Source organism: Tauraco erythrolophus, chromosome 7, assembly GCF_009769465.1.
Source record: "Tauraco erythrolophus isolate bTauEry1 chromosome 7, bTauEry1.pri, whole genome shotgun sequence".
Taxonomy (NCBI): domain Eukaryota; kingdom Metazoa; phylum Chordata; class Aves; order Musophagiformes; family Musophagidae; genus Tauraco; species Tauraco erythrolophus.
Window position 1 is genome coordinate 62392809 of NC_141471.1, and position 57667 is coordinate 62450475.

General features: G+C 41.0%; 2 protein-coding genes across 3 annotated transcripts; one reads left to right on the top strand and one right to left on the bottom strand.

Annotated features, from left to right (window-relative positions):
- Window positions 1–21414: 21414 nt before the first annotated feature.
- Window positions 21415–39939, top strand: NME8 (NME/NM23 family member 8). 2 transcript variants are annotated; one of them, XM_086614927.1, is made up of 15 exons: window positions 21415–21447; window positions 21542–21599; window positions 22709–22815; window positions 23862–23933; window positions 24958–25074; window positions 25677–25743; window positions 27555–27631; window positions 29358–29450; window positions 31900–32057; window positions 33433–33611; window positions 34729–34873; window positions 35569–35676; window positions 36591–36742; window positions 38982–39126; window positions 39717–39939. In XM_086614927.1, the coding sequence occupies exons 1-15, from the start codon at window positions 21415–21417 to the stop codon at window positions 39937–39939; spliced, it is 1734 nt and encodes a 577-aa protein (XP_086471053.1). The 2 variants fall into 2 exon arrangements, with proteins under 2 accessions (XP_086471053.1, XP_086471055.1); XM_086614929.1 differs by having other exon boundaries at window positions 31900–32048.
- Window positions 39940–47032: 7093 nt separating this feature from the next.
- SFRP4 (secreted frizzled related protein 4) lies at window positions 47033–56205 on the bottom strand. Its single transcript, XM_086614730.1, has 6 exons — window positions 55764–56205; window positions 55539–55619; window positions 55379–55444; window positions 52569–52767; window positions 49742–49805; window positions 47033–47221 (listed from the first exon to the last, which is right to left on the bottom strand). The coding sequence occupies exons 1-6, from the start codon at window positions 56203–56205 to the stop codon at window positions 47033–47035; spliced, it is 1041 nt and encodes a 346-aa protein (XP_086470856.1).
- Window positions 56206–57667: the final 1462 nt, after the last annotated feature.

A 57667-nucleotide genomic window follows, 5' to 3' on the forward strand; every position in this document is an offset into this window, starting at 1 on the left:
TCACCAGAGCTGTAGAGAACTTCTCCTCCTCTCCTGCCAAACTCTCTTGTGTTGTGCAACAGCATTATGGTAGTAGCTTGATTCTAAATGACACTGAGGAAAACTAATATTATTAGACACGGAAATTACTGACACATGCAGTATGAGCATCACACTGTTCTGCCTCACATAGCTCAGCGCTGCCCCAGTATGAACCAAAGCCTGAGCAGTTCTAGCTGTATGATCGTTCTGTTCCAGCAATAGGAGGAAGGGAACAGTAATAATCCATGTCCTGTTCCACTGCTCTTAATTTTTCCTCTCTAATGCTTACAGCTCCTCTTCCTGTCCATCAAAATTCCAGGACCCAGTAGAAATCCTCTATGCTGCTCACCAACATAGGCTGCAGCTCTACAGCAGGTTGTTTCATCTCCCACAGCCAAGAGGAAATGGCCCACCTTTTGTAGGAAGGGCCTAAACCTTAATTACATAATTACAAACTCATACCAGCTGGATGCATATCCATAATTCTCCCTTTTTGTTTACTAGTTTTTAGAACTTCATGGTGAGCAGACACCCAGTTAAATAGCTTCAAAGATTTTGTTCATTCTGCCCATAACATTCCGACTCCATAAATTCTCACTTCCCTCTTTCTGTCAGGGTAGCAGCTTTACCTTCTTTGTCAAAGGAATTCTCACTCTGGCTCCAGCTCTGACAAGGGAGTCAAGGTCTCCTTATTCTATCAAAGATTCTTCAATCATATCAGGGTCTCTTAATATCATTCTACAATCACATCAGGGTCACCAGATGTTGCTCACCAACATAGGCTGCAGCTCCACAGCAGGTTGTTGCATCTCCCACAGACAGGAGGAAATGGCCCACCTTTTGTAGGAAGGGCCTAAACCTTAATTAATTACATAATTACAAATTCATACCAGCTGGATGCATATCCATACTCTACATGTGAAGCTGGTGGGTCTCAGAAAGGAGACTTACATCTTGAAAGAAGTAAGGCAGAGTAAGTTGCTTTGCTAGTACCTGTTCTGAGGTAGAGAAGTTTTACCCATGGTGTTCCAACGCACACACCTCTCCCCACTCATTGTTCATGGAAGTTAGACATTTTGCAGGACTGTTTCACAACATTTAAAACACAGGTGCAAGCTGGGTGGATGTCATGCCATCTACATCAGGAAGGAAGTGATCATCAGGTCTAGCTGGTAAGTGTGCTAGTGTCAGCAAAGTGTAAATAGCACCAAGTATTAACAGTGCTTATCTCATCGACTCTCGAGACACTGCTATAGTTTATGGGCAAGAACAAAATCCCAATTTTTGTCACGGAGAATGATTTCAGAACTTTCTGAGAGCAACAGAGAAATCAAATACCTACTGGGAATTGAAACCCCAGAGTTTCACACAGCAACCCTGTCAGTCTTTAGCTTTAGTTTCTTCTCATGCTGTCAGGTATAGCAGCCAGAAAACTATGGATCTACTCGTGGCAGTGACTGTTGATTACTTAATTGTTACAGGGAAAGAAGCAATCCTGTTCAGGATGTATGAAACTGCTCTGCATCACAGGCAGCATTCTTTGAACATCCTGAACTGGTGTAGACTACATGAGCAGGCCGCATCTACAACTGCCTCCAAAAGCACATACAAAGGTTTTTTTCAGAAGAGTTTTGGGGCCATCTGTAGGTGGACCTCTTGCTTCGGACTGATGGTGTTTCATAGTGTAATCTCTTCACGTGCCAATCAAAGCAGGACTTACATTAGCCCCAGGTGACTGTGCACTGGAACAACAGGCAGCAGTGAGTGCAAGGCACATCGAGACTATCAAAGCTGCTGGTTAATACTGACACACTGAGACTGGAAAAATCAAGATGTCATCATAATTCTGTCAGACATGGCTGGTAACAGCAGCGGAGAGAACATCATGAGGCCTTCTGTGCTGTGGAACATACTGACTGTACTACGAGCTTCTCGGATGTGTGCTCACCTTGTGCAATAAATGAAACGTGCTGGTGCAAGGGTCAAACTCCATCAGAAACAGAAGGCTGCACGAGGTCTCTAACATGGCTTGGCTCTGTCTCTAAAACCGCCCATATCATGACAATATGTCAGAATCTGACTTTGCATCTCCTTTGGAGCAAGTTCAGACAACTAAAGAAAAAAAAATCCCAGCCAACCAAGTTTGGCTGAATCAACCAGATGCTGAAACAAAGGAAATTTGTCTAAGGAAAATATGGGCAGTGTGGTAATATTGCTGGAAATTAGAAGCTCACAGATATGTTTTAAAACATTTAATTTCTGTCAATACGAACTCAGCTGGAAGTCATGCAGAAGTGGTGCAAGCACAACTTGATTCACTGATGAGGAGGAAAGCTAGCAACAAACCCTCCTCCACCACAATAATTTCAGTGGCGAAGAAATATCTGCTGCCCTGCAGCAAATCTCCAGCAGGTAGTGTCTAACATTTCTGGATTTGTCTGTAGTTCAGCATGAAGCCGTCTTTCTCTCGAGCACCTGATGACACCTCTTCTTTCATTAAAAAGGTAGCTAGGTTGAGCACAACCACTTTAGAACTGGAAACTCAGCCACATAACTGCTCCTTTCTTTTGACTTGACTTCTGTTTTACCAACTAGCTTTTCCTGTAATGTCAGGAGGAAAAAAAGAAAGTCTTCAGCTTTGTCACTCTTAAGTGGCACACTGGTTTTATTGTGCAGAATGTCGCATGTGCATAGGCAATAGTTGTGACAGCATGAAGAGCACCACTTTATGAAGCTTTCACAACAATGCAATTACTAAGTCATTCAGACACATTTTCCAATAACTGCTTAGAATGTTTGATGCCGTTATCACTTATGTTAGATGACTCAAAATGCACCACCATTAGAAGCCTTTTTGACATAATTCTTTTCAAATCTGTTTAACAGAACCACGGTACTTGGTGGTATCATGACATTTTTTTGTCGGTTTTGGTGCCATGAAAGACTCAAGTGGAATTACTCATCAGCACTGTCTTCCCTTCCTTCTTCACCATGCTCAGATGTGTCTGCCCACTTGTCAGATTCTCAGAAAGCCTCTTACACACTTTCATACGTGTTTCCTCCTTGGCAGTAGGCTAGCCACCAAGTGACATTCTCAAACTTGTCCAGATAGTTCCCCTTCTTCCTATATTTTATTATCTCTTAAAGAGTATCCACATCTGTCAGGTTCCTCACCATGAGCTGAGCTGGTGTCTGAACAGATTGCCACTTGCTACCCTTCACAGACACCCGTGCACTTCCTCAGACAAACATGCCACTAAGACACCTGAAATTGAGAATAGCCCTCGTACCAGTGAGGCTGTCGTAAACCAATTATGTCATGCAGTCTACTATTTGAAAAGCACACACTGAAAAAGAGTAGCAGTGCATAACATTTAACAGAGTGTTTTTAAAAAAGATTAGAGAAGGTTACAAAATCTTTTTTCCATTTGGCTGTAATGAATCACTCTGTGGTTGCTGTTATCTCTCCTTGTCTTTCCACTGTTTAAACTTCCCGTTTATTACAAAGTCACTCACTGCTGCTGAGGCCACCCAAAAGATATCTATATAGTTTAAGACAGTCATCTTGAAGAGATGGGTGCTTTCAGCAGGCATTCCACCCCTTTCAAAAATAAATGTTTAAGATAAATAGGAGAACTAACATCTGAACTCACCAAGCTATCTCCATCACTACTCAGAAAGTCCAGATATCTGCCTTATTCTGCCAAAATTCTGGAACCCAGTGTAAGGAAAATACATGCACCTCAAGCAATATAATGTAAATATTTTGCCCACCTGATCTCCATCCCTACTTGACTCTAACAACCAAACAGGTAGGTCACCCCTGTGACACTCTCAGATCAAACACCCAAGCATTCTGCATTTCCCATCACATGTACCATTGTGAAGTCCCTAACTGATCTAATTTCCAGTGCTTTACAGTTTAGTTTTGATGGCCTCATTAGATCTTTCCATATTCTTTTGGAAATATTTACAGTAAGTGAGCCACACTGAGCAGTACAATGATGATAAATTTGTGGGGAATAGTCTGAGTTACCTGAGCTCTTTGAAAGGAGCTATACAGAATTCACAACTGGTATGAATCAGAATGGTTAGGGTTGGAAGGGACCTCAAAGATCATCTAGTTCCAATCACGTAACAGTGAAGCTGGTGGAGACGTAATTTATTTTCAGGTTCTCCAATATTAATCACTAATCGCAACACACAACGAGTTCCATAGCAGGTAGATGCAGAGTATACTTGAAACCAGTCTGCTACTGACATCACTATATATGAAAATAAAAGCAAGCACCAAACCTAAGGAGACAAGAATCACAGGTGAGTTGTAATTGAGCTGCTTCAAGACCTTATTTCTTCCCTGCCCCACCTCTCCTTCAAAATGGGAAGTTAATCAGCTAGAAAAGTACACCATGAACTCTCATGCCTGCATCAGTCTTTCTGTCCTTCCTCACAGGAAGGTAGCCTTCCAGTCATAATTTTAGACTAGTAAGTGATGTGCTTAGAGTTTACATAATCCTCTCCTTTATCTACTCTTGCTTTAAATGGGAAGGAAACACTAAGTCGATCATGCATGAGATACATACATAAATGTCAACTAACCTGACTTCTTCCTCCACATTTGGGTACTGCTGCAATAGATGATGCTTAAGTGCATCAGTGCTGACATTTATCCTGTTAAAGCTCTGAGAATGTACATCAGTGCTACTGCAATGTTATAATTCTTTACATTCCTCCCTTCTGACTGAATAGACCATATGATTGATGACAGAAAGCCTCGTTAAGCAGAAAGTAGTTACCAGTAAAAGAAGCATTTCAGTGAGTCATGAATAAAGACTTCAATGAAAACTGGAGCCTGTAGTTAAAAACAGGCCATAGACAAATTTTCTTTAAAAAGCAAACTCTCCTTTCAGTTATTGTTGCTCACCAACATAGGCTGCAGCTCCACAGCAGGTTGTTGCATCTCCCACAGCCAGGAGGAAATGGCCCACCTTTTGTGGGAAGGGCCTAAACCTTAATTAATTACATAATTACAAACTCATACCAGCTGGATGCATATCCATAATTCCCCCTTTTTGTTTACCATTTTTTTTTAAGGCAAGCAGAGACCCAGTTAAATAGTTTCAAAGATTTTATTTATTCTGCCCATAACATTCTGACTCCATGAATTCTCACTTCCCTCTTTCTGTTAGGGTAGCAGCTGTACCTTCTTTGTCAAAGGAATTCTCACTCTGGCTCTGGGTCTCTTTATTCTATCAAAGATTCTTCAGTCACATCAGGGTCACCAGATGTTGCTCACCAACATAGGCTGCAGCTCCCACAACCAGGAGGAAATGGCCCACCTTTTGTAGGAAGGGCCTAAACCTTAATTAATTACATAATTACAAATTGATACCAGCTGGATGCATATCCATAAGTTATAACTTATTCTGTCACTTCAAACAAAACCTCAGAAGACAAGTACGCATACATGAACTACAACCACCTGGCTTGAAACCCAGCGAGGCAGCGTGGTTTCTAGAACCTGAAAGGTATGAAAGGATGAGAAAAATACGAGCCAAACTCCGAAGAGAATCAAGAAATGAGAAAAGCAAAATTTAACATGCACAGTCTGAAAAAAAAAAAGGCAGAAAAGGAGAAGAAATGTTTCCCCCACAAAACCAGAAGACTCTGCCACTCCGTGGCATCTTTTCAGAATTTGAAAATAAGCTGCTTCTGGGACAGAAAAAGGAAGGGTGAGAAATGTAGAGGTTTACACAGTAGCCACGCTTCATTATTTTAATTTTGGTTGTTTGGGGTTTTTTTTTGCCCGCCCAATGCAGCTAGTGCTCCCTACTGGCCGTCTGCTGCCAGCACGGATTCCCAGGCTCGGGAACGTCCCGCTCACTCCAGTAAAGTTGAGATTAGGAGAAAACTGAAGCTCCCGAGAAACATCACTTTAACGGAAAATGTACCAATTCTGACAGCAGACAGCCTGGCAGTAAAGATAAAAGGTGTAGCGGCAGCTTGAAGGCAGGCTGGTTTCAATAATTGCTTGTACAAGTGTTGTCTTAAATGTGCTAGTGCAAAATTCCTCCCTTTGTAGGAAAATGTGAGTATGACAGAAGGAAGCACCACAGAACACGAAAATCCGAGAGAAAGTCCCATTAAGGAGATCATTCCAAAGTGTATGTTAATTATATATCAAGTAATAAAGTCTTTTAATAAAATGCCTGAGGTGTAGCTGAAAATTCACCTAGGTGGTACAAATTAAAAAAAAAAACACCACCAAAAAAAACCCAAAAAAAACCCACCTAATCTAGTTTATTCCTTCTTTTTTCCAGTTGTTTCTTATTTTAAGGACAGAACATCTCTGACAAAAGAATCTGAGTGACTGCAGGAAGGGAGAAGCAGTGAAAACTGCACTGCTGCTTGGCTGTTTGTGTGATATCACATGTCTATCACTTCAGAACAGTAGAAGAAAGTAAGTGTGAAGTTTTAGTACAAACTCGTTACTGTTCCATCAGCTGTCACCATTTCCTCCCTCCACCATTCATATTTCTCTTCAGGATCCAATTCTGCCGAGGTATTAACACAATTTACAAGCAGCTCAGGACAGACTATATTAATTTTTTAAAACTTCTGAAATGATTCATAACCACAAGACTTTGGTATCAACCACATCACGTAACTCCCTGGAAGAAGCTTCGTACAATGAACATCATACAAGCAGGTTTTGAATAGCAGGGAGAGAGGCAAATAAGAGGAACAGTAACCAGTTTATTTCTTCTTTGCCAGACCCAGGCTTGTATCTCCACTGTCATGGAATTTTGAGGTGCACCATCCATATTCCACTCATGAGTACTTGTTTAAAGGACCAGGAACTACCTCGATACCACTAGGTTAGCACACAGAAGTGGCTCAGGATCTGACAGAGTATGTCTGACTGCAGCCCCCTGCTTGGCCAAAATGAGCAATTACTTCAATTTTGGCACAAGAGCAACTTTTTTATATAATGTAGTATTTAAAAACTCATAACATTAGTGTCATGAAACGTTAGGCAAACTTCTCTGCTTGTATAGTGGGACCTTTGGGGTGTACAACCTGTTGTTAAATCTGAGAACTTCATGCATGAGAACATTCATACAGTACAAGTGCAAACATAGAGCCTCCCAGCATGACACAAGGGTGATCACCCAGAATTAAGAGAACCAATTAGTAATCGAAAACACAAAGATATTGAAATGTCTGGAATCAGTCAAGTACTAGTCCGTGCAAAACAAACTTGGTAATTTGTTTTGTAATGTAATGTAATCTCATTCTTGCTATGCAGGATTTCCCTGCCCATGGCAGGGGGGTTGGAACTGGATGATCTTTAAGGTCCCTTCCAACCCTAACCATTCTATGATTCTATGCAGTAAGTGAAGGCAGTGGAACAGATGAAACGATTTTTTCACTGGAAAATAAACAGAAGTAAATTTGTCTTTCTGCCCATCTGTAGTTTATTGCTTCATTTCTTTACTGATAATATATTCTTATTTTCCGTAGAGGAAAAGTCTTACCTCCCATGCTAATGCCACAGAGAGGCCAACACTGGACATACACAAAGAGGATGGAAGCTGATCATCCTTGGCAGGATCTTCAAGAGATCCCTCGCTCAAAGGGAATTATTGTCTTACCCCAGATTCTGGATGACAAATCAGTCTACTTTTGAGCTGGTGCAGTGTCCTTACAAAAATTACAGTGAGAAGCAAGTTATGGCACAGTCATGATGTCTGCTTTGGTGCTGTGCTCCGTTACGGCTGAGAACTAATCCTCAGAATTGCAAAAGCATTTTGAAACAGTGTTCAAACAGTGAATAAAATCTCAGATTGGCTTGAAACTGTTTTGAAGAGCTCAGGCAGGTCTGAATATATACCAGAGACATAAGTTTACCATTTAAAGGATAAGAATATCAGGCAACATATCTCTAGGTGCAAAAGCCTTCTTGCTGTGGTTGATCTAACTCTTTGCTTAGCCCATCCATTGCTTAATTGATGGGATGCTTGCGTAACGCTTCTAGGATTTCTACAGGACATTTCAGCACCAAGGAAAAGAGATGTTTTCCAAACATGCCTTTATGGAGTTTTAGCGGTGACACAACTGATCTTTATGATGAACTTGCAGTGCTGGTAAGTGTCATACCCGTAAAGCTGCTGCAAAAAGACCCTTTTACACCTTTGAAATGGACCTGTGATTCACACATTGCACAACTGAATTGCTGCATGATGCTCCAGGCATCTCTAGCAATTCTGGCAACTCTGGTGGCAGCAGATAATCAAAACATATCCGCCTTCGTTCTAAAACACAACAGGCTCATTTAATTGGTTTAGTTACTTCATCTGTTGAAAATTACATTGATGAAAATCTCAATTATCTAAAAATGATTGATGCATTTAATACAGAGGAAGCGTGCAAGTGGCACTAATCATAATGAATCCAAGGGATTTCAAATGATTCTATTTCATTTATGTAATAGGGTGTTCAAGATAATTACTTTTGACATATGACATATAGTTTGAAACACAAACACATGTTTTCCAGGATGTTTGTTCTTAAAAGTATATGCATATTGACCCTACATTATGCAATTACAAATGATTCCTTTTCAGGATTTTTTAGCATTTGTTGACAAGTCTATCCTTTTTGTTCGCAACAGGCGATCGTTTCAAAGAACACACTTATGAAACCTACAGAAGAAATTATTTCAGTAAAGCAGTTTTCTGTATTTCAACTCCAGCAAAAGATAAGGTGGAGGGAATGAAAGCTAGCAATCAGCAACAGTGAGGAAGAACATGACGTAACCGAAAAATGTGGAAAATTCAAGGCCGATTGTCTGAATTAATTTCAAATGTTGAAAAATAATATAGCTTCCTTCCTGTAGGTTTGTATTCTGACTTCGTACACATGTATACAAATTTCATATATAACTTTCCTCTGTGTTAATATTGAGAATGCTACATTTATATTATGCTATAGCTTTCATAATGTATCTTCACTCAGTTTTAACCATAGATATGCTGCTTGGCAGTGAAGCAAATTAATTTGCCTTTTTAAATTGTGCGATACAAGGTTTACATCATTATAACCACACCGGCAACTGGTCAAGACTTCGGTGTTGGATGTTTTCGCCCTCTTAAATTAAGCTGAATAAGAATAGGATACGTATTAGATAGGCAGTATCCCATAATTCTTGTGAATTTTGGTCATGGTTAAATTGGCCGCCTTGTTTTGCAGTGAGAACTTTATTTGAAATAAATTAGTAAGTACTTTTAAAGATCTTATTTGGGATTCACTTCCTTTCCTCAACAGCAATGTATGGATTGAAAATATGTATTGTTATATATTGCTGTATTTATTTATATAGCGATTTTAGAGTCAGAAAAAACTGGCTAACACGAAAGCATAAAACAAATAGTTACCACAGATTCCTGCTTCCAAAATAAATTGAATAAAGATAACTTTCTTAATTCACCAAACTGGGAGTTTCAATGTTTGCGATATTCAATTCTATACGTTTTTAGAAGACAACCCATTATTACTAAGGAACTTTAAAACCAAAAGCACAAAGCAAGTTTACTTCGGGAATGCCTCAAAAGACTGTTCAGCAGTTGCAATAACTGTTTATCCATCATTTTTTCCACAGCTTGCTGCCCAAAGTGTCAGATTCTACCTTAATTTCTGAATTTGCAAACTCAACAAAAATGCCTCCATTTGGGAAAAAAAAAATCAACAACGGCATTTTTTTTTAGAAAGTAAGAAAATCAATTAAACAGAAGCATAGTTTTATGCGATTTTGAACACCAAATAACTAAGACCAGACATATAGTAAATCACAAACTAAAAATCCAACTGACTGGCATAAAAAAAAAGGTGAAGTTGTTGGTTACCAGATGAATAAGAGACCCAGAAAAGTAGGGGGAGAGGGAAGAAGAGGCAAAGACTTTAAGGCAAGCAATAGTGTTCCAGGAATAGTTTTTCCTTCAGTCAGTGAAATTATTTCATGTCTAAATCTAGCTTTTTAACAGACTTCTTGGCTTTCTGAAACTAAGTGCAAGTGAAGATGACTTGTGCAGTGAGTTCTGTGTCTGTTCCACCAGCTAGAAAGGAAGAAAACAATCTCATTGATCCAGGGTGGTTTATTTTTCTCATGGCAGATGCAATTTCCAGTATCTTGCAGATTATTCTGTTAGGCACTTCTGTGCCATGTGGTAATGCGTTTGTTGAGCAAATTTTCAATTTAATGAGATTTTTTTTTCTTCACTAGTAAAATAAATAATTTTACTTTTGTGTTGACAAAAGGGAGCTCTACATAAAATACAGATTTAGCTGTTCCTGCCAGTAATTCCACACTGACCTCCACGTGTGGGGTCAGCGTTGGGGCTCCCTGCAAAGATTTGGCACCAATCGCTGCATGCCAAGGCACCACCTCCTGGGAGCCCATCCTGGTGGAAAACAGTGTTGTGATAACTTGACAGCCTTTTGCTGCCCCTGGCTCTTACGGGTCAGTGAGCAACTGGTTAGTGGGCAATTCCAACAGACCACATCACAGTGGAGGGTATCACTCGAGACCACGCTGTCAAGGCTGACCAGTCTTTTGCTCATTGTAGCCTCTCCAACTGTGCAGCGGAATTCCTGTTTCCTTTTGGTGGTCTCTGCAAGGAGCGTGTCAAATGTCAACTGCAAGCCTCAAGGGCCATCAGGGGAGATTCATGTACACTGTCAGCAGCTATGCTAACCATTCTGCTGCTGCCAGAGTAAAACACTCTCCGAAGGCTGAAATGGCATCCTCCTCTCGCCCACAGACATCAGTTTATACGAGATCTGAGTGCCACTTCATAGCAGATGCTGTACACCCTGTGCCACATGGTCATTAGGCAGAAAGCACAGATCACGTGCTACTTCAGATCACAGTAAGCAGGGTCTCGGACGAATACACATTTGGGCAAATCACGGGTGTGGCTGAATATAGCTGTATCATTTAAGGAATTCTGTGATAGGAATGAGAATTCTGTGATAGGAATGCTTAGAAGATTGGTAAATGGGACCAGTTTTAAAGTTTTTTCTTATTCCAAGCTTAGGCTGTAGGTCAAAACATGGGACATTTGGTACCTAACTCTGGTTCACACCACAAATTGTCGTTAACACTTTGGTAACAAATCTAACAGAGCAGGGCTGGAGCCTTGCACGGTTAACACGAGGCACACTAACACCTGCTTCTGCTGGTTGCAGTAGGATTTTTTTATTGGGCCACTGGGTACAGAAGTGCTTATATATTATTACCAATTACGTTATATTAGTTTGCCTATGTTTGAGTTCAAAACAAGCTATTGTTAATTAAATCCTGCTTCATGTGATTCTACTTTTCTGGGTGCAGCAGGCCAGTGCTTTGGCTACAGAACCGTGAAGTGATAAGCTCTGAGGCACAGTGTGGTGAACACTGTGTATACTGTCACCACCCTTCTAGCAAAATGACAGTGGAGAACCTGGGACTTCCAACACCTGGATAGCCATTCCAGCACCACTGACCTTCCAAGACCTAATGGCAGAAAAGCAAATGAGACCATCTGGTGCACTTGGTTCAGGGCTAGGGCTAATTCACTATGGCACTCGAATAAATCCCTGCACTGAACCGTCAAAGCCTTGCAGCCATCCTGCTCACATTGTTGGAAAAGATTAGATTTGTCTTTCACCCTTGGCAGACCTTGTACGTACAGCCTTTCTCAATGTGTAGACCTTTACCTACACCTCCTCTACCTGTGAACCATTCTTAAGCACTGCACATGGGAGATGGGTATTCCCTAGGCAACCAGGCTTGTGTCTACAAATGAAGTCAGGCTGTATTCCTTATTTTGTTAAGTCTTGGTCTGTTTGTGCCTGTGGGAAAATAACCAAAATCAAGGGAATGGAGAAACAGTGCTTCACAAAGTTCAGCTTGAAAGCTGTAATATTAAAGGTAGCTCTGAGGCACGGCGTGGTTGCTGCTCCCAGAACACAATGCCATTGGCATGGATGAGGCCTGCCCTGGCTGAACAGAACATGCAACGTCCTTGGAATGGGGAGCAGAGTGGTACAAAGGTATCACGGCTCGTCCCTGTTATCAGGGATAAAAGAATGGCTGGCAAAGGGAACTAACTGCACAACTGTCAAGGAAGAGGGATCGCAACCCTGGCCTCAACAATGGTGATGGATAGGGGCATTCACCCGGGCCATTTGGGCACGTCGATATTTAACAAGTTGCCAAATGGCTGGCCTCTGCAGTGAACTTTGCTCATTATAATACTAAAACACACCTCCATCCCAAAAGCTACCCGCCTCCGGGCTGCAACCACCCCTCACTAAGAATCAGCCCTGAAATTCTTCTAGTGTATACCTTTAAATCAAATAGAGGAAAATTTGGACCAATCGAGTCACTCAAGGCTCATCTAAAAGTACAAAAATGGTTTAAGAGAAGGGGGGTGTTGGGCAAAGACCTCCATTGGAATGTCTGGGATCAGTTGATGGGCTGGACCTCTCTTCCCCTCCCCATGGGGACGCCTATTGGGTAAGAGCTCTGTGTTATGTGCACTTAGTTACTAATATTTTGCAGCTATTTAGAATTATTATTGATAAATTGTGTCTTCATAGTCAGTCCCTATCACTGGCTATCCTCGAATCTGTATCCTGGCACAAGCAAATGTAATAAAATTCATCATATATATAAAAATATAAGTTTCTGGAAAGTTCATAATTGATACAGAGGATATAGGGGTTTTGGCCCATTGTGCTGGGCCTCTGGGGTCAGTCACCACCTCTGGGGTGGCGTGGACCCATGCACAGTCAATGTGCCTGCCAAAGTCAATCTCAGCTGGCAGCTGGAACGACTTTATCATGCTTGCCACCCTGGTGCCAAGCGTGATAGGGAGCAGAGGTCCCAGTGGAGACTGTGTTTGGCTGCCAGCAGGCAAGGTCTGGCTGATGCTATTTTATCTGCTGCTGTTGCCATAGGAGACTCTCAGTTGAGGAGGAGCTGCTGACTTTCCCCCCTTCCACCCTCCCATCTGCTACAGCACATTCCCTGCCTCTGCGTGTATTGGCTCACATCTACAGGCATCTGTCTCTAAACCTCCTCAGTATTCACCCCTGCTTTCTCCCATGAGAAAAATTGAGGCATAGACCTCATTTTTCCTATTTCAGAGGACACCTCAGGCCAGATCCTATTGCTGAGCAGCATAGTCTGAGCAGGATATCAACATATGAGAGAAGATCCCCTCACCTGCATTGTTCTTGGAGGTTGGCATGATGCTTCTGGAGAATGATGCACAGCTGAAAAGGGAGCTGGAGGCTGCGTAAGTGGAATTCCCTCCTCCTGACCAAGGCCTTGGGCCTGAAGACCTGCTGCAGATCAACACAGTGGCTTTCTATATGCCAAGCTGCAGTTGATTGAAGTTTCAGCCCTGCTCCATCCTGAACATCACCATTGTCTTCTGCAAGGTCTTAAGAAAAGAGGATACCCCCCCAAGGGGTCCCAACTGGAGCTGAACTCCTCTCACTCTTGGCTAGGAGAAAGGCAACCATCCTCCCAGCCCATGCTCTTCAACTTGAAGTCAAAAAAGAAAGGAATGGGTTTTTTACACCATGTCATTAGTATGTCCAGTAGAACCTAGGGTATGGACTGATGTTGCTCACCAGCCTGGGCTGCAACTCCAAAGATGCCATTACATCTTCCACAGCCAGGAGGAAATGGCCCGCCTTTTGTAGGCAGGGTCTCAACCTTAGTTAGTTGGTTAATTACATTCAGTTTCAATTCAAGCCAGCTGGGTAATAATAATTGGATGCCACAGACTGAGGCTTGTTGAGACATTGCCAGAGTACCATGTCAAAGTGAGCACAGCCATGACCATAGTAGTAAACTAGCAGTGGTCCCCAGCACCCCCAACTTCCACACCATGTGCAGGAGATGTTGAAGGAAAGTTCTGGCTGATAAATACTTTCTTGAGACCATTCATCAAATTTACAGATGGTTCTAAGAGCTTACAAGTTTACTAAGAAAGCCCAATGCCAGGGAATAATTGTGCACGTGGTTCAATTTAGCAGTGAAAACGCAAAGTGTGATGATACAGAACTGATGCTGGACAGACATTACGAGGAAAACAAGAATATTAGAGCACTTTCTCTTGGCTTGAGCTGACATAGCTGTGTGTTTTCGCTCAGTACGACTGTAACTTGCTGCTATGGCTGTGTTTTACTGCCAAGTTTCCTCCACACACACAGACAAAACATTTTAAAACTTGCATGGAACATTTCAGCTTATCTACACAGCCAAGTCACTGGGAAGCCTTCAACAAAGAGAAATCTCTGCAATTCAGATTTTTCTTCAGGAAGCTGGTTTTAATATCAAATACTCTCTTTCAAGCAACCTTCCAAGATTAAGGTGTGTTGAACTCATCAGGTCACTGCCACCACTCCTGTCTGATGTGGGCCATACAAATGAAGCAGAACAAGTGAAGCTGGGTGATGTGCTAGGATGCTAGGCCTGGAGATGAAGTTACATATCATTACTATTTTGTAGTTTATATTTAAACCTGGAGCCATCTATATTTAAACCTGGAAATTATAAGTAAGTTTGAGACACAGACAAAAAAACGTTCTGGATCCAGAAAGTGTGTTACTTAAAATTCTACTTATGTTGATGGCTTTATTGTGCTATATACACCACTCGACTTGCATTAAAAAGGAAAAGTTATCAGAATCTTTATACAAGAGACTAATGTACTTCTGCCATCTGTAACTGAAGCATCTCTCTGTTTGTCTGTGTGTTTCAGATGCTGAAAATTTGGGCAAAGTGGTGAAAGTGAACTTAGTGGTAGATTCATATGGAAAAGTTTTGAAATTTTGAGTCTGAGTTAATGAAAACTTATAAAGTAGTTATGAGATGTATTAACTGAATAATTGGAGATAACTGAAAACATTGTACAATTTAGGTGAAAAATGTGTGCAATCAAATTTTAAAACTTTTATATGTTCAAAGTTGAAGGTAAAACTAGATTTATAGCTGCTTGTATAAAACAAATAGGCCTATTCAGTTTTATATGTAGTTATAAAATTCTGAATTTAGACACACATGTACAGTAAAACACTACAGTACTGTTTTACAGAGCAAAAAAAATGAAACTAATATGTCATCTTGAGAATACCTGGAAGATCATTTACTTATTCTTAACAGGATTAGCATTTTTATGTCATATTTCATTATTTAAATAGAGCTTGAACCTCTCTCATTTAAGGATCAAGCAGCTATCTGCAGCGTGATAGAGATTTTGTATACACAGAGGAGGAGAGGAAATAATTTAAAAGAAACACGTTATCAGCAAAACTCTCCCAGATAGGTATGATGACCATATCATTGCATTTATATCAGCACATACTGATATATAAATATATATAAAAATATATGAATAGATAATGTATAAATATATGTATAAATATATATCAGTACAGATTTATATATCATATTATCAGTAACACATAGAACTCTAGAACTAAAATGTGTATTAAAAGAGAAAATGTGATAAACTTTCAGTTGGGCATCAGGTTGAAATTCATCAGCTTTGGTCTTGAAGTTCATGGAATTTGAACAGGGAGGATAACTCACTGGGATCAGCAGCTGACTTTGTCAAAAAAAAAAAAGAGGACTGGTAAATAGAAACTACAATGCTAAAAAAAATCAAGAAGCAGTTTAAATCAGTTTTCCTCCATATATCTGAAATATAAATTCCTGGTTCCCTAATAGATCTCCAATTATTTTATTTTACTGTTGGACCATCTTCTACCAGGAAATCTGTTTTCAGAAAAAAATTCTTGGGCCACTTTACCACCTGTACTAGGAACAGCACATGGGATGGCATAGCTGTTAGCCAGCTGTGAACAAGGAGTTACTGTGAACATTTTCACATACTGAGTTTGCCGTGTATATATGAATGCCTGTATACACGTTTCCTATCTGTCTCTGTGTTCAAGTGTCCTGGTTTCAGCTGGGACAGTTGGTTCTTCTTTTCAGCGGCCAGAAGAGCTCTGTGTTTTGGTTTTAGCCTGAGACTTGTTATGAGAAGAACGCTGACAACGCACTGATGGTTATAGTTGGTGCTGAGACATCAAAGACTTTCCAGCTTCCCGTGTTCTTGCCGGTGTGCAGGAGCACAACAGGCTGGGGGGGAGCATAGCTGGGACAGAGGGGCCACAACTCTCCTTATGATTTGAACTTAGACTTAGGATTGAGGGCCAAACTGGCCAGTGAAGTATTCCATACCGTGCAGCATCTTTCCCAGCATAAAGATGAGGGTCAGCCGGAAAGAAGGGCCTTTGCTCCTCTGGGGCTCTCACTCTCGGACCCTCAGAGCACTGCCTCTCTCTCTCTCTTTTTGGGCCTCTCACTCATCCGAGATTGCGATATCGGGATTTATCTGTTTTGGGATCGTCAGTCCAGGACAGAACATGCATTGGTCAAGGGGTGGAGAGCAATTACACTGTGCATCACTCGTCTGTATATATTTCTCATTGTACATGTATATATATTCATATGTTAGTAGTAGTAGTAGTATTAAATTGTTCTTATCTCAACCCACAGGTCTCTTTTCCTTTTCTCCTTTAATTCTCTTCCCCATCCAGGTGAGGTGGGGGAGGGTGATCGAGTGGCTGAGTGGAGTTTAGTTGCCAGCCGGGCTAAACCACGACATCAAGACCAGTACTGGGGAAACAAGTTTGTTACCCCTCCAACCTCTGTGGTGAGCCCGTGGGACTGGAAGGGCGTTTGGCACTTGGGCTGTGCGCAACAGCGGTCCTTACAACCGGGAGCATCTCTCGTGCACATGAAGTGTACGCATGCACTGTGTATAGCTGGAGCACAATAAGGAAACCACGACAGCAGAGGCAAACCTGGTTTTGAGATGACTCAGACGTGTTTTCTCATCCTCCAGCACTTGCTATATTGGAAACCCTGGGAGAAACCCAAGTTGCAGCTCACAAATAGGATGACTCATCCAGCCACAGGCTTGCACTGTACCACCCCATCCCAGCAGGACCCTTCGTCTATAGATAAAAACACAGAAACTGGCATCCAAGCATGTATGAAGGCACATAAAAAGACTGACTTGCAGGGAAACCCCACCTCTAGTTTTGTCTCAAAAGTTACAGATCCCAGCAATGTCTACAACTGGTTTTCATTACTTTGCAGAAGAATGCTAGTAATTTGAAACTAAGTCAGTCTGGGTGTTAAAAACTCATGACAAAGAGCCGGCCCAAAGTCATTTGGTATGCACAAAATGGAGTGAAATAGTTTTAAAGTTACTCAGAAAAATTACGTAGTCATTCATCATGAACCCATTTTGGTTTATCCATTGCATATTTTCATATGAATTGCATATACTTAGAGAATTGGTTTGATTCTGGAAAAAAAGACAGTAAACTCCTAATCCCTTTTCTCTGATGCCTTTTATGACCACCAAAAAGTTCTGCTCTGCATAAGCTAAGTATGTCATTATCAAATTCATTAAGAATTTTACTGAACTATATGCTCTAACCTCAAGAAGGAGCTTTTTATTATACTGGTTCCGCTGAAAGTGCAGACTTGCAGAGTTTTTTGATAGTGTTCGTTATTGAAGAAGATCATATAAAATCAACAAGCTGCACTAAAAAAAAAAAAAAGAGAGGCACAGAGCAAGACCCAAGAAGAAGAGGTTCAGCTGCTGATGAGTAAACAGATGACACAACTCTAGTCTTCATTTACTACTTGCTTCTAAATTTTGCAAATGTGTTGATGGGGATGGGTGCAGTGAAAATCAATCTCTTCTTTTAAGTTCAGTATTTTAAAATATCAAGTTCATGAATGAGAACCCTTTGCGTTACATATTTTTTGATATCTGAAATACACATGTAATCCATTCTAGCAGAGCGGTTAAAGAACAGGCTGTGTCAGCCTTTTAGCATCTGGTATGTGAGCATTACCTCATTCTAGTGTTTATCTTCAAGAATTTCAAGACTTTTTTTTTTTTAACATATAAAAAACTAGATGTTCATGAAGAAAGTGCTCTGGATAAAGAAGTTAGCTGTTTGCGAAGGAAACTCCAAAAAAATAGCCCATGTTTTGGGCCTTTAACTTTCACACGATGGGTGGATTAAATATCTCATCTTTTGTAGTTCTTTCTAATTTTGTAAGGCTACTAAGGTTTCAAAAGTTGTTTTCTTACTTCATGCAGGAAAAGCAAGGTCATTCAAGTGCTCTTCCCCACTTAGAATCATAGAACAACAGAATGGGTTGGGTTGGAAGGGACCTCAAAGATCATCTAGTTCCAACCTCCTGCCATGGGCAGGGAAACCCTCCACTACACCAGGTTGCCCAAAGCCTCATCCAACCTGGCCTTGAACACTTCCAGGGATGGGGCAGCCACAACTTCTCTGGGCAACCTGTTCCTGTGCTTCACCACCCTCAATGTAAAAAATTTCTTCCTTATACCTAATCTAAATCTCTCCTCTTTCAGTTTAAAGCCATCACTCCTTGTCTTATCACTACATGCCCTTTGTAAAAAGGACTTCCAAGAAGGTCAATGCGGACTTTATACTAGTTCCAAAGCAAGAGTTTTCCAGTAAAAAAATGTAGGAAGTGATTTAGTGTTGTCTATATAACTGCATCATTTCTGATCTGAATGCAAAGTCTGTCTTGCCACCTAATAGATCTAATCCAAGCTGTTAGAGCATACCATAATCTCAGCACTGAAAACTTCTGCAGTTCTGTGGAAACATTACCTCAGAACGAACATCCATGAGCTTGGCATGATTCAGCAGTGAGAAAGAGCATCTATTCTAGCTCCTTTAAGTGCTGTTACCCTGCTCTTTTCTTCATATTAGTTTCAGAAAATAAAGTTCACTCTTCAGTACGAGCTTTGCAAGTCATGCTTTGGTGAGCAGCCCCAGAAAGCTTAAGAAATGTGACAAGAAAGCCATTTAAACTAGATTTTCTTAAGATGCAGTAGATGTACATAACAACACTTAGTATGCCTGGGCAGGGCTTCAGAAGTAAATTGGAAGCACAGATAATTCATAAATCAGGAACAACTTACATATGTGAAACGTGAACAGTTCAGAGACACCTATGTTGGGTTTGAGATAATTCTTAAACCTATACTTCCACAAAGAAATTCTCATCAGCTGGGAGTTTAAGAGTTTCAGTTTAAGAGTTTTAGAGTTTAACAGTTTATCTGTACAATAGCCACACAGTACTCTGGACCAATCATGCTTTCTACCTGTAGAAGTGAACTTCATCTTTAACTTGCGAATTTTTGGGGCTGCTGAGGTCCAAGCTTACACCTGAAAAACCATCCCCTGTTCCGAACGAGCACAAGTGGTCTCCTTTATTGGGCTTCCAAAACCTTCCTTTGGTCACTGTGATTCCACAAAAAACCTCCTCTTTCCATCCCCATCGTCCCTCATGGAGCGAAGGCGATTGCTGATTAGGTTCCAAGGCTAATTTTCTCACATTTTAAAGGCTAAGGTTGGATTCTGCCTAGGGGCAGAGAAACAGAGGAGAAACAACGCAGGAGATGGCGCCGCTTCCTCCGAGCCCTTCTCCCCTTGGCTCCCTCCCCATTTCCCCTTCGGATCCCCGTGCCATGTCAGCCCCAGACTGGAAAAAGAGGATGGGAAGGGAAAAATGGCCCTTTGACATGGAGCAGCGAGGGGGGCTGGGGAGGCCTAAGAGCCCAGGGCGGCAGTTAGAACCGTTGGGGGGTGGCGGGTGGGCGGCCACAGGTTGTGCCCACACAAGCAGCTGATGGACGCTGATGGTCCATCAGAGCGCTACCTAGGAGCACACAGGGACCTGCTGTCACACGCCAGTGCTTATGCACGAGGTACTTTGTGCCTATGTATATAGGTGCATGTTCAAAATTTCACAAGTGCTTCGATATTTTCATGTATATATGTGTACAAAGGTTTGTGCTATGATATTGAATGTCTGTCCACAGAGAACGTGCGTAGTTGAACGTGAGCTTGGCAGTGTATCTGAGTGTGCACCAGGTCTATTCTTAGATGTGAATAGTCCAAGGAAGTGGTTTTGGTTGCAAAGCGTGTGGGAAGAGGTGTAGTGTGTGGATAGCAAAATGCCTCGTTTCAAGGTTAGAAAAGCATGTTGCCTGCATCATAGATAATGGAGAAAATGTGTCTGTTCATGTTTTACCAGTGTGATGCTGACTGTATTACTGAGAAAACGTGTTATGTGAAAAATTTGTTAAAAACTATAGATGTCACATGTATCTTCACTTCTGTCTCATACAGCCACTATGCCAGATTAATATGTATATTCATATTGTGAATACATACCATGTGTCTGTTCTGCAGTGCTTTCGTTGGCCACCTGAGAATGCACGACTGCATTTTTTTTTTATTTTGTTCCTTAATAATATTTTTAGATGAAATGTGAGACAAGCATCAGGGCAAGAGTTCTCGCATTGGCCGGTATGCCTCAGTCTGTGATCTAAAGGGATCAGCTCCAGTGGGAATGCCAGGATAGTTCAAACTCTGGACATGTTTCCTGGTTAACTTTTCAGATATCAGTGCCAGTGAGGTGACATTCGTAGTGGCACTTTCATTTTCTCCAAGGCAACGACTATCAAGACCTTTATAAACCTCCACTCAAACCACTGATCCAGTGATAACATTTATTATTCAGTCAAGCTCCATTTGGAAGGTAAAGTCAAACTTCCTCCAAGTATGTAACTTAACTAAGATAGTTTTCCTGCTCAGTTCATAGTTAATCAACTACTAAAAAAAGAAAAAAAAAAAAGAAAAAAATATGAAAGACGTGTTTTATTAACGACAGAATGATGAATGTACCAGGATTCAGTTTGGGAGTTTAGTCATGGGACACACGTAAGTCATTGCTTTCCATATATTCCAGAAGATAGGAAGCCTAATTTGATGTCATTAGAATTGAAGTTCTTTAATTAATATTTTTTTGAAATGCTCCACTGTTACAGCAGCTGTCATCCCATCCAAGATCCATGTGGCCATTCTGAACAGACCTATTATAAGCTTGAAAAATTGTTGGGGACAAAAAATTATTGAGGCCAAAATATTTTGTAGATCCTAACAGAATAAGAAACTAAATTTTATTCTGTGTCCTGTGCTATGTGGGTTTTGCAAATAAGTTGTATATTGCTCCAGAGTTCTGACACAGGGTGTTAACTGTCATTGTTGTAGGGAATTCAGTTGAGTTAGTTTCTGAGGGAATTGAAAGGCAGGGCTGTGTTGAAAACCATATAAATCAGTTCTGCATATCAGATGTTCTTTTAAAAAAACTGTTAAATATGCTTCGTATTTTGTTATGTTTCCTATAACCACAGGGAAATGGCAGGCAAGAAGAAAGAAACCCAGCTCCAGGTATAAATCCTAATTGCTTGAACAATTCTAGAGATGAATATGGGTTTTTTTCTTCCTTTTTAAGATGTTAAAATGTCAATTCATTTTATTTCAGGCCATTATAACCAATGAGGACCAGTGGAATGACATGTTGCTGACAGAAGGTTTAGTAGGTACTAACTGTTACTATTTTCTGTTCAATCCCTCATGAAGACATTTACAGTTTTTCGTACTTTTATCACATTATCTTTTAAAGAAAGGTTATATTAATATATGTGTAAATGCATACATTGTGTTTATGAATATATACTGTCTTCTCTGATAAATAAACACTTGTTACAAATCATACTATCCTTTATTTTAAGCACTGCTATAGACTGACATTTAGAAAATACCTTTCCAATATGGTGTTATGTATGGTAGGAGATAGGACACTTCTGTGGAAGTTTTTCCCTAAGACCTTGTACAGACTAAATTAACACTGTACAGTTGTACTTAGCAGTTAATTAGTAAGCATTCTTGAGAGTGCACGTTCTATGATGTGTATTGTCCCCAGTCTTCAGTTGGCTCAGTCCAACAACAATGTCTCCTAGGTCTCCTAAGAATTGTGATCGGGTAGAAGGAACAAATGGGGTCATATATAGGTATATGAATCAGGAAGAAATTTTTCGCTCTGAGGGTGGTGAGGCACTGGACCAGGTTGCCCAGAGAAGCTGTGGCTGTCCCATCCCTGGAAGTGTTCAAGGCCAGGTTGGATGAGGCTTTGGGCAACCTGGTGTAGTGGAGGGTGTCCCTGCCCGTGGCAGGGGGGTTGGAACTGGATGATCTTTGAGGTCCCTTCCAACCCAAACCATTCTGTGATTCTGTGTTTCTATATGAATGGGATCATATCTATGGAAGAGCAGTAATGGGAAAGAAATTATCTGCATGGGCTCATGGAGGTAAAAATCCTGTAGAATAAAGGTCTAGATAAGAATGAAAACCAACAGTGGGAAAAGAAAAAGGACAATTAAAAGGAAAAGGAATATGAGAGAAATGTAGCTGTTCAGATTAATCGTCTCAAATAGTATTGTGAAGTAGATTGTTGATGTTAAAAGTCATCAAAATAAAAGAGGAAACTGTGATGTATCCGCTGAATATATTGATGCGTTCATGATGGATTCATTGACCAGGAGAGGACTGAAGATGCATATGAATGCCTTCCCAGTACTGTTCCAATACACCTATAAATATGTCTCGTTTTATAAGTTCTACAAGTCATCTGTTTGTAATGCTGTTCTAGTAATAGATGTCTATCAAGCTTGGTGTGGTCCCTGCAAAGCTGTGGTGAATTTATTCAGAAAACTGAAGAATGAGTTTGGTGAAGATGATGTACTGCATTTTGCAGTGGTAAGGACATAAATTCTATATGGAACTTTATTTACATTGTATTTTAAATATGTCTTTTTATCTGTCTGCATTTACAGAGCTTTCCTTTTACTGTCCTTATATCAAGTGGTCATAATTTTGGTCTGATTTCCTCTTCTTCTGCATGTCTCCTCGTAGGACTTCATTTGGAGATAGATTAGAAATGATAATAAATATGGAAGGAGCTATAACAGAAAAGGAGCTGATATCCCACAACTTTTGCTTTCCTTGATGAGATTGCAGAAACATTCAAGAGCCAGACTATATGATTTTTAGTTTTAAGCCCTATACATTATTGCTTATCACATTTAAAATTCTTACATCCCTGAAAAATGCTATTACATGTTTTTCCCAAATATTCCCTTGTATTTCATTTTAAAGAGAACAAAAAGGGGGAGCTGAAAAATAAATTGTCACAAAACTATAGTAATAAAATATTCCTCTACACTAGCAGTATAAAATAGGAGGGATATATCATATTTAAAGTAGATAAATTTGTTTGACAGATTCAGTTCCTCCTAGATATTGCCCAAGCTCATCCTTTCTCATGTTACTGAAAACTTTTCAATAGCCTGATCAAAGCATTTTTGCAGAAAATACACGTATGGTTTATACATAAAAAAGAAGGCAGTTATGTTCAGAGATTATCTCAAGTGCTTTCACAGAGCTGAGCACAGAGAACTTAAAAGTCACAAAGAACTTAAAATAGTGAATAATCTCTTCTGCCACGTCTGCATGGACTACTTCCTCGTTTAAGTATGTTGCTACAACCTACATGGGAAAATAGTGTTAGGATAAGGTTTTTTCCAGCTGCTGTAACAAGAAAGGAGGCCAATTCCATGTTCATTCTTCCTTTTTTCCTTTCTTCCACTTTCAGCAAGTGCCATAGGGACTGCTAGTTGTATTTAAGACTACAGTTTGTGCAACACCAAAGTGTTTGTGACTGCAGTTTTCTTGCAGGCAAGAAGGTTGATATACATATATATATGTGCATAAGTAAGTAAATAATCTTTTTCATCTGACTTCAGGCAGAAGCTGACAGCATTCCAACTCTGCAGCCATTTAGGAATAAATGTGAACCTGTTTTTCTTTTTTGTGTTGTAAGTACATCACATCAGTTTCTTTTAACGTGCTGCCTACTTTTGCATTAATTCTCCAGCAGATTAAGAAGAAATATGAAGCTATATAAATAATATCTTGAAATGTTACGGTTTGTAGGATCATATCATCAGATGTTGTTTACTTGAGGCTGTTTCCCATGCCTCGATCTGTAGTTTTCAAGCACAGTTTTGTTGTGGCTGCTGCACATACAGCCACAGATTTTTGGTAGCCACAGTGGTCGTAGTTATTTAGTGAGAAATCAGTATAAGTTTTCCAGGGCTGCCTCGTATAAAGTGTCTACATGTGGCTACAGTGAAATTATTATTTTATGCATACCTTTCCTCAGGAAAAAAGAGTTTACCTTTTCTGCCATTCCAAGTTTTTTAAGATAAACCACTAAAATGGTGTTTTTCACACCTGAGCTATTGTAACAATGAATCATATATTTATTATCTCTCCTTGATGGATACAGAGACTGTTCTCCAAAGTCTCCACTGTAGAACACTGCTCACTTATGAGGCAGTGGGTTTTTTTTTACTTGAGGGTGCTAGGATTTGAATTCCTGCAAGTAAGGGCCAAGAAGGAGGATACTTTCAGGACATTTTCAGGTTCAAATCTGAATGCTGCCAAGTGAGTTGGCAGTGTCTGATCCGCAGCAGTTACCTTCACTATGGTGCTCCTGGGTGTGGTAGAGCACTCACTGAAACATAAAGCAAATGAAAAGATAGAAAACTCCATGTCACAGAAATTAAGAGCTCATAAAATCCATATTTACATTTACTTCTGACTCTTAATGACTAGTCTTGAAATAAACATACAAAAAGAAGCAGAAAATGAAAGGACAAAGTAAAAGTAAGAAAAGCTCTTTCTGAACCAGTAGAGTAGTAGATTTGGTATTCACTTCAGTGGGCGTAGCTTAGGAAGCGGTCTTGTTGCTGGAAAAACTAGCAAGAAAGAGCATGTTCCAAAACTCAAATTAATGTGTAAACTAAGGAACAAAGAGTGTTATTTTTTCTTTTACAGAATGGCAAAATTACTGCAATGGTGAGAGGTGTAAATGCTCCTCTTTTAATTAAGAAAACAACAGAGCTGGTGCAAGAAGAAAGGGAAATTGCAGCTGGACAGAAGAAACGCACTGAAGTACTCACAAAACAGATATTTAAATATAAATGAGTATTTTTATTACACTTACATGGTTTCTCTCAATGCCTGTGATAGTGTTTTCCATAATGTAAAGTTTAATTATTTGTATTTATTTCTTGACAATATACTGACATATATGAGGAGGGTTTTTTAGAAATTTCCATGGTACTTTATAAAAACTTGAGAAATTTACAGATTAGCCTATTAATGCAATAAATTGAGAGATGGATGAAACGTCACTAGCACATAAAGGTTTTAGTCATATTTTTTCTTTCAGAACTGAGTATTTTTCATATATAACTTAGTAAGAATGCATCATATGAAACAAAGACATGGGAAATAGTCACTTTCATTGCTTGTTTTGAGTGAAAATGGGGACCAAAGAACTCCTCTTACAGCAAAAGGAAACTTTTAACAAACCACCACTCAGTTTAGGAAAACCAGGCTGGGCCAAGGTCTTTCCTAGAATTACTTGCTTTCCTGGGTAGCAAACATGTTATTACATTAAGATAAAAGTGTTGTAAAAATCCAGCAGCTGTGTTTGGTGACTTTAACTTCACGCTGGTGATGTGTTTGTACTGTATTTACAATTACCTTAGGTAGATGAACTTGTTTCCCTAGAAGAAAAATCATCAGAAGAGACTCTTGAGGAGAATGTACCCGAGGGTAAATACATTTAATTTATTTCAGAAATGTTAAGAGAAAGAAAAAGAACAAACGTGGGTTTAGTTATTTGATTAAGAATTGTGTATGTCCAACACCAATAGACCTTTCTTTCAGTTAATAACATGAGAGGTTATGATTGAGGATATCAAACTGACGGGAAGGTTTCTTCTGTAAGGAATTAAGATGTTGAACTGTCATCATTTTCACCCCTTTTTGGAAACCTTCAGAATTCAGGAATTTTCCTGTGTAAAACTAGCACCTGAAAGTCGCCTCTACACAGCCCCTGTGTTAGCTACATGCTTCTGTCGAGATGGTGCTTTTTAATGCTTGGATATTCTACAGAAACACCAAGATGGGGTATCCTGTGAAGATTGGAAGAGTTAATCTCTGAAGGAATGGAATCCCTTATGTTTCAGATTATTTTTAATTAACTCTTTCACCAGACTAGTTATAAGCACTAAAGAACAGGCTTACATAAAAGCATAAATCCACAACAGTAGGATAAGGTTCCAGAAAGACTGAGAAATATGCACCATCCTGCTCGTGAGTCTCGTGTCTACGATTTATTTCAGGCTTGTCATGAGCTGAGACCTACATCTTTTCTTTTCTGTTCTTATTGTTGTCTGAGGCTACTGCAGCTTCCTACTGATTCATGTGTGCACGGAATGTCATTTGGCAATGTTCAGATGGAATAAACTCCATCCTCTCTCTTCTCCTTCTTTATCTTGGCTTTTATTTTCCTGTGATAAGGCATTAAATCATTGTCACTGATTAAGTTGTGTCTATTCTCCTTTCTCTTCATGTCTTCTTTATTCCATGGTTCAAGTGACATGTCCCTGACCTCAGCTTTAAACCCTCTGAGACCTAGTAGTACAGTATTATAAATCCTTTAGCAATTATATACAGATTTTGCACTAATCCACATAACCTAAATGTGTGACAAAATCAGGGAATAGAATTTTCAGCTTGGGTTCAGCTTCAGGTTAGGGGATCCCTTAGAATACACTAACACTTTGTGGTAATAATTTCCTTACCACATGCAGGTGTTTATGAGTGTTTCTAGTGTTGGAAACAAGTAGTAGTCTGGTGTTTCCATTAGATCTATCAATTTCTTCTACAGTGTTTGGAATCTGATTGAATTACATGCTAAAGCTTAAGTGTAAACCTCAGGTTCCACAAAGAAAGATGTGGTTTATATTCTCTTCTGTCTACTTTCTCTAATTTTGCAAGGCTCTGTATGCTATGGATGTTGTAACTCTATGTCTACAACCAGAAACACTTATTGTTTTAGATTACATTATTGAGCATCTCTTACTTCAACAGTTATTTATTGCAAATTACTTCAGCACCCACAATGCTAAGGAATCAAACACCTACTATGATAGGAAATGTATCTTTTACTGGAAATCTCCAATATTCATACATATTTTACTTAGTTAATTTTCCTTAGTAATACTCATTCCTTTCACAATTATAGTCTCCTACATACCGAGCTCTCTAGACAAAGCACCCATCTTATGTAGTAGTATTTCTAGCACACCTAGCTGCATGTGAACCATTTCTCCAATATATGACCCAAAACACTAGTGGTTCATCAGGAATGTGGATTCCAGGAACGGTCAAGAACAGACCCACACTCCAAGATATGCTCTAAGTGTTAGAGTCAATTATTTTTTGGAACCCCTGTTTGGCCATCTCAGTATTAAAATGGAGAATTATTTCAGGAAACCCACTTGTAAGTAATGGAAAAATCAGCTGTGTATTTATTTTGATAAATGTATTAATTCCCAAATGTTCTTTCCCTTTTCCAGAAGTAGTCAAATATACTGTTGGAATTATAAAACCTGATGATGTTTTAGAAGGACGCGTAGAGGAAATTAAACAAAAGGTAGACAAAATTTGAAGATTCATTCATCCTATTTAGCATCAGCGTAGTAGCAAGACGTAAGATCAAGTAGAGCTTAGTTTATGCTCAGGTTTTAGAACAAGACCTATTAATGCTTCTCTGATAAGGATGACAAAAGCAAGATAGTTATTGATCTGAAATAATATGGTATTCAGATTGACAGTCTTGCTTTAATATTTTATGTCTCTGGGTGAGGTATGACATTGATTTTGCCTCCTTTCTCTTATGTGTCCCTGCCCATGGCAGGGGGATTGGAATTAGATGATCTTCGAGGTCCCTACCAACCCAAACCATTCTGATTCTGTGATTCTTACTGTGATCAGCACCATGTAAAATCTACAAACAGAAAAGTGTCTTTTTTTCCTTATATTACAACAGAAACAAAAACTAGAAATTGCGGTAGTGAAGTTAATTCCTCGCACAACATCTTGGAGAATTGTAGGCACACATAAATCGACTAACCAGCTCCTCATGGAAGAGAGTGTGTGCACAGACACAAATGACAATCTGTTCGTGTAGATGCTGAGGCTTATTTATGTGCAGTAGTAATGGTACGTTAATATTTGTCAGCAGTGCAGTATTTGTTCCTGCAGTGAGGAACGCGACTTCAGCAAGTACGCAAGGGTGCATTCAAGGATTCAGTATTTGTTCGAGATATCACGCAGTGAACGAAAAATTCTTTTGCCTTCCAGAATATAATGCTGTAGTAATGCTCATTTCTCACTGTTTCTGCTACAAAAAAAATGTCTCATAACACTATATATCAAGATAAACTGATGCTAATTTTAAGAAGTGTTATGACAGGGCCAGTGACCTTTGCAGGAAAGAAAATCAGAGTGTTGTATAGGTTGTTTCTGCAATTACTCTACCTCAGCCAGAAAGGAAGGAAGATCAGTAAAGGCAAAAAAAAACAGGCAGTGCTTGAAAGCAGTTTAGCTGGAGCTGAGCAGCTGCTAGTTGGCTCTGCCTTTGTGCTGCCTGGTGAGGTGTGTACCCCTATTTTTTCCCCACTCAGCCTTGCGAGGGCAGTCTGGAAACACTCAGCTTTTAAAGAGCAGAGTGCTGGTAATCACATTAATATTGGCCTGTGATCAGTATTGGGGCTGGGTAGTGCCTTTGTTTTTAAAATATCAGTATATGATATAAACCTCATACCAGTGGACTGTGCATTTTGATACAGGACGTGTAAGTGTGCATCTCTTACACACACTTGAATTTAGTGCAGCAATGTAACTTAAAATAGATAATCATAAAAGAGATTTTATTTTTATTTGCTGTTTCTAAAGCCAAGTAGTTTAGCTAAATGCAATTTTTGACACATACACGATTATACTATGATTATAGTATAGTTTATGATTATAGTATAGTTTGTAATAATCTTTTTAGAAGTGGTTGCATGTTAATCACTCACAGTAGTTAAAATGAGCTTTTTCATTGTTAAATAAAAGGGATTGTTAACTACTGAATGAATACATACACTGAACCGCACTATATTTTTCACAAACATTGACTTAGTGGGCATTGTAAACCTGAATTTAGTGAAGTGCTTTGAAAAGCTGGAACTTCAGTCTGGGTAAATATAGCAGTTATATTTGGAATATTTCCAAGAATTTAAAACTTCAAATAGCTTCCAAAATCAATCAATCTTTAGATTTACAATAACATTTGACTTTGTGAATGCCACCAAGTAATAACTGAATAATTGCAGATCAGAGATGCAGGATTTGGCATTGAAGCAGCAGAGGAGAAAATGCTAACTGAAGAGCAAATCAGAGTATTCTATGCCCAGAATAAAGAACAGGTAAAAACAAACTGAAAACCTAAACAAAAGGAACAGGTAAAATGTGTAATCGTAGCTATATGTGTTTGCAAATCTCTGTCTTGTAAGTTTTTAGCATGTTGAAGAACTGAATTAATGTAGATTTAGTACATAGGAAAAAGGAAATATTATATCTCTTCTTTTCTCACCGACTCATACAAATACGGCTTGGTAGCACTCTAACATTCCAACTAAATCAAACTGAACTCCAATTAAATACAAAAAGATTTTATAGTTCTTTCTGTTTTCAGAATGTGTATGACCCTTAGTCCTGGCCCTAAACATAGGCTATTAGGTGCTGAAATGTAGCACAAAACCAAATCCAGTGTCATCTGTATGACAGCACGTATCTGTCTGACACACACGCTTTCAGCCAGAAAACAAGGGATAATATACACTACATTTTTTCCTTCTTTACAGCTTCTATCAGGGGATAGTACTGGGAATAAGCAAATGCACAGGCAGAAAGGGAAAGCATCTCCATTGAAGTTTATTTTTCTGACCCTATCCTATATTAGAGGACAACAAATAGTTAAGGACAGGCAGAAAGTTCAAGAAAACAGTGCATTTATGCACTGGTCACCATTACATGACAGTGATCTAGCAAATGAGCACCTGGATATTGTCAAGTGCTTTGACAGTATGATAGCTAAAGTTAACTCTATGGAAGGATCTGAATCACAAAAATGAAGCTGCTTAGCAAATATTTATACCATCTCCTATTTAAGATCTGCATAAAATAAACAGAGGCAGGAATTATATGCAGACAACTAGTTTGTTTGATGTTAGAGGGGCCAATGGAAGGGATCAATGAAAGGGTTGGTGTAACCAAAAGAAGAAGCTGGGAAAGTGTCCCTGTGGCATTCCAAATGAATGAGACAAGAGTGAGACAAGATGGTTCCTACTGAAGCTGGAGGGAAGAAAGAAATTTGATAGTAATCACCGGATGGCTGCACCATGGTTTAGAAAGGAAGGAACAGGGTGAGCTTGTAAGGAATCATGAAGAGCTAGGTTTTGGCAAAGCTCGGATTCTAATTTGGGCAGACACAGTGTCGAAATAGAGGTAAAAATAAGTTATCTTCACAGGAACAGCAGCCAAATTTGAGATTAGTTAGGTATAGAGGGAGATGTGGGAGGAGCGAAGACAGAGGAAAAGCACGCAGTGTTTGGTATATGCCAGCACTACTACACCGCAGCAGATCCTGGCCAACATTAGGACAGGGAGAATAACAAAACCGCTACGAACTATCAGAAGCAGTTCAGAGGGCCCTATGCATATCGAGATGCCAATTATTTGCCATTCTTTAAGTGTAATTCTAAGCTGAAAAACAGTTATGTCAAAGTGACAATATGGAATATAGATTCCTTTGTGGTCAGTGGGCAAAATCATTCCTGATTTAATACTTCGCAAGCTTGCTTAAGGTCCAGAGGTTGTCAGCTATAACACAGTGGAGACTCCAGGTAACAGACTTTCAGATATAACCAGAAGCAGAAATTGTTTCTTTTTAATGATGAAGCTGGGTGAGCCAGGAGAGCCAAATCTAATAGCCACATCTATTTCTTTTAACGTGAATAAGTGTACTTTTGAAGCCACAACAGCAGAGATACTCCCTTCACGCATTGTGCTAGGTGGTTTCATATTTACATTCATTCTGTCTCTTTTGAGTTTATTCATCTTGTGAAATGGATTAAGTTTATTCATAGATATGAAGACAATTGAAAGAGAAAAGCAACGATTTGAGAGCACACGTGAATATTACATCCTCCTATTATTACAGGAACAGATGAGGGTGACTGGTAAAGAAAGGATTTAGTCAAATATTTAAAAGGAGAGAAGACATTTGAGGAAACTCACAATATTGAAGAAAAAGGTGACATACAAGGAAAAAAGATTAAAAGCTCAAAACAGCTTCAAGAGTTATTTTCTGATTAAAAAATACGTTTATAGGATTGAAGGTTGAAACTGAAGAAGTGAAAACAACATAGCAAAGAGAATGAAGGAAAAGCCTGCAAATGTCTTGCAAATATCTCAGTGTGCTATATTTGCACCCAGTTACACGGTTTTTAATTTCAAAAATTATGCTTGGAACTATATGTGCTACTGCAAACACAGCATTTGATCACATGGAGTTTATAGATAATTTTCTTCAGTCTTGTCATTTGCATTTTAACCTGGAAGAACACGTGGTGCTTGCTTAATATAATTTTATGATTTCATTCACCTAAAATAATTGTTTTATACATTTTATAGCATTGTTGTCTCAAATGATTGATCAAAAAACTTCCCAAGCAATTTGACAGGGTTTTGAGTATGTATGTGAATGCTGTTCTAGAACAGGAGTTATGAGTTGCTTTAGAAAGGACAGTGGTCTCATTTTAATCATAAACTCAGAGTTCCTGCAATTCATAGAGGAAAAATCATGTTTTTTAGCCTGATTTTGATGATTTTGTTCAATTCATGATGAGTGGACCATGCCACGTTTTGGTAATCACTAGAAAAGAAGCGACTGATGCTATTCCTCACTGGAAAGAACTACGTAAATTGAGTGAGAGCGTGCCGGATGAGCCTGAGGCTGGGAAGCCAGACAGGTAACTAACGGTGAAAATGTGTATATGTGACTCAGTTACAGTATTTGGAGCACACCATAAACCAAGGTACATTCTTGGAGATGCTCGTATGCCTGTGTGCCCAGGGTCCAGTTCTTCACCTGGCCACAAGACCATCACTAGAGGTGCAGTCACATTTCCTGTGGGAATACAGAAACTCCTTGCTTCCTGGGTAAAGACAACAAGCAAAGGGCACTGATCTCTTGACATTTCTGAACTAGCCTTGAATGGGTTGTCAGACCGATGGGAACTGTGCTGTACTTCAAAGTTGACGTACTCCATGCAATCCCACTTCATACTAGTTCACCCAGACGAAGTGACTGCCAGCATTGCCCACTGAGGGTTGCACTCTTGCCCATGTTCACTCCTATGTATGCTGGGAAGCTGTAGGTGTGGCCAAAAGGAGATTAGGGGACACCTGGAGCATGCTGTGCTCCCTTGGGACCACCCTTTACAGGTCAGCAAACAAGTGGGAGGGTTTGGGGGTTTGTTCCCCCTGCCCCTCCAAGATGCGTTAAGAACATTTTAAGGATTAGCTGTTCACAGCCAATGGTATCTTGAAATGTCCATTTTTCTCCTATGCTAAATATTTGTTGAGAATTTTAAAGAGAATAATAAATTTGTTGAGAAATTTGAAGAATTTAATAAATTTTAAAAATGATAGTTGCATACACAGCATCAGACAATAAAGAGAATAAAATTTGAATATTGGCTCAAGTTTTACATTTAAACGTGAGATTTACTTAAAGCAACATGAATTTAAATACATTATTCCAAAAAAAAAAACCCACCTGGTCATAATAATGGATATTTCTGCTGATGTCTACTGTATCCCTTTCTGCATTAATTTAGTACAACTGGGGAATATTGCACTTTCTATAAGTGGCCAAGAGTGACTTTATTTACATAGCTAAATAAACCTTAGAAACACAGGCAAGTAACAATGAGAAGTATCACTGTTAAAGTCAATTCTGTGATGCTATCATTTTTGTGATCGTGCTGTACATGAATTAAGCACAATCCTTTTTATTGATCATTTATTATACACTGTGCACTTGTCAGTGGTAATTCTGTCTAGTGAAGCAGAGAGATTATTTTGAATAAGATAGAGGGGAATTATAAAAGCTCTGATTTTATATTTCCCTTTCATAGCACATGACAAAGCATTTTTTGAGAAGATTAATAATTCTCTTCTCAGAAACATTACTTCAGTCATGAATCTGGATTTAATAAAAACTTAGTTTGGCATTCTATTCTTGTGTTTCACTAAACCTGAAAAAAGTGTATTTTCAAGAAGTCAACTGTTAACACAATGCATGCAGTGACTTAAATACTGTATTATTTTGTGTCTCGTTAGATCGGGAGGAACTGCAGAAACTGAGAGTATATTAAATATATGTGATATACAAGACAGTGTAGAAGATGCCAGCAGGCAACTTGCCTTCTTTTTCCCAAATTTTAATAAAACGAAGACAGAGCAAAAAGTTGAAAAGACTTTGGCCTTAATTAGGCCTTCTCTCTTAAAGGAAAGACGGCGTAAGTGTTAGCAACTACATTTTCCATCTAGGGCATACAAAAAGTCTCATATTTTGAACTTTAAAAATTCTAACTCTACTAATGAAACGTTCTTACATTATATTGTCTCCCCAGCGTTAAGCTGACAGTAATCTTTGTCAGGAGAAAAGTTACATGGTTAATATTTTTGTTATATTGAGAATGTAAACGTCAATCCTGTTTTGTTTCTTTGCCTGATTTTTCAAGAATGTCTTCGGATTGTATATTTGGATGGAATGTTTCTAGAAAATCTCTCAGAGAAGCTAGCAATTTCAAAGTATAGTGTGGGAGATCCTGCTTTCTGTCGTGATAAAGCAGCTGATACCATCCTTGAACAACAGGTCAAAGGTAGATCGATGGCAAGGTGAAAAAGATCTGACTCAGGATGGTCTGTGCTGCATAAGGCAGTGCTGCGCAGAGACAGATCTATACAGACCACATTTTTACAGATTAAATCAGAAAATCTACCCCATTAGCATGAAGCTCCATCCAAAAAGCTTAACTTTTCTTCTCAGGCATGTATTTTCATTTTTTCCTAGATTCTAGATAACATCTTTATTTCTAACTTGAGAATCTCCGTAATGGAAATAACCTATACCCAGAGATCTCAAAGACTACAGATTTGACCTCTCCTTGTGTACTCGTTTTCTTGATTGTTATCTAGTGACTTGCTTAGAGCAGCAGTTTTGCACTCCATATGTAGGCAATTATAGAGTCATTTTGACTTGTACCAAACACTTCTTGCTTATGCATGTGGTCTTCTAAGACGTAGTCAAATGAATATTCATCTATTCAAAATCCTTAGACCTTCTTTTGGTGATAGTATCACATATCATATTTCTCAGTCAGGAATTCCTGCTGAGGTTTCCAGAGTGAGAGAAAGCCTTAAGACAGTGAGCACCAGCTTTCCCAGTGCCCAGGAAAATACTGAAGCACTCCAGAAGTTGTTTTAAATTAGTTTTCTGTTCTTCTGTTAGTTAAGAAATTAATTCACCTGTAAAAATTCAACATTATGATTGGAAAGTCCATGTCATTTCTTCGCAAGTGTGCAAATTAATGAATGCATGGTAATTTAGCATTATTTCAATATTTTAAACAGATTCTATCATGCAAAGAATAAACGATGATGGCTTCAAAATAGCAATGCAGAAAGAAATAATCCTATCTGAAGAACAAATACGTGAATTTTACAAAGAGCATGAAAATCAAGACTACTTCCCAGTCCTTCTAGAGCAAATGGCCAGGTATGTTGAATGTAAAATATATACATGGATCTGTGAATCAGACTGGCGTTTTCACAGGGAGTAATTATCCTGAATACAAGATACTCATGTATCTGAGAGTTTAGTAAGACTCAAAATCAGGACCAGACAACTGCAGATAATGAGATAATTTCCAAGTATTGTAGATCAGGTTTTTAAAAATTACTAGCTACTCCATATCTCTGTATGCAAGATGTTGAAGTCAGCGGACAATTCCATTGGTTTAGGTGAAAAAAGTTGAGCTCTGCTCTGGAAAGCTGCATTTAGGTTGTTTGTAGGAGAGTTCTGAAGTCTTCATCCAGGCTATGTGCTGGATTCCTTAGGGAGGAAAAATAAATCGTCTTTGGATATTGTCTTCATATGAGGTTGGGACATGGCTGAGACAAACGCAAAAACTTAGGAGCTGATCAGCATTTTTACGCCTAATAATAAAGACGCAGTCCAATTCTACAACATTCTTGCTGTCATGTTCACATTCAGTAACTGTGAAATTTAAATTTGCATTTAAGCCTTGTAAGGTTTTATCAGACTGTAGCTGTTTAAATTGAGATGGGTTTTTAAATCCTCCAATACTAGAGCTCATTTTCATGGCCTAGCCTATATATAATCAAATCCTTTTACAAATTACAGAGAGTTTAATATTTGATGTTTTTGATGCCAGTTTTCCCATTTTACAGTGGTCCAACTCTTGTACTTGCTCTAACACGAGAAAATGCTGTAGCACACTGGAGAGATTTATTAGGCCCGAAGACTGTTGAAGAAGCTAAGAAGGAAAATCCAAACAGGTGAGACTTAAAATAGTAAACTATCATTCACAGCTTCCCATTTACTTTTACATTCCTCATCCCAATGAATACCATATTCCAACTGGTGTAACTATAGTGCCATCATCTGGAAACTGGTATATATTTCTGCAGTTTTACACTTTCGTTGGAAGAAGTGTTGCATTACACATAGCGAGTATAGAATTTTTTGAGAAATAATGGCTACTAAACATAATGAAAAGCTGAGTTTAAAAAAGGGTATTGGAGCAAAAGAAGATCTCTTGAGTCAGAAAAATCCTTGCCTGCTAGAAGCACATATCACAAGAAGAATCCACCTGTAATAATACTTTTCTAATCCTGCGCTGACAGTCATATTGGCTATTAAGTCGAATCTTTGTGACCTTGGTTGGCTATTTTTAGGCTTTGTGGTCTACGAAGTACTGCTATTATTTTCTATGTGCAAAAACTTTTGGTAATATCTCATGCTTATTGATCTTTTTCCTTGAAATAGCACCATCATTTTTTAGAACAGATGCTTATTTTCCTAGCTTAATTAAAACTCTCCATCAGTAGCATATTTTATTTATGACTAAGGTTCTTCTACACATGATAAATTTTAAAAATTGACACCTTAGTTTTATTTGCTTATTTTATTCTTTTAAGAAACTGCTGTGGTATCATCTTACTGTTGTGTTTCATTAAGCGAGAACTGTTATTATCTTGGAAATATAACAAGATGATAGTTAAGATGGAAGGAGCTCATTTTTCAGGCAGTTAATTAAAAAGTTGATTGCTCTTTCTGTAGACAAGGACTCCTGCAGAGAGGTCATCAAGCACTTAAGTTTCCACATCAACATTCATTTATATTCACTAGTTGTAGTTGAGGCTCAAAATGGCTAGTCCTTTAAGTAAATTACTCTTTTAATGACTCTTAGTTTACGTGCAAAGTATGCAGTCAACAACATACCTATTGGTCAGCTGCATGGCAGTTCTACACCCGATGATGCTCGGAAGGAATTACAGTTCTTCTTCCCTCAGGAGCACACGCTGGCGTTGATCAAACCTGCTGCTGCTAAGAAGCATAAAGGTAAGTGATCTAGAAAGCACGGGCTGTATCTACAGATGTAATTTCTGCAAAATATTAGCAATGTACACCGTGGCACATCATGTCAGAGGCATTCTTTTTATTCTCTGAAATGCTTTTTCCGTGCAGAGAAATGCTTTTACAGGGCTTGCATAGTTCATATTGAGGTCTCAAATGTCACATTTCCTTTGCTTAAGCTGCCTATAACTCTTCCTTCACAAGAATGGTGGTGAGTTGAATCGACAGAGTTCTTAGCTAAATTAGACAGTTTAAAAGCCAGACATTTGTGCCAACCAGCCATCCAGCATCCTTCTAAGTCAAAGGAGAAGGAAGCTTTCAAAAATTCCTGTTACTTACTTCAGACAGGTATCTCTACTGACTCAAAAGTGGTCATTGCTCCGTTAGATGCGTTCCCATCCTTGGTTTAACTCGCTATTAGACAAAGGGAATAAGGAGGAAAGGTGAAAGTGAAAAGTACACTATGTACAACTTGGAATCTTACCTTGAAGATTTTTGCTGCCACTTTTTTTTTAAAAAATTTTTATCCAGAGCCTCTTCTTGGCATTCCTCTTTTCTGTCCTAACAAGTTTCAGTAGTCTTTCTAATTTTAATTCATTGTTGGCTTTTGTGAGTCTTTCTTCCCATTTTGGAGCAATCCAGATTGATTTTAGCAGGCCAGCTGGTGCGTGATGTAGCATTGCAACTACAGTTCACGTTTGTCATGGTTTGATGTGGAGGGGGTGGGGGTTCTGGTGGCAGGAGAGGGGTTTTGCTCCCTGCGACCTCCCCGGTTTTGGAACCGGGTCAGACCCAGTTCTGGCCACCAGATCAGACTGCCATCCCCCTCGGGGTTGAGCCAATAGGGCGCCTCTGCGACTTGCCCTATTTAAGTCAGGACAAAGGGACCAGAAAAGGTGCTTTGCCCAGGATCGAGCAGAGAAGGGAGGAGGGCACTGCCCCCGCTCCCTGGCTCCCGGCCGGGCGGCTGCCTGCTTCGGGCCGGCACTGCCCACGGAGAATGGCGGCGGCGGAGCCGGCTGGGGAACTCGGGGGCACCCCACTCCCGGGGTTCCCACTGGGCTGAGTTCACCTGGAGAGGACTGAGATCTGAGAGAAACAGCTGCATCGACAGCAGGTCAGTGAGGATGGAGCGGGAGGAGGTGCCGGAGCCGAGTTTCCCCTGCGGCTGATGGTGAGATAGCAGGCGGCCCCCCTGCAACCAGGACGGCCTCGGTGGAGCAGAGACCCACTCGCAGCCCGTGGGGAGAAGATGCCTGAGCCTGAGGATGGTCGTGTTGGGATGCACGACAAGGCAGAGAGGCATCTGGAGTCTGCGTGACGACCCACGCCGGAGCGAGTGGCTACAGCTCCCTAAGTACCCGAGACTGTGGTAAAGCCCACACTGGGGCAATCTGTGGGGAAGGATTGCTTCCTGTGGGCTGGACTCACGCTGGAGAAGTTTGTGGATTTTTCCTCGTGGGTAGGGGATCCACTGGAGCAAGGGAACAGGGTGTAAGGACTCCTCCTCCTTTAAGAGAGAAGCGGCAGTAACAGCACGGAATGAACTGACCTGCACTCCCCCAGTCCCTGCCCCTGTGCTGCTGGGGGGAGGAGGTAGAGCCGGGAGGAAAAGGAAAGGCGGGGGGAAGGTGTCGGTTTTATGATCTGGTTCTGTTTCTTTCTGTCCTCTCGAGTAATCAGTTTTGTTTCCCTTTGTCCTTCTAAGTAACCATTAATAAACTGTTTTGCTTTGAGAAAGCCCTGTCTGTTTTGCCCAGGACCATGGTTGGTGGGTGCTCCCTCTGTTCTTGTCTCAACCCTCAGTCCCTTTGTTTTTTTTTCTCTCCTCTCTACTTTACTCGGGAAGGAGAGACTGTGTGAGTTTTAGTTGCTGGATCAGCCTAAAACCATGACAACGTTCTGCTCAATGTGAGAAACACCAGTGAATGCTACTGGTACAGTTTGTAACAGTCTGGGTTTGTCACCTGCATAGTGATGGATTAGTGCAATGACAATGGTTTCTGTATATGTTAGAGGACTGTTGAAGTGCTGTCATATTGTCCATGATTGTTTCATACTATAAGTAGAATTTTAATAGGTATTGGTGATTTATTTAAAAAAAAAAAAATCTAGTGTTTTCGGAATCTTTTAAATTTTGGGTGTTTTTTTGCATTAAAACTTTGAAATTTTTTTTCGTCTGAACTATTTCAATCAAGAATGAGTTTGCTTGTCATTCTCCTAGATGACATTATGCAAAAAGTTAAAGACGCTGGATTTACCATCTCAAAGATTAAAGAAGAAGCTTTAACTCGTGAAATGGCTGCACAGTTCTATAAGGATCACAAAGGAAAATCCTTTTTTGAACAGTTAGTGACTTGTATGACTGAGTAAGTGTCTCCTTATACAATACTGAAGTATGTAAGTATAGATTAAACTCTGAATTTACAGTGCCAAGAAAACGTGCTACACCCAAAGTGGGCTAAGGGTTTTACATTCTGTCACTCTTTCTGGCAAGTTTGGTGGTATCTAGCATGGACTGCTCTTCCTTTAAAAGGAAGATTTGAAATTTTTTCCAAACTTATGGATAGTGACTATTGTTTTGAACTCTTTTTCTCAAAAAAAAACCCTAATTTCTGTTGTAATCTTTGTTCTTCCCATGTAGGACAAATATTTTCCTCATAATATAGTTAATGTAGCTGTTGGTAAAACTGTATTGTGCTGCTTCAGAAATTATTGAGTGAGAATCTTTTTAGGACAAAAAGTCCAAATCCAAATAGCTGGGCATCATCATCTTTTTGGCTTTCAAATACGGGACATTGTCTTAAACAAAACACTCAGAAACAGATTTTAAAATTTAAACAGTTTAATGAAATTCGGATAGCATAATGCTTACCACAACTCTTCATGGTATCTCTGAAGTCAAAGCTAATTCTGCTTTTCGGAATAGCGCAAGAGCTTCCTTGTATTGATTTTACAGGGGGCCATCCGTGATAATGGTCTTAACAAAGGAAAATGCTGTGGAAGAGTGGAGGCAGCTAATGGGTCCAAGTGATCCAGAAGTGGCAAGAGAGACCTCTCCTGGATCCATTCGAGCTCAGTTTGCACAAGATCTTTTGTCTAATGCTGTTCATGGATCATCTAATAGAGAACATGCCCTGAAAAGCATTGAGTGCGTATTTGGAGAGATAGATATAGATTGAACAATTAAGATGCAACCTCTGAAAATTGATATTCATGTAATTAGATGCATTTACCTACCCAACAACCTATATTTAAGACTATACATACACATATATTTTCCTTCATAATCCATTTTATTATCAGCCAGTTTTTTATCAGCTTTGCCATATTGCAAAGCATATCAATGTAACAAGTAATACCTGCTAGAAGTTTGATGTTAGCAATGATTTCTTTACTTATGCTTAATACATAGATTTTCTTTTATGGCTTTAACAGATTTATGCCTTTCCAATAGTTCCAAGAGCCTAATGTGCTTTGTATATAACTACCTTAAAAAAAAAAGAGTCAAAGAGAGTAATTAAGACATTACTAATGGCACATCCACTGTGACATGGGTCAAGTTCTCCAGTTCAGGGATTCTACAGAGGAGAAATACTGAAAAATAGTGGAGGTGTTGCTACAGCATTGGCAGGGAGATGCAGCAAGTGTGGGAACACTCTTCAAGGGAGAAGGAACCAAGCATGACCACAGCACAGGCTGTGCACTTACCAGCTGGGCACAGCCCCACAGCATCCAAGCAGAACTGGGTAGCCACATCCATCAACAGTCCCCAACAAAGCAAGTAATGAATCAGGTCCAGGGCCCATTCAAGGGTCCAGGCAGGAACAGCAGGCAAGAGAGTCAGAGACAGGTACTCCTACAACTCAACTCAGGCAAGGACTAAGGCCAAGGGTGAGCTGAAATGGGGCTCCTGAGCCTGCTGGCCAACAGTATGGGTGTGCCTCCCAGGTGAGACTGCTCAGGGCTCTGAAAAACATTTGAATTGTTTATCTATCGTTTCCCTAAAGATCTTCTAATGATTACTATCACAGATAGGATAGTAAACTAGAAGGTCCTTTCCAGTCCATTTACTCGATTCTAGTATATCGGATGAAGTAAACTATAAAGTCAGCTCTTACGTAACAGTTATTTTTGCCATATACCTCCTTGCCAAACTAGTGAATTTGTATCCTGTCTTGGTCTAACTTGGCTGGCCGTCATGAAGAACACATATATTCTTCTGTAGCTGATGTATTCTCACTTCTGCTCTCCAAGTCTGTTGAAGGTTGAGATACTAAAGAACGGCATTCAATTAAAGCCGTTTACTTGCAGCATTGATTATAAGTGTGAAGTCCAGAAAGAATGAAGTCTTTCTGACACTGTCTTTACTGTTCTTATTGTATTTAATACAACAAGCTGTTTTAAAGAGCTTCCTGACAAATATTTCTGTTGTGATGGGGCATTTGTTATTATAGACATTCCTCCAGCAGAAGTTGGACGGAGCGTTCTCCTGGTGGCTCGTTCTCACCTACAGCAGCTTTACTGCCATAAACTCAACTGGAGGCTAGCTAGCCTGTAGGAAGTTGTGATTAGTGCAGAATTTATGTGTAACCTCAGCGAGGTGAGTTCACAGAAGCATGCTTCAGAATTGCTGTATGTTCTTTGGCTTGTTTTTACTTCAAAAAACCCATTAAAACTGTTCTTTCTGGCGTTATTTCAGCTCTCTGGGTCTTTTGGGTGCTGGCACATCGTACTTTAAACCAAGAAGTAGTCTCAGAAAAGGCCTGAGTAGAGTGATTTAAGATACACCAATTCAGCTCATTTCCCAACACCTTTGCTAGAGTTAATGGCTTCTCTACCAATGAGGCAAATATAATGTTGAAAGTTTAGATGGGATTATTTTTTGACAGGAGCAGAAATGCTGAAAACAGCAAAATGTATTTATGTCTTAATAAGAGTTCATGAAACTTCTGATGGAAGTTCATGATCAGATAGCTTGATAGGTATCACACACAGGTTCTGAATACTGTGAATCATTTATTGCACTGGTGCTAGAAATGTCAGCTGTAGGGGCACACTAGCTCTGTCTGTTTAAACGGAATATAATTTTATGTACTGAGTTATTGCTTGTTTAACCATCATTCGTCATGGATGTCCTTTTATCTTGTATCTAAATGCCAGACCAAAAGAGAATATGACCTTCATGACCATTTATTTAGCAAATATCTCGTGGTTCAGCACAGAATTAGGTGGTGCAGAGATGCGACGAAAATTCTTCCAACACTAACAAAAGATAACAATTATTCTTCTGATTTTTGTCCCAGTAGGAGAGAAATGGAACCACAGGGCATGTTTATTTATACAACAGACCACATATTTCCTTCTTTAGGAACTTTAATGAAATCATAATCTGACACTAAGACGTTGTTAAAGATCTGTTTCAGTTTAGAATGATAAACAAGTTGGTTATAATTCTCAAAATATTGTTTAAGAAGAGTTAGTACGTCTGATGGCAGTGAGTATTCATACTGCGTAACTGCATAATAAAGTAAGATAAGTGGAGAAAAAGCTTTTTTCCCCGCCAAGAAGATGGAGTCAATCAGCTTGTGGCTGTGTATTGCTGCACTGTTTTTCCTTTGCTCGGACTGCTGAATGAGCTACACTGGCAAGTCAGACTTTGCAAGGATCTATTCACTTTACCACTGCTTTTATGAGCAAATTATTAGCTTTCTGATCACCATCCTCAGAAGATAAATACCAATGGGCTCCGAGTATCTGCAAACTGAAGTTTTCATCATAGTGTAACCCAAAGAAATCAAAATACTTTGGGTGTTGGTCTGTTGAGGGCATCTCTTGATCACTCTGATGCATCCATTAACCTTCTATCGATAACATAAACCGTCTGACATATTTAAGGTACTTTAGGGTTTTGATCTTAGTATTCTCATCTAGAGAAAAGGAGGGTGTCCTCCCTTCCAGATGCTTTCTTTTATGCTTATTGCCATACTGGTTTATCCACAAGCCTTTTGGCAGCAACAATAAGAGCCAGACTGGTATTACTAGAATACCTGGAACCCTGTGAATTTACTGCATCTCTAAAAAGCAAGTTTGAAATCCTGTTTCACCTTCCAGTAACAGGGGTGTTCAATTTTGGAGATGTTACCAGAAATACAGTGTCAGTGGTTGAAACTAAATGTAGAGCCTTGACTATGTCTAATTAGAAGCAATGTACCTCTACAGAAATTAAACACTTATTTGTAGGTCCTTGCAAGTTATTGGTTTTTACCATAAATGGAAGCATAGTTTTGATTCTTTGTTGACTCATATTGGTGGATTTATATTAATTTACAAAATTAATTGGAACTGACGTGGTTTACCAGAAAAATCTAGTTGAGGAAATATTTTCAGATGTGCATTTACATTCAACTACTAAGCGCAACCAAAAAGTGTGTGTCGGTCGTGCATAATTGGAGTAAATATTTTTTCAGGTTTCATTCATTTGGAATCTAGGTTACAATTTGGATAAAATAATTTAAGAGCTGTTTGAGTATTTTGGACTGGAAAATCTTCTTTTTATTTGTACAGGAAGTATTTCTCAGTCATATGCAATGACTGGACAAAAGTAACAAAGCTACAACACTGAGTTGAATTAAAGCGACCGGGTCATTCAGGTCTTGTTGGAGGGGGGTTTATGAGATTTTTTTTAAATGTGGTTGATAAAAGAGTTTTAATTTCCATTTACAGTGAGCTTCTAAAATGATGCCAATTATTCACAATTAAAATAAATATTTTTTCAGGTTTCATTCTTTTGGAACTGAGGTTAGAACATTCAGTGAAAATATTCGATGGCACTTCTTACTAAACCGGGTACATGTGTGTGGGAGGTGGTAAGAAACACACTAGAAACATCTGTTTGGTGTTCCAGGCAATTTTTATTTTATATGAAAAAAAATGCCAAGCCCCTCAGCAGGAAGGCAGCTGTAACACTGAGAAGAAACAATTGACACTTCAAGTTTTGGCCTGTTAATTTTTTCAGCTGGAAATAGGTACAGTAATTACTTTCATCCATCAGTGGACTATTTGCCCAGTCTACTAAACTGGGGTTTCATGACTCCGGTGCTGGGGTGCGCTGGCATGGCAATGGCTACACCTGGCCGTGGTTGTGGACAAAGAGAGATGAGGCTGATTTTTTGCCACGTGCTGGGGAGCAGAAGTGGTCAGTGGGCCAGGCAGGGATGCAGGAGGAGGCATTTGCCTGCTCGAACAGCCCTTGCTGTTCCAACATCTGTTTCACGCCTTTGCAAGGGAAGGGCAGTGGGCTGGAGGGAAGGGATGTTCTGTGTCTGGATTCATCTGGCATTTGATGTTGCAGTGAGTTAATGATTGGAAGAGATTTTCAAAATGGAGTTACTTATATTAGTGTTGAATTGGGTTGACCCATGGTTTCTTAAAAAGTAGAAAAAAAGGAATTCGGGAAAACACACTGCCTTACTAATTCATCCCCCATGACTGCTCATCTGTTCTTTGTATTGTGATTTTTTGTTGCATTGTATTGTATTGTATGCTTTTTGTTGTGTTGCCTCCCCCTCTTCCTTATCTTTACCGTGTCAGAACGAAAGTTAGTCAGCACAAAGCATACATAAAAATGTCAAGAAGTTTGGAAACACCAAGCTCAGTGCATCAAAGTTTTTCCAACATTACTGGAATAGTCAGTCTAATGATGGTAGCTTACAGAAGGAATGGTGACAATTCTCTGGAGAAAACAATTTTTACTTTTTTCTTATCCGTATTGGAAAAAAAAAAAAGTTTGATTTTAACAGCTGTAAAATAATATTAATGTTGCTAAGAAGTCTAGCTGGCTGTTCCAAAAGTTTCATTCAACAAACACCACACTTGCCTATGTTCACAATAAAACTTGTTGAAATATCACAACTTTTGTTATTTGTTAGTTCAACATCACATTGAAAGCACTGCCATTAATTTTTAATAGCTATCCTTATACATATTTATTGGGGTACTTTAGGTTGGGATCAATAGGTAATCAAAGCTTAAAAGCTCCTGCTACACAGTAGATAGGTAAAACTATTTCAGAAGCTTTTAAAAAATTATTATTATTACTATGGTCATAATCTTTTCCCCCCATCCTATTAAACTGTCTTTATCTCAGCCTACAAAGTTTTTTCCCAATTCTCCTCCCTATCTGACTGGGGAGGGGGAAGGATGAGCTGCGTGGTGAAATCCTGTCTCCTTTGATTTTGGTTTCAGTTTTTCCATTTCATTTTACAGAATTCAGATTTCACCTATAGTCTGTATTTAGTCACCTAAGTTTGTGATCTGGTTTTTTAGACACATCAAATACGTAATTCCAATTAAAGTCGATAGATGTAATATATGCTCAGGATTCCTGGTATCTGGATTGAATTTTGGATCTAATTCTGCAGATGTTCCATGGAGATAAAGTTCTGTGTTTGCCCAGAATTTGCACGAAGAGCTACATTCAAATGCTGACCTTCACATATTTTAATCAACTGCTCAAAGATCAACTAGGGATCATGTAGGGTTGTTTTCTCTCCCCAAACTACCTTGCACGCTATTATTCCATTTTTCTGTAACACCTCTGACCCTTTGTTTTAAGCATTCTGACTTGGCATCTGTGTCTTTTGCTTGTGTTAACATATTAACAATTATATTACTACTGCTACCAAAATCACTCCAGCATATTCTGCCTTGAATTTCATGCATGCAGATTTCATTGGAATTCTTGTAATAACATAGATCTAATATGAGCAGTTGTATTTCTTTTTGTTAACCTACATAGAACTCTTTTTTTTTTTCTGATGTAAACTCTTTTTATTTTAGAAACGCTCATTTTGTTTTATAGATACCAGAATTGCCAAGCCTAGTCATTAGTTTTGCTGCAGGAATTCTTGAAGGTCTTTAAGACATCTATCATGAGCTCTAATAATGTTCATGCAGGTGATCTTCTTATGTGTTAACAGAAATCAGACTGTGCTACCCATACGGCCTTACCCAGGTAGAGCTTGGGCAGGAATAGCACAGATGCCATCTCAGAGTTATGGCAATTAGATTTATATCACCTTTGCTATTTTAATACTTCACACCACAAATGTCAGTAAAACTTAGTACATAAAAAAAAGCATCTGCTTTGTCTGTAACCCTTTGCAGGGTAAATGGTACCTTCTGATCAGCATAACTGCAGAGAGACAGTTGTTTTGAGAAGTTCAGGAATAGAGACAAGCCACGTTCATGTATTTATTTGTTTATTTATTTATTTATTTATTTAGTATCAGAGATAGATTTAGAAATATGTTGTCAGACGATAAAAAATTATCCAAATGAACACGGAGCCATATGAAGCCCTATCTTCTCTTTAATACTGTACAGTTATGTTTAGAATAATGTTTCTATTCCAGTTTTCATAACAAAGCTATATTACAGCAAACATAAGTGTTACTTTTAAGAATTCTACAGGTCTGCTTCACTTTAATCTGTCCTTTTAAAAAATACTGATTTTTCAATTAGATGCTTAAATATATTTGAAATTATAACAACAGAAGCCAGCCTGAAGTACCATAACAAAATTAAATGTCTGCTTTCAATACATTTTTGCTACACAAACCAAGAGATCAAACGCTAACACTGTAAGCATATTTCTGGCACACACATAAAAATAATCACATAATGCATACCCAGATGTTCATTGGTACCCTATGCTTCTGAATGCTCTGAGCAGAGGCTGTGATTCCAAAGAGCAGATAGACTCAGCTCCAGCAGCTGCAGTGGTTGCTGCCCCAGATGTTTGCCAGAGGTTACCCTCCCTCTGCTGCTTCTCAGCTGCTGTGGCTCTCAGCTCAGCAGACTAACTCAGAGGCTAACTCGCCAACTACTACGCCGGTGCACTTTCTGAGGAGGGAAGAGATGCCCCACACAGCTCTCCAACCTCTGGCAGGCAAGCAGGGCAGGCAACTGGCAGAAGGAGTTAAAATCTCTGGCAGCCAAGGCTAGATCTACCTAGAAAGGCAAATCAGAGCCCTAAGATAAAGTTCACTCAGCCCAAATATGCCTACCACATATTAGTGCAGACCTATGCTCTATGGCTTGCAGTGGCTTGAAAGGAAAAGCAAACCTTTTAAAAGTAAAGTGCAGCAAAAATGTCTATGTAGAAACTGCTGGTATTAAGTTGATGAGTTCTGAATCAATAAAAAATGCCCACCAAGCCGGATTGTGACCCTCCTCATGCAGGAAAAGTCTTTCCTTTTGGAGATTTCACACTCATACTTTTTTAGGGTTGATTTCCTTCTGGCCATTTCTTATTTTAGTGGCCTTTTTGGGGCCACTGACCAGCGGGCTGGTGTTCTTGGTTGATGGCTTTGGGGCTCCACTCCGACCACTGTGTCCTGCATTCTGGTTCTTACTGCGGGCCGTTCGCAGCTTTTGTTCTTGCAGTCTCTGTTCCCACCTCTGTGCAAATACAGAAAACAAAGAGGCTGAGTTAGAGAAAGACATTGCCATAAATAATTACATCTTAACCAAAGCTATCCTGAACCTTTGATAATAAGAGCACTGCTCTTAATGGTTTTTAGCTTTTTCCTGCAGGGACATTGATCTCAGCACGTTACGGCCATCTGCAGAGGGAACCTGCTGCGTGCTCTTGGGTGGGGGAACCTCCACAACAGCAGCTGATGAACATGACGACTGCACGTCTCGTGTGCATGCTGCCTGTGAGTGCACATCTCGTGCCTTTTCAGAAATCCAGGGCAGCTGGCATCATGCCGCTGAAAGGACAGGGTCTGCACAGCAGGAATCCTTGGCAAACCCATTCCTTGCTGTCTCACGGAACGTGCTCCTTGACTTTTCCTCAGGAAAGTCTGCAGGAAGCAAGCAATCCTTTCACAATATACGTTTAAACACACAGCTACAAGGAAAGGTGGTATTTACTTTCTGGTTCTGATTTTCCCTGGAGTGGAGAGGACTGGCCATAAAAGAGCTTATGTTATGGACAGACAAGGTAGGTGACCACTGAAATCAGAGTGTTCAGAGCTGCAACGGGACAGTTGTGAATAATTCACCTGCGGCTTTATTCAGCAGCATCCCTGAGACATTTTGAAATGTAATTAGATCAATGAATCTGCCAAAGAGAATAGCTGTCAGATTTCCAAACCCAAAAGTGCAGTGGTTAGAAAACAGGTTTTTACAGTGAGGTTAAGTGGTTAGTTGGTCCAAAGTATGGAGAGATCAACAACAGTGCAGTAGAGACTGCAATCTTTCAGCTGTAGGAACAGAAATTCTAAGGAAAGTAAGGTGGATAATAGAACTTGGAAGGGATCTCATCTTTCCCCTCTATTAATGGACTTTCTCTTTAGAAACTCCCAAAGGCAGGGACTTTACCCAGTGATCAGAACAAGAGAGTGCTCTCCAGCTCTGCTCTTTAGTATCTCTGCACTGACCCTGTTGCTACTCGGAATCTTGCCCTGGCTAGAGAAAAGGCCAGCCATGCTGTGGTTATGTTAACAGATGTCTTCTGTGGTCCATAGACAGCTCAAAACACTCACTTTAAGTGGTAACTCAAGATAAAAGTTGGATGCAAGTCTTCAAGAGATGAGTGATGGACATTAAAACAAAGCCACTGTGAAACCTAGCCCCATACTGGCCATGTTTGCGTAGTCAGAGTCATTACACACATCTTCATGAACCAAAAACTATCAGCAGCCATGTAGGTGCACCCCACTCAAACATGTTTAAATGAGGATTTAATTTATGAAACTATTAATATCAGAGGGAATGACACATGCTTTGAAAAGCATTTTGTTTGGCAGTCATGCATCTATTTGACAGTCTGGAAATGAACCTCCAGGCAGGTTTCAAGACACAATTAGAAATGACAAAACAGTGTGAGGAGGCCACTAAAACATGCTGTGTGCCAGTAACAGTCCATTAAGTTGACAGCTAAGGGACTTCAAGAGTCCAAGTCATATGTCAATATTCTCCTAAACCCCACATGATATCATCTGCAATTGCAATATGTTTATTTTTTAAAGATTTAAAGCATGTTTTCTTTTCCACACTTAGGTTTTTCATCAGTAAGTGAGGAGAAAAGGGAATGATGAAAGCATCAAACACAACATCCTACAAGAAGTTGCTCTGTAATCTAAAAGCTTCTCCTTTTAGAGAGAAGCATCTTTTTTCCTCCTCTCTATCAATTGCCAATCAGCCCATAATTAAAATAAATATACATGCATGTCCTTCATGCCCTGAAACCTTTCCTAAATTACAGAAATAACTTTCTTCCACCTCTAATAGTGTGAGGAACAGTCAGACATTGTCTTGATCTGCCCTTTCTTTCCTTTATAAAGAGGAGTTTGCAAGCAGGGAGCAACACCAAGTGCTATCCTGAAGCCCCAAGAAGCAGGGGCACCTGCTGCTCCTGCCTCCCAGGTCTCTATAAAATAGACTTTTCCTTCCAATGTTCCCTGAAGCCAGTGAAGGGATGTCCAATACTTTCATTGAGTCTTTAGTGGGAAATAGCTGGTGAAAATCTGTGTCTCGTGCCTTCAAACTTTAAGGCAAGAAAGCCTATTTATCCAGTGCAGTGGATGTTAAATTCCTTTCTTAACTAACGTGGACTGTAAATTCATCTGACAGTTACTTGCCTTAGCAGTGATAGGAAAGGAATTCCCAGAGTCATTATGGTAATAAGCCAGGGTTCATGCAAAGACCATCCAACCATCCTATTTAGGGACAGTTTGCAGATGAAATAGAAATAAAATTTAAGAGACCCTAAAATGCAATACTAAAATTTTCAGATTTTTCACTTACACTTATATGTAGTTATGGGGTATGAAAATGTTGAAGTGAAAATAATAGTACCCAGAGGTGCTATGGATCTCTGAAAGTCACGCAAGTTATTCAATGCTGAAGTAGAACAAAGGTGTCTAACTTTTTATCAAGAATATCAGCATTCTTTTCTTTGGTTTTATTTACCTTAAATCTTTTGTTTAGTTGATCCTTCCATTTTTCAACGAGACATCCATCAAGAAGCATCAATCTGAAAATTAAGAAATAGATACAACTTACTGGTATTTCTGGGTTTGACTCCTGAGATGCCATTCCAGATGACTTAACACAGACTGAGCTTGAAATGCACCAGCATCACTGGTACTGACAGTTTCTGGGTATGGGGTGATAGGCACAAAAATATTTTTCTCCATCTCTAAATGCTTTCTAACAGATTTCTAAATGCTTATACTGCTCCTTCTGAAACTCTATCATCAACTCTGTAAAAACAGAAAACAGCTTTCAAAAGAAATCAGATTTTACAGCCAAAACTACAGCATATGACTGATGCTGAGAAAACATTTAGAGCCCTTTGTCCTCACCTGCAGCTATTCTGCAGGGGAAAATTGTCCCCTCTTGATCACTGTTAACGAAAAGCAATGGGTTGGATAATATCCCAGGAAAACATTGAAATGTATATGTACATATATTTTTACTTATGCCCACTATATGTTTGTGTGTGTGTGTGCGCGCGCAGAAGAGTATTTTAAATTAATATATTTTTCTTCGGAATTTAAAAAAAAAAAGAAGCTGGGTTTTACATGCACCTGTTAATACAGCTTAGCTGACGAACGGTAACACATCATCTGATCACAGCGCTTTGCTGCTGGGTGAGATTTATGCAGCATAGCAGGACCTGACTCTCCAGTTTCCATGAACAATGCTGCTGCCCATACCAGTTCAAAAAGAGTACAAAATGCTGCTGCTCTTAGTCATTAGCCACTTTGCCCAAACATAGAATCACAGAATCACAGAATGATTAGGGCTGGAAGGGACCTCAAAGATCATCTAGTTCCAAGCCCCTGCCATGGGCAGGGACACCCTCCACTACACCAGGTTGCCCAAAGCCTCATCCAACCTGGCCTTGAACACTTCCAGGGATGGGGCAGCCACAACTTCTCCAGGAAAACTGTTCCAGTAAGGAACATAAAAGGATTACAGCGAGCACAAGCCCTGGCGAATCAAGATCAATATGATACACATCTCCTTTCTGAGGAGAGGTTACAGAATTAATGTATCACCATGAATGAAACCACAACACAGTATACATCTGATGCAGCTTCTGTTCAGGTCACACCATTGAGTGAGACCCTAACCCTGTTGATGGGCAATGAGTGTTTTGCTGTTGACTTCAGTGGAGCTACAGCTTCCACTCCTTTTGCCTCTGACATTTTAAAAAGCTCCTGTAACTCAAAACCTTCTGTTTGCATGCCAATGAGTTCAACAGGAAACACATATAATAATTAGTTTATGTTTCTTTTTCAAATCCATTTCAGTACACTCTATGAAATTAAAAACCTCAGTGACCTTTAAAAACCATCACAAAATATTTAGTGAATGGTGTGTTTTTCCATAATAATGGAGAAACAGCTTGCAATTTTTCACTTTTGAAATCTCCACACCCTGACAACCCCCTGATGGTCCTCTCCATCTGCAGCTCAGAGCTCCTCAGTTGCAATCTTGGTCACGGTCCTTCTGTGTGACTCTGAGCATGTATCCTTAAAACGTCTAACACAAGTAGAGGGCTCTAAATTAATCTTTGTGAAATACTTCCAGATCTGGAGAGGCAAGGTGCTGTGTAACAACAAAACACTGTGCCTGTTAGCCCACCAAAACCAGTTAAGGTCATAAGGTATCAGATGGCAACTTTTAGAAACACGTATAAAATGCTTTTAAAATATCAACATAAAACTCATGGATAACATGGATATGGTCCATCAAGTTCTGCACGTAGATGTTCTAAGGTCCTTACAAGTGCACATGTTCAATTAACAGTCGCATCACTGGATGCAAAACCAACCTGCACGTTTTATGAACAGCCTTTCCTCTGCCCTGAAGCACAGAACCACACGTACCCACCCCACCACAACCTCTCCTGTTGGCCTGTGCCGCTACCAGCACGCTTGGGATGCTGATGGGGATGGGACGTCCCCTTCTGCCTCAAGAACCCGGAGAAAAAAAGGGAGCTGTGATTCATCACTTCCTCCCCTCCAGACCAACATGCTGGATTTCCTTCCATGCCCTGGGGCTAGGACGACTGCCAGATGAACGGTCTGCTAAAGTGAGTTTTGTTTTGTCTTTTAATCATACAGCAGGACTGGCAAGCTGCTCTGAGAGTATTTACTTTTCATCTACCAACCGGGAGCCAGAGCTCTGATGGCTGCAGCTTTGGCTGATCCCGGTTACAGCTGTGGGATCAGAAACATCTCGCTGATGGCACTGGTCCCAAGTATGGATAAGCAGGCAGAGAAGGCCTTGCTCTGTCTCCAGCAGCTCTGCGGACAGGAGATGTGTATCATCTCCTGTCCTCTCCCCCGAGGTCGGTGAGGCAGAACTATGCCTTCCATGTGGTCCTGCCAACACGGACCAGCATCTACAGCCACCATCGGGATTGTGGCACATGAAGCACCATGTATCTATGGAAAGAGGTTCTGGAAAAACACTCCCAAAGAGCTGGAGATGCCTGAACTGCTGCATGATGCGTTAAGCAATATGTTGCCAGCACCTAATGCCACCAGAGCTTAGGCTCCATGTACGAGCCAGCTTTTGTAAACACTGCATCGTGGCGCAGAAGCTGATTAAGTGGGAAAAGTTAATTGTGAAGGCAACTGAAACATGATGGTGTATGTGTGAGTTATCCTATGAAAAACTACCAGGAAAACACACCCATGATGAGGAAGGGAGCTTTGCTGGTCCTCCTTCCCCTCTATCACAGCCAGCTCTAGCAGTTCTCCGCCACATCGCCAGGGCTCACCTGGAGCGCCATTCATAGCACATGATGAGGACATCCTGCTTCGGTTGAAGAGGTGGACACTGGCAGGAGGAATTCGTAAGAAGCGGCACTTGAGACAGAGGAATTGGCGTTGAAGACTTGAGTATGTCTTTGACTTCAACCACAGTCGTTACCTCGTTGCAGTTCCCTCTTTCTACGCTCTTTACTTTGGCGTGAATGACTGCAATTAGGAAAACAGAGGTGTGAGAACAACAAACGGTCTTAGGAATTTAAACATATCTCAAAATTAAATAGAACATATCAAACGGAAAGCTGTGGTTTCGCTCGTGAAACTAGAACTACTCCGTACGTGGGCACGCACAGCGGCGTAGAGTAACAGAGGCCTGATGCCAATCTGGTTTTCAGTAGGACTGTTGACAACTGTGAAATTAAAACATATGCTTAAATTTTTGCCCAATCATGCCTGGAATTGCATGCACAAACAGCTCCTTTGACTCAGAACTTGAACAACCCCTCACATACATCGGACCCATTCTAGACCCACATCTGGCTACTTCCCATTAAGTCACAAATTATTTACTTCGCAGATGGTTAGCAAGAATCATAGAATCCAGTCTTTTCAACAATAAAATCATTTCCCTATGGGTTGCATCCAGGAACTAAAGTCTTCTCTTAAGCGTAAGAAAGAAGGGAAGGTTTGAAACAAGTGGTCAAAAACTCAGAGGCTTAGAGTTTTCATGATTTACCCCATTTATACCTTTTCCCAGCTTTTGCCTTTGGATTATGCATCAGTAGTAACACCCTCATATCAAACAGACTCTGAAAAGGGTTCTTCTGACTCTGAATACACAAAAATCTGTATTTTTACCTTTTATTGAGGAAAACTGCATGTCTGCATGGATCCAAGAAGGTGACACTGTGTAGACTGCTCTGAGGGTGTTCCCTGGCTAACTTTGTTCCTGCAAAGCCTGGCAGTGCCTACCACTGCAGCATTTCACCCATCCTCTCTGTGGGAAGTACCAAATCAGAGAAAGGAAGCACGAGATTTTACGTGCAGGACTTTGTCTCTAGGAAATGTCAAAATAGGAAGGGTCTAATTGTCAAACTGTAACGAAATTCTTCTGTGAAAGAAGCCCGAGCAGCAGACCATCAGCCTGCACCAGCACTCCCACTGGCAGCCACCAGGTCAAAAGCCTGGACCTACAAATATTTGGAATAAACTTCACATGTAGAAAACTAGAGACCAGAAATTTTAATGCAGTCTGGGGTTTACGCGCTAACTTTTATCAGGACATGTGTAACAGCCACAAAACTCCTGAGGAATTGCAGTTTCAGAGACTCACAATCCATTTTCAAGTCTGTTTCAAACCAAATTTTGAAATACCATTTGGCTGTAAATATTATTTTAAAGGATTTCAGAAAACTTTTTGATTTTATTTGCAACTTGTTCTGCCTTGTCTTGTCTCCCAATTCATTTTCCATACGAACATGTCTGTTTATTTTAGAGGAGACTGAAGAAAAATCTACCTCTCAAAACCAAAATCTTGATTTTGCAAATTCACTGGTATTAAATTTTGCACCCCCACCTACAGTTTTTATTTAAGCAACGCTCCCCTGAAGTCTAATTAGAATTTGTACGGCTAACACCTGTATTTCATTTTGGAATCATTTTATATCACTGCTCTTTCATATATTTCCGACGACTGCGGAAGTTCATCATCCCACCTGAGCATATCACTATGTTGTACTGAGGTGGATTAAGGAATCGTATAAAGAGGATATATAACGTAAACACACCAAAATGCCATGACAAAAAAAGTGTAAAATTGCTTAAGTTAGATGTTCAGCTTGCTTATTCCCGCCGAACTAGGGTTTGGATTTTTTTTTTTCCCTACACCAACAAAGAAGCAAATAACTACAAATTTGCTTTCATTTGATATCAGACAGACAGGAATTGACTGGATGTGATAATCCTATTGCATAAGAACTGAACACATGCCTTGAAGAAACAACTTCTATCTGAGAAAAAGCCCATAAAGTACACAAAGACCATGATACTGCATGTTAAATTCATCGTTTCTAGGGGTTTTCGATTGGCATTACAGATATTATCTAACCTTAATCAGACTTCTTCCCAACTCCCAGCATCAGAAAACTGGATGGGGAGGGGAGCCAGGGAGGAAGAGAGGTAAATACTTACTTAGAGTGCCAATATGTCACGCAACACATCAGAAAACCATCAGCCAGCTCCTCGGCTGGCTGGTGCAAATTGCCACTGAATTCAACTAACCTGTGCCAATTCTGCACCAGACAAAACTCTGGCTAGTAAGTAAAAGAATACACGCGCTTGTAAGCATTAACTTTGTACCTTGCTTCAGCTTTGTTCACGTTTACCAGTTATTCAGGTGACAAACCTCTATCTGTTCCACCTGCTGGACAAAAACAGCCTGGCCAAGCAGCACGTGGTCACGCTCACATCAGACATCACTGCACTTAACTACAGAGTGACCTTCACAGAAGCAAACACCGTTTCTGCAGAGTGACCCGTTGATCCCAGGGCACGTTACCCACATTTCACTGCTTTCATCAGAAACACACCGTCGTTTGCACGACTACTACCACGCGCAAGCAGAGGCTTTCAGAAGAGGACGGCTAGGTGCCCTTGGGGAAAAACCCGCTTGGAAAGGCTGTGGTGGAGAGATGGCCTCTCGCCGCTCTTGCTGGACGGGGCTTGGCGTGGGTGCAGCACCCACATGGCATTGCCTAATTCATGGGGGGCGCAGAGGGTGGGGGGACAGGCAAAGCAAAGGGTTTTCTCCCCATGCACTTACTGTAGCTGTAGTTCTTGGCCAGGTATGTTGAGAGCGTCGGCTTTGTCTTTTTGCATCTGCACCGCTCTTCAAAGGAAGAGAAGGGGAAATGGTTGAGGGGTGTCAGAGGGGGCCTGGCTCCAGGGAGGAGTTGGGGGGGGGGGGTGCTCCCGAGGCTCACCCTGGCCACGGCTCCTGCAGTCGGGCCCCAGGGGTCTCTCCGGCACCAGCACACCCTGCGTGAAGTCCGTCCACTTCACATCTACGGCAGGGAAGTAAAGCTGTTGGGAAGCAGCTCCCGGAGCAGGGGCTGGGGAGTCCCACCACCGCTGCCGCCCCCCGCCCGGTGCTCCCCGCGGGGGTAAAGGGGGTCGGCCCGCCCGCCCGCCGCCCCCGGGGCACTCACCCTCCGGCAGGTCGGTGACGATGGCCTCGGGGGAGATGCAGACGCCGCGGTCGTAGACGGGGAGGTCGTCGCAGGCGAGGCTCTCGGGCCAGCTGTGGTTGTAGCGGCGCATGATGGGCTCGCAGCCGTCGCGGGCGCGCTGGCAGACGGAGCGGCAGGGCTTGATGGGGTCGTAGAGGAACTCCAGGGTGCAGATGGGGGCATACATGGCGCAGAGGAAGAAGGGGAGGACCGGGCTGCAGCCGGTGCCCACCAGCTCCTCGTACTGCTCGATGGCGAGGACGGCGTTCTCCTGGGTGCTGTGGTGGAGGTGGTTGGGCATGCGGGTGATGTTCCAGGGCATGGGGCGGCACATGGGGATGCGCACCGCCTCGCACGGCGCTCCCTGCGCCCGCGGGCTCACCCGCAGCCACAGGGACACCGCCACCAAGGCGCGCAGCATCCTCCTCCTCCTCCTCCTCCTTCTCGGCCGCCGCCCGCCGCCACCCCGCGGGTCGCGGCGGCCGAAGGGCGCGGAGCGGCGCTGGCTCCCGGCGCCCGGCTGCAGTCGAGTCGCGGGAGCCGCCGCGCCGACAGCCATGGCCATCGCGGGGCCGCATTTATCCCGGTGGCACGAGTGACGTGGGGCCGATCGCGCTCCCTTGGCAGCATCGCTCCTCCGGGGGGGGGGGGGGGGGCGGGGGGGAGTGTGTGGGGTGTGTGCGTGTGTGTGTGTTTTGCTGTGCCGGCACGGTGACATCACCTCCACCCCGTTTAATCCCCCGGCGACATCACTGCGTCTCTCGTGCGCGGCTCCAGCGCCTTTTCAGTTTTCATCTGTGTCATAAATTCCTTCAGGTGGAAGTGCGGGGGGAGGGAGGGCGGGGAGCAAACCCAAACCACACGCATCTGGCGCGGGGAGAGGGGGAGAGAAGGCGGGAGGGGCGCGGGAGCCGCGGCCGGAGCCCCCCGTCCTGCGGGGCTGCGTTTTCCCAAGGAATACGGAGCAGAAACTTTTTGCGGGCTTGGGGAAGCTCCGGCGGCTGTTCCCGGCACGGACGGGCGGACAAGCTGGGAGGTTGCTTTGTGTCCAGTTTCTTCGGGACGGGGGATGCGGCGGGAGCCGATCCGAGCCGGGAGCGGGCCGCGGGAGCGGGGGCAGCAGGGCGGGGGGCCGGTGCGGGGCTGCGCTCCCCCCACTCTGTCCCCCCTACAGTCGCATCTGCAAATGGGTGGGAGAAGGGATTTCAGGCTTTCTCCGATGTGTTTTGTACTTTTCTTTCCGTGGTGCTCCACGACCGCGCATCCCTGACACAGCAGAGCGGCGTGCCCACGGGGGAGCGAGGGGATCCCTCCCGCCCCAGTCCCTGTGCGTGGAAAAGACCTACGAACCCACCCTCCACGGGGGGCAAATGCTGCACCCCGGCCTTTGGGGCACTCGTTAGCTCAGTGCCAGGTTATCGCAGTGGCCTGGGAAAGCCCCAGCGTGGCTCAGAGTGAGCTGGGCTCGCCCTGCCTGGGTACCGCGGTGCCGCTGGTGTTTCCCCCCGTGGGTCTGGCAGGGCTCAGGCCTGGATGCCCCAGAGTATCTGTGGGGCAGAGGTTTCTCCCCTCCCTTTGTGTGAGAGGAAAGCTCGTCCGGAGTGGGCAGTAAACAACTGAGGGAGTCGTGGGAGACGGAGGTATGCGTGTGCTTGGCGACGCTGGCTGCGGGGAGCCACTGGCAAGGAAAAAGTAAATTCCTCCCTCGACAGCAACGTTAAAGCAGCTTCAACCCCTCCTCTCCGTGTATCCCCTTCCTCCCACAGCCCACGCAGAGCGCCCACCAGTACCCCAAGGCTCGGGCCTTGCAGGTGCCCCTCTGGCATCAGCCCTCGCGGGCACAGCCCGGGCAAGCAAACCCTCCCGGCTGCAAGGAGGGGGCA

Bases quoted from the DNA above. Each gene is read 5' to 3' on its own strand.
- NME8 (XM_086614927.1), top strand. From the start codon at position 21,415: ATGGCAGGCAAGAAGAAAGAAACCCAGCTCCAG. The intron at 29,451-31,899 runs GTAAAAACAAAC...CATGTTTTTTAG, and splicing joins ATGCCCAGAATAAAGAACAG to CCTGATTTTGATGATTTTGT. The intron at 32,058-33,432 runs GTAACTAACGGT...GTGTCTCGTTAG, and splicing joins GAGGCTGGGAAGCCAGACAG to ATCGGGAGGAACTGCAGAAA.
- SFRP4 (XM_086614730.1), bottom strand. From the start codon at position 56,205: ATGCTGCGCGCCTTGGTGGCGGTGTCCCTGTGGCTGCGGGTGAGCCCG. The intron at 55,445-55,538 runs GTGAGCCTCGGG...CTTCCTTTGAAG, and splicing joins CTGCAGGAGCCGTGGCCAGG to AGCGGTGCAGATGCAAAAAG. The intron at 49,806-52,568 runs GTGAGCCCTGGC...CTTAATTTTCAG, and splicing joins TGCTATGAATGGCGCTCCAG to ATTGATGCTTCTTGATGGAT.